The sequence below is a fragment of the Saccopteryx leptura genome, chromosome 4, assembly GCF_036850995.1.
Source record: "Saccopteryx leptura isolate mSacLep1 chromosome 4, mSacLep1_pri_phased_curated, whole genome shotgun sequence".
Lineage (NCBI taxonomy): Eukaryota > Metazoa > Chordata > Mammalia > Chiroptera > Emballonuridae > Saccopteryx > Saccopteryx leptura.
Window position 1 is genome coordinate 123,557,626 of NC_089506.1, and position 71,029 is coordinate 123,628,654.

At 52.0% G+C, this 71,029-nt stretch overlaps 2 protein-coding genes across 2 annotated transcripts; both read right to left on the bottom strand.

Annotated features, from left to right (window-relative positions):
* Positions 1-258: 258 nt before the first annotated feature.
* TIMP2 (TIMP metallopeptidase inhibitor 2) lies at positions 259-51,747 on the bottom strand. Its single transcript, XM_066381427.1, has 5 exons — positions 51,343-51,747; positions 16,341-16,441; positions 13,776-13,884; positions 4,998-5,122; positions 259-3,159 (listed from the first exon to the last, which is right to left on the bottom strand). Exons 1-5 carry the CDS (start codon positions 51,470-51,472, stop codon positions 2,962-2,964), a joined length of 663 nt encoding a protein of 220 aa, XP_066237524.1. The 5' UTR covers positions 51,473-51,747; the 3' UTR covers positions 259-2,961.
* On the bottom strand, positions 29,590-31,258 carry CEP295NL (CEP295 N-terminal like). Its single transcript, XM_066381930.1, is given in 2 exon segments — positions 29,590-30,937; positions 30,939-31,258. Coding segments are annotated over 2 exon segments (1,668 nt in total).
* Positions 51,748-71,029: the final 19,282 nt, after the last annotated feature.

Below are 71,029 nucleotides of genomic sequence, written 5' to 3' on the forward strand. Positions count from 1 at the left end.
GGTATTTGGAGAATGTTTTTAAAACAGTCTTCATTTTTTTAGAGGTATATACTGAAACATTTAGAGGTGAACCTCCGTGATAATCTTGAGCAGGGGGGTAGGGGTATGGGTGGGAGGGAAGACACCAGCGTGCATCCTCCCCATGGGAGATGCAAAGTGGGTGTAGGGCTCTGCTTGTGTGTGTGTGTGTGCGCGCGTGTGAGAACAAAAAGGCCTATGCTCTGAATGTCACACACAGTCACATGGAGACAGCCAAGCTCTCTTTGATAATACTGTTTATTGTCCATTGACAGAGTGATCGCTCAAAAAAAAAAGAAATGATACAAAGCATTGGAGACATGCGAAGTCTGCTTATCGACTCCCAGCAGCTCTCATGTGTTCCCAGCACAGGAAGGTCTCAGACTTCATATTCCAGCAAAAAACACATCGTCCCAAAATTAAAAAAAAAAATCCAAACAAAAATCAACAAAGCTTTAAATTATGGCAGCAAGTCCAATATTTCTTATGACTTAGCAAGCAAAGATCTGAAAACAACTACAATGTAAACGTTATTTTAAATATTTTGAGACAACAGAGGAAAGAAAGAGCAATGCTTAGAATATAACATAAATTAACAACACCGAATGGACGGCCTTCTTAAACTGTGTATTTATTGCAATTGTTGACTGTGAAGGTATTTGAGTGGCTCTGTCTCTTGGTTGCCACTGGGCACTTCCTATTGGTGTTTTTTTTTTTCTGTTCGGCACGGCTAACAGACCATTGTGCATGGATTAAATATAGACGCCATCTTTCAGAACTGACTGACTCAAAGGTTCTTTTCTTTGTAATAATTTGAACCAGAGCAAAGGTGGGAGACAGATACTCAAAAGAATAAAGATGAGAGCTGAAGGGACCCACCATCCTAGGCTAGGATCATCCATGCTTTCCACTCTGAGCCAAATGCTTCCACGATGCAGAAACCTCTAAAAAAAAAAGTGCAAGTCTAACACCTACCAAGGATAATAAAAAACACAGCACAGGAATGATTATAACTGATGTCAGAAACAAACAAAAACATTGGAAAAGTCAGATGAAACAGGAGTAAAGATTACATGTGATATAATAACACCATACAGGAAGCAAACAGGAAAGGTTGTTTTATGGATTGGAAGGTCTGGTGTTCTTGTATATACTGAGTCACACGGACCAGTCCATCATGACACCTCACAGACTTCCTATCACTATACAGCATGACAGTGCCCTTGGAGAAGGTCTAATTCCTGGGTCCTCTAGTCTTCTCTGGAAAGGGAAGTCATCAAAAGTCTATACTGACCAGGTCCTGGGCGGGCACGGGGGGGGCTGCATGCCACTTGGGGGCCAGGGGTCTTCTATAGGTGCTTTGGGGTCACTGCAGAATAGAGCAGACTTGGAAGATGATGACTTTGGAAATATTTTGCAGAAGGACCACTCAGACCAACAGACCTGGGCTTCATGTGTGTGTGTGTGTACCTGAGCTAATGTGTGCATATGCTTGCATCTTGTGCATGATAGACTGAGAACAGTTTGTCTTTAAAAAGCAAGTAGGATTTAAAAGGTTATCTTTATTCTTACTGAGGAATTTCTGCCTGTGTTAACCCCCATTCTGCTGGCATCAGAAAACCATTTTTAGGGAATACTAAATAGGTTCCCTAGTTCCCTAGGAATGGGGTTTCTTAATGGGGACATCTTTGTAATATAAGAAATGTCAGCAGAGGTTGGCACACCTGCAACTTGGGTTCACATGCTATCTGAAAATTCATATTTATAAAAATGAGATGTCTCTTAAAGCCAGCACGGTATCCTGGAGGCCCAGAAGGAAATGAGTTGCACTGGGGCCACCTGCCACCAAAATTCATCCTCCTTAGATAGGACTACATAAGACACTAGCTAACTTCCCTCACAGGAGTCCAGGGACAGGACTGGGCTGTCGGTCTTGGAAGGGATCGTACTAAACCTTCTCAGGTAAGGGGTACACAGCAGGACCGAGCTTTTGCTTTCCCCAGGATGTGCACACAGAGAGCACAGCTAGCTCACACCATGGGCCACACACAATGCCCCGCAAAGCCAATCTGTACAACTTGGTCCAGATACCAATGGCAGAATGAGGAGGGAAAGCAGGAGGGACTTCAGAAGCTCATAAGTGAAATGCAAGGGCAGTCAAGTGTCCCCCAAATGTCTGTCCTCAGGGCGGAATGCCCCACACTCCCCCTAAGTGCTGAGGAATGTGTGTGTATGCAAGGGGAATGCAATGCCTTGGCTGAAGCCCAGGCCTGTTGCCCCCACATCACACAGCCCAGAGGGCGGCTCCCACTGGAATTCTGTGAATTAATAAGAGTAATCAGGGCTCCTTTGAAAACAAGCTGCTCCTGAGATACAGGAGTCACAGTTGAGGGAGTCCATGGTCAGCAGAGAGGAGCTTGGGGGTGAGGGGAGGAAACTTGAAAGGGGAAGGGACTGACACCTGAGGGCCAGAGGAATGGAAGTGGCAGGAAATGAGGGACATGCCCCTGTCAAGATGAAGGGACCTGGTAGGCCTGCTACACAGTTTTGCAACGACCCTCAAGTTTCTGAAAAATGCACATTTCCAGGCTCTGCCCTAACCAGGCTGTAGGAGGGTTCCCCTAAGTGCTGCCTGCTCAGCATCTGTAACAGTGCCAAGGCCGGGCCTGGAGGGGAAGCCCGGGTCCCACCCCGGCCTGCAGCCCAGCATCGAGACTGACACTCACGGAGCCCAGGCTGGCAGGGGCAGTATAGGACCGACTTTTTCCTCCAGAACCACAGCCGTGTTAAAGGGGGAAACAGGGCGGGGAGGAGAATGACACTAATTTAGACCCACTTGGATGACTGTTTTATTCATGCTATTTCCAGGAGGGGATGTCAGAACTGGACCAGTCTACACTCTTGGAGGCTTTTCAGTTGGCCACAGGGGTGCTGCTGGCCTGCTTATGGGTCCTCGATGTCGAGAAACTCCTGCTTGGGGGGCGCTGCTCCACGATACCATGCGCAAGAGCCATCGTTTCTCTTGATGCAGGCGAAGTACTTGGCCTGGTGCCCATTGATGCTCTTCTCTGTGACCCAGTCCATCCACAGGCACTCGTCCAGGGAGGAGATGTAGCAGGGGATCATGGGGCAGCGCGTGATCTGGGAAGAGGGCACGGAGGAGGACTCAAATCAGGGAACAAGGCCACTCAGGGGCATCTCCAGAACCCAGCAACGCACGCCTGGCTGAGGGCAGTGTGCTGAGGGAATGCCCGCCGGAAAGCAGCACGGGGAGCTGGGATTGGAGTGCAACCTGCTCCACTGGCAGCAGGTGGCCTGCCCAAGGGGAGATGAAGCCAGGAAACCTTGTGCACCCCCTCAGCACCCCCAACCAGTGCAGGCACCCCTCTGCTTTGGGACATTTGGTCTACCTTCTTTGAGCACAGCAAGAAAACTTTACCTCAGCCCCATCCCCCTGGGAGTATGAGTAATAACTGCAACAAAGGAAGTGGAATAAAAAGGGTGGCATCTTGTTCAAGCACACCTGGGCTCAGAGGAGATCAGCAAATAGTACTGGTCTGAGGAAGCTGAGGCTACAAGAGGGTGAGACCTTCACAGCCAAGTGAAGACAAAGGAAGAGCTTGTTTTTGATTCTGTGCTGGGCACAGAGGAGTCTGCTTAGCCCATGGGGAGCCACAGGTGAGAACACTCATTTCGAATGAGCTAAGGGCTGGGCTGTTGATGACCGACAGGATGGGCAGGAGCGCCACACACCCAGTGCCCACCAGCACTGGCCAGTCCCAGCAGCCTCTCCACAGGCTCGTGCTTGGCCCAGCACCTTCTGGACCAACATTCACTAGTGGTGACGCAGAGGGGTGCCTGGTACCCAGCAGTGCTTCCTGGGTAGGGCTGGTAGGGAGGGAGGGTGGTAACAGGATCCAGGCCTGGGGGCTGTGGAGGACAGCTCATCTTCTACCGCTGCATGAGTGTTGGTGATGCTCTCACTATGCTCAGCACAACCTTTGGGCCACTTTTTAAGAAGGGGGGCTGGGCCCTGGCTAGGTAGCTCGATTGGTTAGCCCAGTGCTCCCCAACCTTTTTTGGGCCACGGACCGGTTTAATGTCAGAAAATATTTTCACGAACTGGCCTTTAGGGTGGGACGGATAAATGTATCACGTGACCAAGACAAGCATCAAGATTGAGTCCTAGATGGATGTAACAGGAAATCTGGTCATTTTTTAAAAATAAAACATCGTTCAGACTTAAATATAAATAAAATGGAAATAATGTAAGTTATTTATTCTTTCTCTGTGGACCGGTACCAGTCCGCGGCCCAGGGGTTGGGAACTATTGGGTTAGAGCATCATCTTGATACACCAAGGTTGAAGATTCAATCCCAGCTCAGGGTCCATACAAGTATCAACCAATGAATGTATCAATAAGTAGATACATTCTCTTTCTCTCTCAAATCAATGAATGAATTAAAAAAAAATTTTTTTTAAAGGTCAAGTACCCAGTGGGACCATTATAAAAAAAAGAAAAAAGGATGACTGAAGGCTCAGACATGACCAACACAGACCCCACATTCACAAGGCCCCCACGTGTTGTAGACGCTGGCAAAAGTGTGACACCTGGGACACCTTCACAAAGCACAGTCTTTACACATGTACCTTTGGAAAAAGTACTCACAGGACCATATTCTCCCCACAAAACTCCTTCTCCTAGAAGGCTTCCCTTCTTAGAAGCTATGGTCCACACGGCCAGATTCCTCTACCTCTCAGATATCCCTTGGCAGAGGTATGTCTCAGGGTACTGGCCAGACTGGGGCCCAAATGTCCTATCCCTGTCAGAAAGCCTCACCCATGGGGAGGCCACACATCCCTAGAGGCCTGTGCAATGTTGGGACTCTGCATTGAGAGGCCCTGGAAAGCCAGGAGTCAAACCCTGGCAGTCCTCCTGGAGGCGGTGGTGATGTTCCCAGAAGGAGGTGCTGGCTTACCTTGCACTCACAGCCCATCTGATACCTGTGATTCAGGCTCTTCTTCTGGGTGGTACTCAGGGTGTCCCAGGGCACAATGAAGTCACAGAGGGTGACGTGCATCTTGCCATTCCCCTCGGCCTTTCCTGAGGAGAGACAGGGATCATTGAGCTCAGAGCAAGCTGTCTTCCTTCAGCCCCCCTCCAAGGTCTGGCTGCGCTCAGCCATGCAGAAGTTTAGTTCTAATAACATCGTGTGTTAAGGGCTGAATTGGGCCCCCAAATTCACAGGATAAAGCACTGATACCCAGAAGCTCAGGATGTGACTATATTTGGTGAGAGGGAGGGTCTTTAAAGAGGTGAATTAATTAAAATGAGGTCATCTGGGTGGGCCCTGATCCAATCTCACTGGTGTCCTTATGAGATCAGGACACAGACACACATAGAGGTGATAACCCTGTGAGGACATGGAGAGGACGGCCATGTACATGCCAAGGAGAGAAACCTCAGGGGAAACCAACCCTGCCGACCAATCCTTGATCTTGGATTTCCAGCCTCCAGGACTGTGAGGAAATAAATGTCTGTTGTTTAAGCCTCCTGGTCTGTAGTCACAGCAGCCCAGTACGACTAACACACCATGAATTCTTAATCCTGAGTGTAAAACTCACTGTAGAAAACATAAAAAATACAGGAAGAAATAAAAAAAAAACCCAAACCTCTATTTTCCTTACACACAATTAACATATTGATATATTTCCTCCCAATATTCTTTTAGGTCATGTTGTAGGTAGGTAGGCGACATTGCTTCCTGTCTCATCTTTCACCAAATATTTATTCACAAGCATGTCCTCCATTTGATGTGGCACTTGGAATTCGGGGCTTTCCCATTAGGAACAGCGAAAGCATGGACATCTATAAAGCTGGAGGCCGACTCTGAATTCCCTTCTGTGGGATGCTCCTGCTGGTCTCTGGACCTGAGGCCCCTGACTCCGCTCTGTTCCTGAACCTTGTGGAAGAGCTTTGTGGAAGAGCTCCCTCTGCTGACAGCGTTGGCTTTTGCCCAGCAGGAGGAAAAGACAAACGAGTGTACTCCAGGGAATGACAGAACCTATGGAGGGCAATGAAGGTCACTTAACATCTCATCCCTCCTGCTATGACAGCACCTTGTCAAGAGACACAAAAACCCAGCGATGAGCCCCAGAGGAGCTTGGCCTAAGAGTGATGGGTGACTCCCCAAGAGACAGACCAGAGCCTGGGGCTGCACCCTGAGCACCTCCGCATAACCAAGTTTCAGGCATGCAGCTTAGTAACCTCAGGCAGGCACAGCGCTGGCCACTTGCCGAGGAGCACCAGCTAATAGAAACGAACTCAGTGAAGTAACACTGCAGCTTGTCGGCCAGGCACCGTGGCATCCTGTGTGCTGGGCAGGTTGCAGGAAGCCTTCTCTCTATGCCTTTGCCTGTTTTACTGTTCCTTAGCGTTGGGAGCTCTATTTTTCCTTGAATCAGTGTGGACTTGTATGACATTCCAGGGAAAGAAATGAATCAAGAAGCAGGGTTACTACTACAGCAGTGGTCCCCAACCTTTTTTGGGCCACGGACTGGTTTAATGTCAGAAAATATTTTCACAGACCGGCCTTTAGGGTGGGACGGATAAATGTACAAAATAAAATTATGCGACCGGCATAAAAACTGTGGTATTTTTAAATATAATTGTCGAACTTACGAGACAAGCGTCAAGAGTGAGTCTTAGACAGATGTAACAGAAGGAATCTGGTCATTTTTTAAAAATAAAACATCGTTCAGACTTAAATATAAATAAAACAGAAATAATGTAAGTTATTTATTCTTTCTCTGTGACCGGTACCAAATGGCCCACGGACCGGTACCGGTCCGCAGCCCGGGGGTTGGGGACCACTGTACTACAGCATTTATTCTGAATCTTAATATCTAAAAAAGAGAAGTGTTTGAGTGGCCTTCAATGCTTCAAAAATATATATTTGACTTTCTTCTAAACCTGTAGCCATTTTCTGTGATTTCAGAGTATCTAAGGAAGGAGCACCACTAGCAGATAGCAAATAACTCACGCCACCCTCTATCCTGGTTTCTTCTGACATTTACCACCCATCCAGGTAGACCAGAGCCTCTCCCCTACCCAGCCAGCTCATTCACTACAGACAGGTGGAGTTCCACTCTGGATCCGCCCTCCAAACTCCTGGAGTGATAGCGACAGGATCCTTGACTGGCGTCAACATCCTCGTTCTGTTGTTCCTTGTCTTTCTTACACAGCTGCCCCCTAACCACATCGTAGGCAGAAAGTAAAGGTTGTGTCTCAATCCTTTTCTAGCCACAGCACCTTGCACAGAGTAATTACTCAATAAAAGTTTACTGACGACAAGGGGGCTATGTGTTATAACAGTTTGCTTCATCATCTGTCTTTTTCTTGGGTCCTTCCCTTTTGACTTTTTCACCACCAATTCAAGCTTCTACAGACAGGAGGCAAAGGCAGGACAAGGAGAGGAAATGCCAAATTGTATCTTTTCCACAGCCCAAGTTGCTGGGCTCACATGAAGTTTGGGGGCTGTTTATAAATGGAGTAGCATTTCAAGTTTGGGGGCTGTTTATAAATGGGAGTAGCATTTCAAGTTTGGGGGCTGTTTGTAAATGGAATAGCATTTCAGAATGTTAAAAGGAGACCCCTCTTGACATAGATAATTAAGACTTGCTTGGGAATGCATGAAGTGAACATCTGTTACTACATTCTGCTTGTGTCTGCCTTGGAGAAAGCAGGCACAGAAAACCAGGAATTAATTAAAATTTGTTAGGGTCATAGGTTTATATTTCCTTTTGGAGGAAAGAACAGTAGAAGAAAATGACAGGGCCTACTCTGTTAAGAGTTCCTGAACACCAGTGCCCAACTGGACATGTGAAGGTGAGTCACCAGCCCCAGCGGGGTGGGCTGCCTTGGGCCACGTGGTCACTCCCAAGGCTGCAGCCAGACAGTGCCGGTGGAGCAGCTTACGACACACTGTGATTTCTGACTAGCCCGTTTTGACTCCGAGAGAAAAAGATTTAGAATCTGTGTTTTTAGAACGTAAACACTAGATTTGATCAGACTGTCACTGAGGCCGGGGAAGAAGCTGGATGGGCCAGGCTCCTCTGTAGTGGGGTGAGTCACAGCGTTAGAAGTGCCTCCACGACCGGCTAGGAAATGCGTGTGCTTCCAATATCACCTGTGAAATAGCTGGAGGCGATAGGCACACACTTATCAAGTCAATAAATCTTCAGAGGTTTTTAATTTTTATTACATGTGGAGCTATATAATTTGGATGGTTCAGTTGTAGCAGGCCTATATGATGGGTGCTACAGGTACTTGTATAATGAACTGACTTCTTATTCAGACTGGAGACAATTTAATGGGCTCATATGTGGGAACAGCACAGGACACACACATTACAGAGACTGACGGGAATTCTTAGGCTTTCTGTGTTTGATTCTCAACACTTTATTGGGATACAGAAGCCCCTCCCTTTCAGACAAGGGACCAAGCAACATAAATTCTCCTATCCCATTCCTGCTGGAGTTGGTCTGGGGTGTGGCCTGAGCATCAGGATCTTTACAAACTCCCTCTGGACCTCTAATGAGCAATGTAGGTGGAGGAACACTGGGTTGGATATGGGGCAGGCAGTGAGACTTCTACAACCTGGACCAAGGGAACAAAGTAGCAGAGTGTAATAAACCCAGGAGTCAGGTCAACCAGGTCTAAATTCTGGCTGCACCATGCCCGGCAGCATGACTCTGGCAGAGGTATGCTACCAAATGTCTACCAGCTGGCTCTCCTGGGAGAAAAAACTCCAGGGTGTAGCATCTGCCAATTTTTATGGTGTAAACACTCCCACCCTAGCTGATTTTAAGCTACCAACATGCTATCAACTGAAATTTAACAATCGGTACATGAAACATGGGTTCAGCACATACAGTGTACCTGAGACACATTGCTCCACCTCACTAGTCCTAAGTATTTCTATCTGTAAAATGGGGGTCATAACAGTATCTTTGTCATAGAGGGTTATGAGGATTAAATGGACTCAGCATGAAATGCATTTGGAGTGTCAGGAAAACGGTACTCTGATTTTTAGTAACAGGAAGGTGGTGAAGCCTGTCACAGAAGCCAGACCAAGGTCACTTGAACACCCAGGAGCCCATGGTGATTGGACCCTAGCCCTGCCTCCTTCAATAAGTGCTTCCGTGGCTCTGCAGTTTGGCCAGGCAGCCCCTAGAGGGCAGTGTGAGAAGCCTGAGCGGAACATTGTGGCTCTCAATTTACAGTGTTGGTCTTCCCTGCACAAAAAAGAGGATGCAGATCGAAGCTGTTGATTTGCTACGGCAGTAAATTCCCTGCACGGTGAGTGTTTTATCTCTTTTCTCTTCTCCCCAGATGGCATTTTTCTGATCATAAAAGTAATAGATGTCATAATTTGAAAAACTGAGCCAATACAGGAAAGTAGAAAAAAAGGAGATATATAACTGATGATAAGATGCAGCCTGATTTCCGTCCAGGTTGTTCTGTGCACACGGCGAGCAGTCCTCATAACCTCCTGCAGGACGCCCGTACCAGCACCTTGTATGCCGTGCAATCTCTGTCGCCTCCTGTGGAGGCAGAGTCTGGGTGCAAGATCTCGGCAGCCCGATTTTGTCCCTGTACCCCTCTCTCCATTGGGTGTCATTTTCCCTACAAAAATAGTAGATACTGAGAATGGAAAATGGCACAATTGCTTTAGAAAGCGGTCTGGCAGTTCCTCAAGTGATTAAACATAGAGTCACCATATGTCTCACAGCTCTACTCTTAGGTATCCACCCAAGAGAAAGGAAAACACGTCCACACAAAACCGTGTGCTTGGATGTTCATAGCAACACTGTTCACAATAACCAAAAGGTGGGAACAACCCCAGTGGCTATGAAATGATGAATGGGGACACCAAATGTGGTGTATCCATTCAATGGGAGATTATTCAGCCATAAAAAGGCGTAAAGGTCTGACACCCAATATAATGTGTGAACTTTAAAAACATAATGCTGAGTGACAGAAGCCAGACAAAGAAGGACTATGTATTATATGATTCCATAATATAGAAGTCTGGAATAGGGAAATCTGTGGAGTCAGAAAGTAGAGTGGTGGTTGCTAAGAGCCAGGGGTAGGTGAAGGAAGCAGGGGTTGGGAAAGTAATAGCTAAGGGTACAATCAATAAAATAACAAATTTTATTGACTGTGGTGAGGGCTGCTCACCCCAAACCAACGATTCATGCACTGTCAATGGGTGAACTGTATAGTGTGTGAATTATTATATCTCGATAAAACTATTGACGAAATAGTAGATGCTCTTTAAACATTTAGGATGTTCAGAAGTGCCCATACCCTGGCCGGTTTGCTCAGTGGTAGAGTGTCGGCCTGGCATGCAGGAGTCCTGGGTTCGATTCCCGGCCAGGGCACACAGGAGAGGCGCCCATCTGCTTCTCCACCCCTCCCCCTCTCCTTCCTCTCTGTCTCTCTCTTCCCCTCCCGCAGCCAAGGCTCCATTAGAGCAAAGATGGCCCGGGCACTGAGGATGGCTCTGTGGCCTCTGCCTCAGGTGCTAGAATGGCTCTGGATGCAACAGAGCAACAGCCCAGATGGGCAGAGCATCGCCCCCTGGTGGGCATTCCGGGCGGATTCCGGTCGGGTGCATGCGGGAATCTGTCTGACTGCTTCCCCGTTTCTGGCTTCGGAAAAATACCAAAAAAAAAAAAGTGTCCATAAAAGGAGAGGGAGAGCCTGACCAGGTGGTGGCGCAGTGGATAGAGCATCGGACTGGAATGCGGAGGACCCAGGTTCGAGAACCCGAGGTCTCCAGCTTGAGTGTGGGCTCATATCTGGCTTGAGCAAAAGCTCACCAGCTTGAACCCAAGGTCTCTGGCTAGAGCAAGGAGTTACTCGGTCTGCTGAAGGCCCATGGTCAAGGCACATATGAGATAGCAATCAATTAAGGTGTCACAGTGAAAAACTGATGATTGATGCTTCTCATCTCTCTCCATTCCTGTCTGTCCCTATTTATCCTTCTCTCTGACTCTCTTTCTCTAAAAAAAAAAAAAAAAATTAATTAATTTATAAAAGGAGGGGGAGAAAACTTTCCCACCATCTCCAAGGAGAAGAGTCGCAAGTTTGAGGTAGCAACACAGGAACAGGGAAGTGGGATCTGGGGATGAGTGCTGGAGGAAGGGAGGAAGGGAGGGAGGGAGGAATGACCCAAGAAGAGGTCACTGAAGTCTTCCTCCCTCAGTGACCTCCTGGAGCACAGCCAAGGTCAGCCCCTGCTCTCAATACTAAATCTAGATCCTTGAACCTGTGAAGGTCTCTCTCTCCTTGCACCTGACAAGCACTGACTTGCTGTTCCATCTGCCCCCACACAAAACCTGTCTCATCTTTTCTAATTTCCTATCCTGTGCCCTACCCCCAAAGTGGTGTCCTGACCGAAGGGACAGAGGGTCTCTCCTCCTGAGTCCCTGCTGCACCAAGCACAAGGCTAGACACCAACAGGGACCTGCTAAATATGTATTGGGTTTTGAATATTCTCAGTGGAAGGGGGAAAAAGATACAAATAACCTAAACAGAAGGAAATCCCCCAAATCATAGCGATTTGGATTCACAGTTTATTCATACGGTTAAATTTGGACTGGGGAGCAGAATATTATGTCAGTTAAGGGGAGCTGTCCTTCCTGTCTCTCCTTGCTTCTTATGTCTGGGATCTGACTCCTGCTTTCCCTGGGAAGAGACAAGCAGTGGTCCTTACTGACCGACTCAGCACTGGCCAGTCCAGTGGCCACCAGCCACACAGGGTGTTTACACTGACACTGAAATTAACTGACAAAAGGTAAAATGAAACCTCAAATCGGCCCTGGCCAGTTGGCTCAGTGGTAGAGCATTGGCCCAGCATGTGGATGTCCTGGGTTCGATTCCTGGTCAGGGCACACAAGAGAAGTGACCATCTGTTTCTCCACCCATCTTCCTTCTCTCTCCCTCTCTCCTCTTCCCACAGCCATGGCTCGATTGGTTTGAGCGAGTCGGCCTCAGGTGCTGAGGATGGCTCTGCTGCTTCTGCCTCAGGCCCTAAAAAAAAAGGGCTTGGTTGCTGAGCAACAGAACAACAGCTCCTGATGGGCAGAGCATCGCCCCCTAGTAGGCTTGCCAGGTGGATCCTGGTTGGGGCTCATGCAGCAGGCAGTCTGTCTCTCTGCCTCCCCTCCTCTCACTAAAAAAAAAAGAAAGCTCAAATCCTCAAGTGCACTAGCCCCATACAAGGGCTCCTGGGTTCAGTAGCCACATGGGGCTACCTACCACTCTGGCCAGTACAGAACATCTCTGTCATCACTATAAGTTCTGCTAGACCAGCGGGTCTCAAGTCTGGGCAATTCTGTGCCCTGGGGGACATCTGGTGATGTGTGGTGACCCCACAACTAGGAGGAGGATGTCACGGCAGTTAGTGGGTAGAGTCTAGGGATGCAGTGAAATGGCCTACAATGCATACGACAGTCCTTGGTGACAAAAAAATGGTCTAGTCCCGGCCTGACCTGTGGTGGCGCAGTGGATAAAGCGTCGACCTGGAAATGCTGAGGTCGCCGGTTCGAAACCCTGGGCTTGCCTGGTCAAGGCACGTATGGGAGTTGATGCTTCCAGCTCCTCCCCCCTGTCTCTCTCTGTCTCTCTCTCTCCCTCTCTCTCTCCTCTCTAAAATGAATAAATAAAAATTAAAAAAAAAATGGTCTAGTCCCAAATGTCAACAAGGCAGAGGATGACAACCCGCTCTGGGTTCCAGGGGCAGCCCAGCAGGGCAGCAGGAGTTGAAGGAAGAAGTAAAGGAAAACGCTTTCAGTGAAGAATAGGGTATAAACAAAGCAGATGTAGCAATAAATGCAATGGGGTCCATCCGGACAATGGAATATTGTTCGTTCTTAAAAAGGAAAGACTTGTGACCCATGCTATAACATGGATGACCCTTGAGGTCACTATGCTCAGTGACATAAGCCAGACACCAAAAGACAAACATTGTGTGATCCCATTTATATAAGGAACTTAAAGTAGTCAGAGTCACAGAGACAGGAAATAGAAAGGGGGGCTGGGATGGAAAGTTGATGTTTCATGGGGATAGAGTTTCAAATTGGGAAGATGAAAAAGTTCAGGAGCTGCATGGTGGAGACGGCTGCAAGACAACGTGTGTGAGCCTGACGCCACTGACCTGGACGCTTAAAAACAGTTAAGATGAAAAAAACAACAACAAAACAAAAAAAAATAGTTAAGATGGTAAATTTTACGTTGTATCTATTTTATCACAATAAAAAGAAAGATATGATAAAAAAAAAAAGGAGCAGCATACTAGGGGGTACAATAATATCAACAGTTTTAGAATCAGGTTTCAATTCTCCCTCCCACCTCCTGCCTAGCCAGAAGCGTTTCTTCATAAGTCTCTCCTTCAGGAACAAAAGACAAAATTCTCACCTCTCTCCACCTGACTCAAATTCCCACCTGGCTACTTTTTTCTTCCCATCAAGTCACATCTGCTCACACTGATATAACAAGGGGGAATGCCATGGGGGAGAGGTGGTAGAAGAAAATGCACTAGGAATTCTCCATAGAAAACAGCAGGGTTCCCCGAGATTTCTGAATGGCCACTCAGGACATCAGGGCTCTGCTACACCTACTGCTTTTCCCATTGACACAGACCTGACTGGTCTCTAAGAACATTCCATGTCCAAGCCCACATACACACCTGCAATGAGATATTCCTTCTTTCCTCCAACATCCAACGAGACCCCGCAGATGGCAGACGATGGGGCCGTGTAGATAAACTCAATGTCCTTGTCAGGTCCTTTGAACATCTGGAAAGACGAGGGTGAGGAAAGGTTAGCAGAGAGCGCTGCATAGCCGGCAAATTCCGTTCCCGCGCAGACCTGTGAACAATCGCACCGGCGCCCGTGGTGCTGCCGGCATGGACAAGGGGACAGAGTGTACCAGTGAGATGGACAGAAGACAGTCGCTCCTACTGCAGAACAGTTCTTTGGAGTCATTCATTGCTTAGTGTGGCTGTACCTGCAGGGACCCATCTCGGACAACACCTGTGCTCTCCCTGCCACCAATGAGGGGCTCGTGTGTCTTCAGGTGCTTGTGGCCCATCACTGAAGGGCGCCACCTTCATACGCTTCCAGGATTCTAACCAGACACTGGCTACTTGGTGGGGGGGAACCAAGCTGAGAGGCACCCCTGCAATCAGAAAGCAACTCCTGGGTAAGGGGAGTAGATCTGATGGCTCAATTTCTGATTGACTTACAGCCTTTTGGCAATACACCTGCTGCCCCGGCAGGAAGAGAGAGCCACAGCCAGGTGACAGGCGGGGACATCAGCAGGGTTGACAATGCTCTCCACCCTGGTGTTAGGGGTACAGCCCGATGGAAGCTGGGTGTATGGAGAGGGGAAAGGCACACAGGCACCAGGACCACACACGAAGGAGGCTAACCCGGCTGTAGAACATGGACAGAGCAGGCTTTGCAACTCCACAGGACTCTGTAGGACTCTGGCCTTGGCTAAACCAAGGTTAACAGCATAGGTGCTTTTCATTTGGTTCATTTTTTTTGAGAGTTTCATTATTTTTAATTGATTTTAGCAAGAGGAAGGGAGGTAGAGAGAGAAAGGAACACAGATCAGTTCCTGTATGTGTCCTGAGTGGGGACTGAACTGACAACCTCTGCACTTCATGACGATGCTCTAACCAACTGAGCTATCTGGCCAGGGCTTTGAGAGCTTCATAAGCAAACTTAAATGACACAGGCTCATCCCCAACATCACAATGAGCTAGCTTTCCAAGGTCTACACTCTAACCCACATTAAGAAAGGTTATGTTGGTAGCAGCCATGTGACATCTTTCAACCAAGAGCTAAAAGCCCTGCCTTAGTGCTAACACCTGCCTTTCACAACACCTTAATGAGGCTGTGAGAACAGAGGTGTTCTCTTTCCTGCTTCATAAATACAGACTTGGGCACTGAGTAAAAGGTCACCCCCTTAAATGACACAGATGCAAGGAGTAAGCATGTCACTGACCTTTTAATGTTTATTTTCTACTTTTATTTTTGGAACAAAATTCAATATGGGTGGCGACAACTATGACCACAAAGCTGTCCCTCCCCTGAAGCCTAGGGTTTTCTTCTCTCTTATAGACCAAGCTAGTTCTTGTGACAACAGTAACCTTCTTAAGTGCTAGGCCTTCCAATCTCCTCCCGCCATCCGCCTCCTTCTCGAGTATGGGCTCCTTGCCACGTGCCCCTGAACACAAACAACACTAAAAAAAACAAAAACCAACAAACACCCATCACCTCCCCCTCCAGACGCCTGCCCGGCCCTCTCCTACCAGGCGAATCATCTTTTCGGTCACCAGCAAGGCCTTAGTTTCAGTTCTACCTTCACCTTGCCTCTTAGAATGTTAAGCTACCCAGGCAAGACTGGACCTCCCACCAGTTTGCGGGAATAAGGGCTCCCAGTGGCAATAGCCAAGTTCTTGCTGTCTTCAAACCAAACCCCACAAAGCTCAGGCACGGATGGGCATCACGGAACCCTCCACAGAATCTCTGGTGAACATGGTGATTCCACCTGAAGCTGTGCCATTATTAACCCATCAAAAGGAAGAGAACAGGCCCTGGCCGGTTGGCTCAGTGGTAGAGCGTCAGCCTGGCGTGCAGAAGTCCCGGGTTTGATTCCCGGCCAGGGCACACAGGAGAAGCGCCCATCTGCTTCTCCACCCCTCCCCCTCTCCTTCCTCTCTGTCTCTCTCTTCCGCTCCCGTAGCCAAGGCTCCATTGGAGCAAAGTTGGCCCTGGCGCTGAGGATGGCTCCATGGCCTCTGCCTCAGGTGCTAGAATGGCTCTGGTTGCAACAGAGCAACACCCCAGGTGGGCAGAGCATTGCCCCCTGGTTGGCATGCCGGGTGGATCCCGGTTAGGCGCATGCGGGAGTCTGTCTGACTGCCTCCCCGTTTCCAGTTTCGGAAAAATACAAAAAAAAAGGAAGAGAACACACTTCTGAAATAACCCAGGTGATGGGACCATACCACGCCCACAACTTCCCAGCCATTTTTGAGTTAAGGGAAATCAGATAGACTTGAACTTGACACCCTTATTGTCTGCTCAACAGCTGTCGGGAACTTTTTCCAGGGACCCAACAGCACCTCAAGATGGGGAGGGGGGACGGGTCTGCATGGTCTCTGCCTCTGGGGACCCAGCCTCACTCGAGATCCTCCTGCAGCTTGCCCCACCGGAGGGAACAATGTGGTGACCTTCACCCTTACCTTTATTTGCTTGATCTCATATTCAATCCTCTTGATGGGGTTGCCATAGATGTCATTTCCGGAGCCCACCTCCTTCTCACTGACCACTTTGGCCCTAATCACTGCAAAACACAAAGACATACAAGTGAGCAGAGTCCCCATAGCACTGTCCTGGCTCTGAGGATGCAGAAGGGGCAGCAGTGAGGCCAGGAGGCGAAGGACAGGGGACCCCAGCCCCCAGCAGGGCCTTGGATGCCCCATGAGCTGAGCAGGCGGGCCAAGAGGTGACACTGAGACTCCTCCTGGTTCCTGGATTCTTTGATTAGGGGCCAAGCAGCAGCTCCCATCCCTCTGCTGGTCTCTGAGAATAAAGCTCTCTGTTGCTGTCAGACATGAGGGCCTTGGGACTCCTTTTATTCTCTCCAAGGTGCATGGAGTGGTGGCCAGGGAAGCAGATGAGCAAATTCACTGGCCGGGTCCTAGGTCATGAGTTCAGATGCTCAGACTCCCCCACCTGCCCTCCATCCACAGCCCACAGGCAAACACCTTTTCAGGCTGAGGTAGAGGAGTAGTTCCCCAACTTACAGAGGCCCCATCATATTTAGGTTTGGGGGTCTTGAATCTAACCTGCCACCCTCCTAATCTGTCCTAAAAATATCCCCAGAAAACGTCCTGTGGATGATTCTTTGTATTAACACATATTCCGTCAGGGGCACGACAGAATGATCAGAATGTTTTAACCAAAAAAGCACCGAGTCTGGTGAGGGAATATTCACATGGCAGACCTCAGGGACAGATGCTGAGGAAGGAGGCCAAGTGGAAAGAAAGATGATCCTGGACCAGCAAGCAAGATGAAGGACGAGGGAAGAGGTTGGGCTGGAAAGGTCCCGGAATGTTCCCCGGCACCTGAGGCTGCTCTGGAGCCATGCACCACGCGGCTTCCTACCAGCAATTAAGCCAGGACTCTGCTCTACCCTATAACCTGACAGCTCGCGGGTCAGCAGCTCATGCTGTCATCTGGTCAGAGCCCTCCCTTTTTTCATTTTGGAGCTTGTCAGCTGGTGCCTCAAGCCGTCTTAATGGTTTTAAGAGCTTTGCCCTCCAAAATACAGCTGTGCAGGGTCACTCTGGGTGAGCGTCACATTTGTGTGAATGTGAGAGAAATGAGAAATAAGGAGCAGACACTCCCAGCTCATAGGAACGTCCCACCTCCACCCCACAGCAGGCAGCTCAGATCTTAGGAACTGCTGGCCAGGGCCGTCTTTTCCCAAAGAACAGGGAGGCCCAGGCATGTGAGTCCCCCATCTATGCCCGTCCCCCTGGGCCCCAGAACTGATCTCTAAATCTTGCACTGGTACCAGAGCCCACACCGTGGCCCCAGCGCCCCACCCAGGCCCGAACTCCATTCTTATTTCTTCTATTGGAGCTGAGTCATGACTGGCCCAGGCCGTGGGTTCCTGTTTCCCAGCTTAAGCCAGACCCCAACCTGCAGAGTCACACCCAGCCAACACCACTCGGTGGGCCACCTGGAACAGAGGGCTTTGCCCTTGGTAGCAGGTCACCCTGTTTCTAGCATCTTCTCCCACCCCCAGCACCCGTTGTCTTTTTATAGTCACATCCCTTCCAGCTGAAACATCTACCTTGGCTGCCCACATCCCTCATCTAAAAAAGGAAACACTTTGCAACCTGGTGCCAGCCAACAGCCATTTCGGCAGCCTCAGAGTCTCCCACTTTGCCATTCCTCCAAGCCTGGACCTGCCCCGGGGTGTCCCCACCTCTGGACCAGAGAGCAACTTTCTTCTGCCTCAAATGCCATCTCCCCCCCTGCCTGGAGAATTTCTATTAATCATTCAAGACCATCTAAAATTGCCCTTTCCTGTTTTCCTCTGGGAAATGCTGTACGGTGGCACATTCTGCTGTAAATACCTGCATGACTGTCTGCTCAGGGCCCTGGGAGCATCGTGTGTGTGTGTGTGTGTGTGTGTGTGTGTGTGTGTGTGTGTGTGTGTGTGTTTCTGAAGCTGGAAACGGGGATAGACAGTCAGACAGACTCCCGCATGCACCCGACCGGGATCCACCCGGCACGCCCACCAGAGGGCGACGCTCTGCCCACCAGGGGGCGATGCTCTGCCCCTCCGGGGCGTCGCTCTGCCGCTACCAGAGCCACTCTAGCGCCTGGGGCAGAGGCCAAGGAGCCATCCCCAGCGCCCGGGCCATCTTTGCTCCAATGGAGCCTTGGCTGCGGGAGGGGAAGAGAGAGACAGAGAGGAAGGAGGGGATGGGGGTGAAGAAGCAAATGGGCACTTCTCCTGTGTGCCCTGGCCGAGAATCGAACCCGGGTCCCCTGCATGCCAGGCCGATGCTCTACCGCTGAGCCAACCGGCCAGGGCCCCTGGGAGCATCTTAACAGACCCGAGAACAGTGAGCGTTCAAACATGAGTAAATGTTTGCTGAACTAGAGATACTGGGTTGGCAGCCTGGAGAGGTTTGTCTTTGGACCCTCCTAGCTACCTGCCTGACCTATACCTCATTGCAACACGACACAAAAAACTGTTATGCAAATCAGTAAATGGACCAGATTAACCCTTTCATAGGTTTTCTCTTTTGTGCCACCATCATCAGCTCATGGTGCTGAATGAACCAGGAGCATACGAAGGAGACAATGGTTCTAGGGCTTTTCAAAGACCAGTACTCTGCACACTGTGTAACACAGAACAGGTGCTTAGTAAATACCACCGGCAACAAGAAAATAAGCAAACAGCGGAAAGGTTCGGTTCCATTCTGTGCCCTGAGGTCCATGCATTTTCTCCTACAAGAGCCCCGCAGGTTCCCAGGCAGTCTGAGGAATCATCTGAAGGGACCACACAGAGATAAGATAGGTCCTACTATAGCCCATCCCCTACATGCCAAGTGGTCTCAGGGAAGCTCCCTGCCCTGCTGAAATACTGTACCACGTGAGCAGCGCGGACAGCACCACCAGTACCTGCCTCCAACAGGCTGTGGTAAGGACAGGAGATGTGGTGAGAGTAACACAGGGCCCGGCACATAACTACGTCTAGTTCAGGAGAACAGCACTGCGGAGACTGGCGAGATGTCTCCCTCTCCCTGGGTGAGAACTGTGTCCGCTCACCACTCAGGTCCAGAGAGCCCGTCCCAGTTGACTCGAACCCCAAGTCTGGGTGTGACATAGCTCCTGGATGCATCTGCTTTGTTTGGGGCTCAAGCCACACACTTTCTTTTTGCAAATTGTCAGGAAAAGAGAGACTGGGGGAACCCAGGGGCCAGGGTAGACATGTGGGGTTAAGACTAGACTGCTCACTGGCCCTGAGGCCACCAGCAGCTTACAGGGGTGGGGCACAAGGGCTGGAAGGCTCTCCAACTCTGTTGGTCCATGCGAAACAAGAGTTCAGCTTCTTTGGGGTCTCTCTGAATTCCAGGTGGGAACCTCCTCACCATTTTTACAAAATGGGAGATAATGAGAATCAAGAAAGGCAGAAAAGGGCCAGTTCTAGGAAAATCGTCCCCAAAATATCAACATCTTCTAGGTAAGAAGGAGGGGCTGGACACACAGCTGTCCCGAAGATGCCAGGGACCGACCGTCTGGGTCAGAGCTCCAGGGGGAGAGTACATGCAAAGCCTTGAACATGGACTCATCCTAGCCTGAGGACTCTGTGGGTAAAGGCAGGAGGGGAAGTGGACTAACAGGTCCACAGGGAGGGCAGGTGGGCAGGGCTGAGTGGCGTCACCATGGACCCCAGCCAGCTCTGACCCTCGCCTTCTGCCCCTACACGAGGCTGGAGTGGGGTGGTCTTCCATGCCAAACTCAGAGCTTGGGGTTGGGTTGCTTTTCAAGGGCAAACCCCGAAAACATGGGCCCCTCCTGTTGTCCGAAGAGAGAACGGATGAGGTGTGCGAGGGTCTTCAGTAACAGACCTGGACTTCAGGAGCTTCCACCCTGGGGAGGAGCCAGTCAACAACAGACAGGAAGACAAGCACACGTCTCCAATGGCCAGGGGTGGGCAGGGAGGGAGGCGGGGGAGCTCTCTAGACACGCAGCTCCTGCACCCATGGCAACAGCATTGCCATTGCCTCCAGGATGGAGGCCTCCCAGAGCGAGGGAACGGCCCCTCGGGGTCTCGGGCCACTTAAAGAACGGGGCTAGGGAGAGCAAAGAGACCCAAAGAACCCAGGAAGAAACTAAAATCCAGGCCCGAGCACGTGTTTGCTGAACACCTACTATGTGCTGGGCCTGGTGTCTGGCCCTGGGGTATAGTACCAGCCCCAGCCCTGCCCCTCCACCCAGGACTGGGCTGCTCTGTGCCATGAGCCCCAAGAGCCCCCCTGCAGGAACCAGGGGAGCAGGAGGAGGGAGAGTCTTCATAAAGACTCATGTTCTGCTTCGCTCCTCAAAACGATGGCCTCCCCTACCCCGAGTGGCTCAGACTTTGTTTTTTCGTCTTTCCCTTCTGCCATCAACACAACATCTGGGTTTGAGATCAAGGGTGACACACTGGCTGATGAATTCACCGCCAGATGTCAGCTACTGGAATGCACAACCATCTGCTTAATTCAAAGCACACACCACCGCAGGGCCCCTCCCCACCCTGGGCCACAGATACCACATGATGTCACTTCCCCCTGCTAGAAGCCTGCAAAAACAATCCCCGGCCGCCAGATTTGGGATGGAAAAGCACTGGGTGGGTGGAAAGTCAAGACCATGGACGATGATCCAAAGAATACAGGCTACGTTCAGACTGTGAGAGATGACAGCCACCCAGGGAAAAACCAACGGAGGCCAGGCTGTCCCACTGCTGTCCTGCGGAGCAGGGGACAGCAAGGGGGCCTGCCGCAAATCTCAGGGGTCCCCAGCACGCCACACGCTTGAGCCGGCCTGGAGGCACAGCACACTCAGCCTAGGCCAAGACTCATGTCGCCTCCCACGTCGAACAATGTCTAAGTCCTACTGTGCCCATGGAAGTTCCTGGGGACACAACGGAGGTGAACAAGCTGTGTGTGTACTCTCTGGGGGAGCCAGACCCCACAAAAGAATGGCCTCTAAGTTCATTTGTGTCACACTTGAATTCTCTATATTATCTTGCCTTGGGTCCCACTGATCTCAGGAGGCTCCTGCCAGCCATAAATATGAATAAGCCCTGTAGGGCTTTTCCCAATGGAGCCACTCTGCTGGTACGGGCTCCCAACCCCAAGGACCTGTACACCTGTGGATAGTAACAGTGACCGGCAGGCAGTCACTGTCTTGTCCCCTCTCTCAGCACACTCTGATGCCCAGTCCCCGGTGCCTGCCACAGCAGGCACTACTGGTGGATGGAAATGTCACACATCTGCCCAGAAGAGTGCAAGAATCCAGGATTTGGAAAAAGATCCATCTCATACAAGGTCAAAATCTGGCCCTGGGTCATCTGAGCCTTATGTGTGCACTGACTCAGGCTGGCAGTCTTGGCTCAGTGTCAGCAGACGGCACCGTCCCCAACCAGCCCACCTCCTGCAGCTTCCACCTCAGACCTGGGAGGTGGGTATAGGCAGGGACAGGGTGCTCCTGGGTCTTGGTCACAGCCCTATGGAAAATGTCCAGTTGTCCCTCTGATGAGAGACCCATGCTCCCAGTGCCATTCACTGTCAGGAAGGGGATATGGGGGCCTACGACTGGCCAGCACATTTGCCAAAGACCCTACTGGCCCCAATCAAGAGTGGGTGGGTCATTCTGCCACTGTGACTGCAATGACCATCAGCCGAGAGCATCGTGAGCCTTGGTTTGCTAGCAGCTGTGTGTAGTCATCACAGGGGGCCAGCTGGCTGCAGAGAAGGACTGCACATTTCTTAGATGCAAATGGTGCAAACGTCCTCTGCAGGTCAGTCGTTCCATTTCTGTGTCTCTAGGTAGAATGACATGCCAACCATTTCAGAGGAGTTCAGAAAGAAACGATTTTCTCTCAGATGAAACCCAGCCTCCACTCACACCAGGCTGGGCAGAGGATCCGGGCTCCCCAGGTGTGCCCCTTTCTGCTGGGGTACTTAGTGGTAGTGGGGCTATAGTGTTACACACTTGTCTGCACGTCCCAAAGAGCGCTGAGAATTTAGACATTTTCACCCTCGAGTCAGAGCTACTAAAGCCCTCACAAATGCCTGCAACTAGCTCCCATGGCTGTCACTTGGAAGGAGGGGGGCACTGCTCCTCAATTACTGAGGATCCCTAACCACTTGCATTTAACTAAACTTGACTCAGGCTACCTTGGGGGCATAGCAAAGGTTTTGCCCCTTTCCCACAGAACTGCATCTGCTTCATTAGCAGGTGGGCTGACCTCACTGGCTGGAGGGGCCAGTGACCTAGAAAGGGATCGTGCACGCAGATTACAGATCTGTTCTGACACTCGGGTTTCGAGGCCACATCCCTCAGCTGCATAAGGAATGGTGCGGTTGAGCAGCCTGGGAGATGTCACAAGGGACACATGATGTCAGTGCTGACCAGGTGCCACGAAGTCCATGGGAGTATCCAGCCCCTCCAGCCTCACTGTCCGCTCAGCCCCCACACTGTCACAGGTGGCCACCACCATGGAGGGTTTCCCCAAGCACTCAGTGTGCCTTCCCGGGCCTCCAAGCCTGGCCCCTTTTGGTCAGTGGTGGGGCAGACCTCCTCCAAGTTCACTCCTTTTGGGAAATGAGAAAAAAAGGGGTTGTCATTTAGTAACTAAAAACAGCCCTGAACTGCTGAGGGGAAACCAAGGGCTTCTTTTGTCCCTGCAGTGGCTGTGAGAGACCAGACTCACCCTCAGGTCCCTGCAAGCCTGCCCATGCCCGGAACCAGCAGATGCCCCTGGGTCTGGGCAGAGCCATGCCCGTCCAGGATGAGGGCAAGACTTGTCCAGAACCAGCAGATGCCCCTGGGTCTGGGCAGAGCCATGGCCGTCCAGGATGAGGGCAAGACTTGTCCAGAACCAGCAGGTGCCCCTGGGTCTGGGCAGAGCCATGCCCGGAACCAGCAGATGCCCCTGGGTCTGGGCAGAGCCATGCCCGTCCAGGATGAGGGCAAGACTTGTCCAGAACCAGCAGATGCCCCTAGGTCTGGGCAGAGCCATGCCCATCCAGGATGAGGGCAAGACTTGTCCAGTGTGACTCGGGCCAGGACTAGAAATGTCTGGAATGACAACTGCTCAGAGCAGATGTGTTTTGGGGTTGAGGGTGGGACAGGGAGAGTGATGAGGTGAAGCCCCAGCTCCAGGTCATGCTGTCCATGATCCTGGTACCTGGGCATTTGCCAGGCCTGCCCAATGCCGCTGTAAATTTCAGCATACACTTGTGAGCTGTAGTCCACTGGATGCTCGTCTCCATGGAGACCGGCTCTCCCATCTCCATTTCCTGTCCATTTGCTCCCTCCACCCCAATCTTGGCACAGGAGGAATGGTCTCCTCTAAGCACGCAAGCACCCGCCATGCAGGATAAAGCTGCAGCATCACCGTCCAGCTGCCCTCCCCAACACCCCAGGACCCTGACACCACCCTGACTCCAGCCCGGACACCCTCCTCCAGCCTCCGTGTGGGCTCTGTGGGATCTCATGTCAGAGACCTTGGTTACATTCCTGAAGCTCTGAGCTCGGCCCTTCCCGTTCACGTGCTGCTGAATCATTTGAAAAAAATGCACCCTATCCTGGGAGGATTTGCTGAGAACAGTGCAGCTTTGTGGAGGGGATTGCTGCTCTCACTTCCTCCGCCAAGACCCCAAGGAGCAGCCAAGCTCAGCCCTGCAAACCCAGGGCCTGGAGCAACCGGCAGGAGCAGCGCGGGGCAGGGAGGAGGCCTGGACAGTCTCTGAGGGATGACCCAGATGCCCCTCAAACCCTCCCCACCCTAAAACTAAGGAAGGGGCCCAGAGAGGCCATCTGGACAGCTTGGCACTAAGGGGCAGCAGACCAGGGTCCTGCCCAATGCTGCCGCGGGTGGGCGGTGACCCCAGGCATGCCTGTTCCTCTGCAGGCTGCCCCACTGTTGGGAGTGACTACTCGAGGTCTGGGCCCATGGCTTAGACCCATCAGCATGAATGATGTGGGGGACTCTGAGGTCTGTGGTCTGACCCCAGTCTGCTGTTTCTCAATGAGAATACAGAAAAGGGGGTGTAAGTGCTGGAACCTCCGTGTCCACTGTGGAGAAAACTCACATGGGTGATGGGCGGCTTGTGCCCCATGGTGCAGTCTAGTCCAGGGGTCCCCAAACTATGGCCCGTGGGCCGCATGCAGCCCCCTGAGGCCATTTATCCGGCCCCCGCCGCACTTCCGGAAGGAGCACCTCTTTCATTGGTGGTCAGTGAGAGGAGCACATTGACCATCTCATTAGCCAAAAGCAGGCCCATAGTTCCCATTGAAATACCGGTCAGTTTGTTGATTTAAATTTACTTGTTCTTTATTTTAAATATTGTATTTGTTCCCGTTTTGTTTTTTTACTTTAAAATAAGATATGTGCAGGGTGCATAGGGATTTGTTCATAGTTTTTTTATAGTCTGGCCCTCCAACGTTCTGAGGGACAGTGAACTGGACCCCTGTGTAAAAATTTGGGGACCCCTGGTCTAGTCCTTACTGGCTCAGCCTTGCAGATAAAGCCCGCGGAGCTGTAGTGCATGGTGGTGGGTGTCAATCAGCCTTCCTGTCTCCAGCCCGGGTCAGGGTGGGGGTCAGACCCCTAGCTGCAAGAAATGGAGGCACTTCTATGGCACAGAAGGAAGGGACTAGAGGCAGCATGACGTCTGCATCTGGCTGCCTCTCCCAGCACTGGAAGAATTATTGAAGTTCAGAGAAGATCCCCAGCTTCCCTTGACTTTGAAAATCTTATTTTTCCTATTATCTTATATTTCTGAGGTCCCAGATGTTATCACACATACTGTGGCTATGCACCTGGCTAGGTGGGGGTAGGGGGAGCAGACAAGTGTGAGGACCAGCAGGGCAGCACACCTGGAATGTGGGGTCATGCCCAAAACTAACAATGCCCCCTAGCCCAGCTGTGCAAGAGGCCTGCATGGCAGGGGGAATGCTGCTTGCTGCTCCTGCCTATGAGCAGTGGACCTCGGCAGCACGCACAGCCAATGCTGCCCTTCCCTGCAAACCCCTCAGACAAACAGGGTGACCTGTCTACCACCCGGTTGGCCATGGACACCTTCCTAAATCCCTGAGGTCTGGGGAGAAGGCAGAGCTGCAAGGAAGTGACTGGACAAGGAAGGTTCTAGGAGATAGAGTGAGACGGGAACAGGGAAGCTGCCCCCAAATGTAGAAGCAGAAGCAATAACCCCATGGGAAGCTCTAGAAGACATGGAGGAAGCACCCATGGGGGAGGGCCAGGGAAGGCTTCAGAGGGTGAAGGTGCATGCAGCCGTGTGTCAGGTCCTCGTGCCACTGAGTGCTTCTCGGAATCCTTCCAGGCACCTGTACCCTGCCTTCCGGTGCTCTGCAGAGCCCTCGGCACCACAGTTCAGCTGCATCTAAGTGACCAAGAGGAGCAAAGACAGGGATCTTGCAGAGATGAGTCTTATGAATCCCTGGGGGCCATATTGGGGGGGGGGGCAGGCCCTGGGGATTTCACTGTGAGGGTTTCATTTCCCACACCACTGGCCTGGGCAAAGAAGTGCCCCGTCCTCTTGTAGCCTTCTATGGGATAGGTGGGAAAGGGCAGGGTGTCTTGTCCTTCTGCCAAGGGACCGTGTAGGTGTAACTGTCCGGGCAGAGATGAGTCACCCTGCACCGTGTCTCGCTGCCTGTCTCCCACACCTACTTTTAGCTCAAGTGTGGCCAAGAAGGGGCGATTCTTAACCTAGAACTCATGGACCACAAATCTGACATTTGGAACAGGAAACAGAAATAATCCACTCAAAGGCAGGTCAGTCCATTCATTAGGCTGTGGCTTCCAGGACAAGTCAGGAAGGACGCATTATGCAATATTTGGGTCCCCTGTGGCCACGGCTTTAAACCCAGTGACCCCATAGCACCAAGCTCTTAGGCTGAGGTGATCCCACAGGGGCAGACCAGAATGGCAGGTGGTCCTGTCACACGCAAGGCTGAGCATCAGCCAAAAGCCGGCACCCTCTCCCACAAGTCATCCTCATAAGGGCAGCCCTGCCCACCACAGGGTTGCTTTCTCAATCACGTTGTTCTTAGATCAAACTGTTGGTCCCCTTTGCAGCCCTGCCCCTGCCATTCGGAAGCAGTTACCAGACATAAACCAGCAGGGAGCACTCTATGTCACGTGAAAAAGCCACAGACAGACAGTGGAGACCCACACGATAAAAGCGTGAGCTGGGTGTAAGGTTAAACCTCACGCAAGCTAGGGGTTTAAAAACAAAGCCAAAACCACCTCATGAGAGGCTGTTACGGCCCCATACAAGTGGGCATGTTTGGGGGGTTCTTGATAGTCCTTAGGGAGGCCAGGCTCAGGTTTCTTGGGGACATGCCACTGGTCAGTCACCCACATCTCCCTGGGCATCCTACCACTGCCATCTGTCATCACTGTCTCATTGCCTTAGGGCCCCCCCACCCCCCGAACTTAAGTCCTAGGACTTTCCGTGTGTGAAGTTCACTGTACGTCTCCATTCAACAGGGCAGGTCAGTCACTCAGTATTAGTGAAGGAGAAACAGCATAAGATCAACATTTGGGGGGGGGGGGGTAGAAAAGGAACAATGGGACCTTTCCTAAAACCACGTCCTGCATGGTGCTCAAATCTTCCCTGAACATGTTTTGACTCCCAGCCTTTTGGATCCAAATACATTAGGGATGCAGTTTTCTTCTTGGGAACAGATGCAAGACAAAGAAGCAATGATGCTGGGATAATGGCTCAGAGTGTCACATGATGAATGAGTGAGGCTGCAGCACAATGAGTAAGACACCAGCCTGTGGGTACGGATAACTTAACTGAGCTGAGTCCAAGAAAAACTCCCAAAAGGACACCCATCATATAACATCCTTTTTATAAAGTTCGAACACAAGTCAAACTCAACAATGTAGCACTTCGTGGGTGTGTCTTTGTATAGATCTACATCATGAAATGCAAGGCAACCTCCCCCCATTCCCCCACCCCCACCCCTTCACCTCCTCACCCCCCCACCCCCACCCCACCCCTGTCAGGAGGCATATAGCTGAGGGGGAGGGGCATTCAGCAAGAGGAAGTAACAAGCTGCCCTTTCAGCAAATATTCCAGATCTCGAGTTTGCATGGTGAGCTCACAATTGTTTACTCCTTTGTCTATAAAATATGCATAAAAGGAAGAGGCCGTTCATGGACCAATGGTGCAAATGTGTCACAACTAAAGTATACTTGATCCAACTCAGTGTATCTGAGGACCTTGGAAGGGAGATGAGAGGAAGTTGGGGACCAGCCCCTTGATATGCTAGCCCAGGAGTCAGCTAACTATGGCTCAGGGCCATGTCTAACTCCCACCTATTTTTGGAATCAACTACACCCATTCATTTATACTTTGTCTACACAGGGGTGCATAGTGGACACTGTAGACTGCAAAGCCTCAACTAGTTACTATCGGGCTTTTTGGCAGAAAAAGTTTGTCATCCCCCCCCCCATCCCCCCGTCCCAAGATGCAACTGGCAGATAAAACCTACCCAGTGTGGGGTCTCCATGGCTGCTGATTAGATACTGGGAGAAGATACTGACTGGATACCCAGCTCCCCCCACCACTGGCAGCCCCGCATGGTCGCCAACTAGGGATAAGTGCCTGGAAACAATTCCCCCTCTGTCTCTTTCCTTCTCCTCCTTCTTTCTTCCTCCTCTTCCTCCTTTAGTCTTTCTCCCTCCCTTCTTTTTTTTTTTTCTTTCTTTTTTTTTCCCCCCTCGAAGCTGGAAACAGAGAGAGACAGTCAGTCAGATTCCCGCATGCGCCCGACCGGGATCCACCCGGCACGCCCACCAGGGGGCGATGCTCTGCCCACCAGGGGGCGTCACTCTGTTGCGACCAGAGCCACTCTAGCGCCTGGGGCAGAGGCCAAGGAGCCATCCCCAATGCCCGGGCCATCTTTGCTCCAATGGAGCCTCAGCTGTGGGAGAGGAAGAGAGAGACAGAGAGGAAGGAGAGGGGGAGGGGTGGAGAAGCAGATGGGCGCTTCTCCTGTGTGCCCTGGCCAGGAATAAAACCCAGGACTTCTGCACACCAGGCCGACGCTCTACCACTGAGCCAACCGGCCAGGGCTCCCTTCCTTTTTTTTTAATTTTTAATTTTTATTTCTTTTGTGACAGAGACAGAGGACAGATAGGGACGGATAGGAAAGGAGAGAGATGAGAAGCATCAATTCTTCATTGCAGCTCCTTAGTTGTCATTGATTGCTTTCTCATATGTGCCTTGACTGGGGACTGCAGCAGACCAAGTGACCCCTTGCTCAAGCCAGCGACCTTGGTTCAAGCTAGTGAGCTGTGCTCAAACCAAATGAGCCTGCGCTCAAGCTGGCAACCTCGGGGTTTCGAACCTGGGTCCTCCGTGTCCCAGTCTGACGCTCTATCCACTGTGCCACTGTCTGGTCAGGCTCCCTCCCTTCCTTTCTTCTCACTCTCCCCCACCATCCATTTATTAATATTAGTTACAAGGGTGTTACTAAGTAATGTCCTCTTTTTTTTATTTATTTACTTTTTTAGATTTTATTTATTCATTTTTATTAGAGAGAGAGGGGAGAGAGAGAGAGAGGGATAGATAGAGAACAGGGGGAGGAGCAGGAAGCAACAACTCCCATATGTGCCTTGACCAGGCAAGCCCAGGGTTTTGAACCAGCGACCTCAGCATTCCAGGTCGACGCTTTATCCACTGCGCCACCACAGGTCAGGCCAGTAATGTCCTCTTAAATGATGTCATTTGCTGGTATGAAAGAGGAAGAGAGGTTTTAGTTAAACCCTTATGTTAGAACCTCCCCTCGCAGCTAAGCAACTGATGATGTAGCTTTTGAAACCGTGCCTGTCTGATCTTGGACAAACCTGAAAGCCCCATGTTTATTCATCTAACACTGAAGTGACTTATTTACCTGGACTTGCTATCTGCGCCTGTGGCTCTGGGGCCTGCCTCTGTGCTGTCCTGGCCAGCCTGTCATCACTGCATCCACGTGGGTTCCTGTTTCCACATTAGGGGAGCCCTCCTGAGTAGGACTCAGTTTTAAAGTCACGATGGGGGAACGAGGACAGGGGACCGATAACACAAACACAGATCTCACAGGCTTGGGTCCAAGTTCCGGCATCGTGCCTGGTCATCAGGGATGTATGTATTAATCATAGTGGGACTTGCACTTTTAACATATCGTCTGAAACTCTCGCAAGTGTTTCCTGGCTTCTTCAAGAAACTGCTTGTGCAACTTGTTTTGCTCCACAATCTGCTGTTGAAGGTCACGGAGCCTCCAACTATGCCCACTGCCCTCGTCATCGGTGGTGCTGCCACTGCTGGCTGGGGAGAAAGCGGGACCATGCTCACATCCCCCTTCCTTCTCCTGGTTCCAGGAGGAGAAACCCTTGCTAGGAGCCGGGCGGGCTCTCATCTGTTTCCCCCTCTCACTTTCACGTGAGGTCTGGCTGTGGGTTTCCAAGCTCAACCCCGGGGGTCCAAGCAATTCCAGCTGTGTTAGTCTTCTCTGCTCCCTTCTGTGCTTCTGTCGGGATGCCACTGAGCCCGCTCTGTCCACCTGTCCTGGCAGGTGAAGCTGCAGTGACAGTGCGTCCAGTCTGGCCGGTTCACATCTGAACTCTAAGCCATGCCAGAGGGGGCTCTCCTCACTGACAGGTGTTCCTGCCTTGGGAGACAACAGGCTCCTCTCCTCCTTGGACGTGGGCTTGACCAACATCTGACAGTTCTGGCTCCCGAGCTTGCTCAGTAACTTCTGCAGGTCGGCTCTGGACGGCGACTGGCAGGTGTCCACCCTGGCTAGATGTGTGGCTCCCCCAGCAGTAACCATCTCTGTCTTGGCATCTGCCACTGTCTTCTCCCTCTGGGTCTCACCTTGGTGTTTGTGCACCTCTGAGAAGCCCCGCTCTTCACTGGGGTGCACGTCCAACCCCAGCCTGCACTCAAGGTAGAAGGTCAGGTGTCTTTTCAGCTTCCTGTTTATATTAAACAACTGCTCAAAGGCCCACTGCAGCTCTCTCTGCCACTTGCTCTTGCCACCACACTGGCACAGGGATGCCTGGGGCAAGGCTCTCCATCCATGGGTTGAGCTGACTGGTCCCAGTTGTTCCAAATCATCCCCTGAGCCCTTGGGACTCTGACCCAGACAGTTGTTTTCCAGGCCTGGAACCTGACGAGCCGTCCTCCCCGGCTGCCTCCTCCTGCTCTGGGTGAGGTCTTTTTCCCTTTCCCCCTGAAGCATGACCCCCCCTGCAGCAGTCCAGAGCTTTCTCGCACCCAGGCCTCCATTTGTCTGAGGGTCAGAGGGACAGCGGCCACCATTGGTCTTCCTTGAAGGCCCCCATTTCCCTTGATTCTTGTCAGGGGGGCTGGGGGAAGGATGCAGCAGGCCCACGACTTTGCTGGCCCCGTTCTTCTCCATGCCACCCACTCTCCTCCAGGACTTGGTGCACCAGGGGTTCAGCCTGACCAGTTCTTCTTTGTGCCACCTCTCTCCTCTGCTGGTGGTGCTGTTTCTTCCAGGCCCTGGGCTGCCAGGCTGCTCCTCGCTGGGCTCGCCCCCCCGAGTCATGTTCCCTGGCCCACCGTCCTCCCACACCTAGTAGATGTGCTCTATATAGCCTTTCCAGGCTTCGGATGTGCTGGTGAAGGGCCTTCTGCCACTCTGCCCTTAGCTCTTTGGCCAAGCGCTGGAGCTGAGGGCTTTTCCACTGCCTGCGGTTCAGTCTTCTCTGCACAGCAAGGTCTCCCTTCTCTTGGACGTGCAGTAATTTGTGTTTCTGCCACACTTTGTCATTGGGATGGGGACTCAGGTGGGCGGCTCTCTCGATGTTCCTTTTCATGCCGGAGACCTTGGCAGACATGGCTTCGGAGGACAGCTGGTGAAAGCCAAGGGCAGGGGAACAAGGGCGCCAGGGGCCGAGGAGCCACAAGATGCTATGGCTGTTCCACGTCAAGCATGAAGGGCAGGACACACACCGCTGCCTAGAGAGTAAGCAAGGCCCTGGGGACAAGGCACATGGGCTCTGAATGAGGGGACAGACACAAACGTGTCCCCACCACTCTTTCCCTCCACACCCGCCCCAGGGCCCATTCTCTGTCTCCCAATTTCTGTCTTGCACACCTTTAAGAAGGTCCTGTAGAGCCACTGTTTTCAATGGGAAACCTGTGTCAATGACTGGAGACATCTTTGCCACAACTGGAAGAAGGTGCTACTGGCACCGCGTGGGTGGAGGCCAGGGATGCTGCTAAACAAACCACAACGCACAGGATGGCCCTGAGGTGCTAGCATCACAACAGAATGATCTGGCTCAACGTCCACAGTGCCAAGGCTGAGAGCCCTGTTCTAAACAGATGTGTGAGGCGGGGAAAAGGGACACAAATGATGGGTGCTCTGGAAGGAGAACTATTTATAAATGAAAGAAGGACAGGGTAGAGGAGGAGGAGCCTGCTAGGCATGGTGTGTGTGTTGGGGCTCGGGGGGAGCAAACATGTGCAGGGTGAGGCATTTAAGCAGGGAGGTGTGTACATGGGGAAGCGTGTGCACAGGGAGGCGTATAAGCGGGGAGGCATGTGTGGGGAGGAGGACTGTGCATGTGTGTGTACAGGTGACTGTGTATGCACATTTGGTACTAGAATCCACTGCAAACAGTCAGAGGGGAGACTAAGCTGGTGTTATTTCTGTTCTTCTGAGTCCCAGCTTTTTCCTCATGTAACTATCAGAGGAGGCCTCTTGGGCATCAGGAAGGGACACGGCCTCAGGCCCGTCCAGGTGAGCATGGAGTCGCGTCTGCCAGCACTTGCCGCTGAGGTCAAAGCCAGCCAGCCAGCCAGCCTGTGAACTAAAGAAGCAGCTCCCTGGACAACTTCCGTCTGCAGGAGATCCTCTCGGCCACCCTCACCTGCTCTCACTTGGTCTGTGTGCAGCCAGGCTGAGCCATCAGAGCCCAAGGTCCTAGCTGCAGAGACACTACCTCAATTACAGAACCACTGTGTTACCTGCAGCTCCATTCCAGGCACTTTTTTTTTTTTTGTATCTTTCTGAAGCTGGAAACGGGGAGGCAGAGAGACTCCCACATGTGCCTGACCGGGATCCACCCGGCATGCCCACCAGGGGGCGATGCTCTGCCCATCCAGGGCATCGCTCCGTTGTGACCAGAGCCACTCTAGCGCCTGAGGCAAAGGCCATGGAGTCATCCCCAGCGCCCAGGCCATCTTTGCTCCAATGGAGCCTTGGCTGCGGGAGGGGAAGAGAGAGACAGAGAGGAAGGTCTAGAGGGGGAGGGGTGGAGAAGCAGATGGGCGCTTCTCCTGTGTGCCCTGGCCGGGAATCAAACCCGGGACTTCTGCACACCAGGCCGACGCTCTACCACTGAGCCAACCAGCCAGGGCCTCCAGGCACTTTTTTATAGTAACCTCTGGAGCGAGGAGCTATTATCACCCTGGTTCACAGGTGGGGAAACTGAGACAGGAAGTGATTAAGAACCTGAACCCAAAACACACAGCTGGCAAGTGGCTGAGACAGGTCTCTCAGGTCAACCACAGTGACTGTGACCAACCTTGGCTGGTCTCACTGCTACCAGCTTTGGTAACTTTGACCACTTAGAACAGTGGTTAATATTATCTTCTACCAGTGTGCCCACCACCATAATGAACAAGAGGAGAGGGAGGAAAGTGGGCACACTAAACAAGATGATGGAAGTTTTAAACAAAGGGGCCAAAGCAACCGAACTCAGGGGAGGAGGGGGGCATAGGGTTATTTTTTCCTTAAGAAATGGTTCTGGGACCATTGGATATCCATATGTAAAAAAACAGTGAATTTAGAACCTTATCTCACCAAAGACAAAATTATATACCTTACACGCAAAAATGAACTCAAAATGGGTCATAGACCTTAATATAAGGTCTGAAACTATAAATGCTCAGAAGAAAACAGGAGTGCACCTTCGTGACCTTAGGTTAGGCAAAGACATCTTAGACACAACACCAACAGCACAAGCGATAAAGCAAATTGATACAGGGCACCATCAAAATGAAAAAACCGTTCCGTTTCCAAAGACACCATTATCAAGCACAAGCACAAGGCACAGACTGGCAAGAAACACTGCAGGTCATACATCTGACACAACGCCTGAATTCAGGACACATAAACAACTCTCACAACCCCATCAGAAGACAAGGGATTCCACTGAAAAATGAGCAAAAGGTTGAAACGAATGGTCAGCAGAGAAGATGTACGTGGGATTGACAAACCTCACAAACACGCTCAACATCAATAGTTGTTAGGGACCTGCACAATGATGCTACGAGGAGACACAACTCCACCCCTGCTCGGATGGCTACTGTGAGACAGACAGTAAGTGTTGGGGAGGACAGGGAGCAACTGGAGTGTCACACACAGCTGCTGGGAACACAAAATGGAAATCAGCCTGGCAGGTGTGTGTGTGTGTGTGTGTGTGTGTGTGTGTGTGTATACACATACATACATAAAGGTAGCACTCCCCTATGATCCAGCAATTCCACTCTAAGTCTATGCCCACGAGAAACAAAAGCATATGCCACGCAAAGCAATGGGGGCTCAGAGGAAATGAATTTCCCAATTCACGGCAAGGCGCTGGGGTGGAGTCTGGGTCTCAAATGCCAGAAACAGAGCTTCCCCCTTGCTGGGGAGTGGCCACAGGGTATCCAAACAGGTGGGGAGAGATCTGAGCAGCTGCAAAGGTCCCTTCAACGATCTTGGAAGATACCTGGACAGAATGGAGCAAACGGCACCCCAGGATCCAAAGTCTATTTCTGGGCCTGGCTCAGGCCCTCTGTTAAGCAGCGACAGTGAGTAAACCCTGGATGGGCCCCTCCCACTAGGAGCACCCACTCCCTCATTCTGAGTCAGGCTCTCTGGGGGCAGGAATCCCACTGCTAATAAGTGAGTTTCCCTGGAGATACACAAATGGATGAAAACATCAACCATCTGGGCAGAGATCTTGAATCCAGAATTGTAGTCCCACCACAGTTCAGTAACTGGATCCTCATGGATGTCTCCCTGCACTCCACACTGTAACCTTGAAAACCCTCTTCACTTGTTCAGCTTGGGACCACTGTGCCCTGGGCATCCTAGGGGGTCAGGGTCACCCCCTGGCTTCTGATCCTGGCCCCCAGACCTGAACAGGCTGCCCTACGCCAGCTGCTGTCCATCGCTCAGGGGAACTACAGCCCCTGCAATCATCCCACACGACCTCCTGTTCCCTCATGTTGACAGGAAGCATCATGCTGCCCACCTAAGGCCATTCAGGTGATAGAGCTGCCCATGACCAATCCTCACGGGCCTGTATCAGAGCTTTTAAATGGGCCTGCCTGCACGAAGCGAGTGGTCACACAGCTAATTAGTGGTGGTCATGACAAAGACCCAGGCCCTGCAGTTGTTAGGGCTTTATGGTGACAGTGCTACTAGAGGCCCTCCCTCCCAGATGCCATGCCGCTCACCATGGTGAGGCCTGGAGAATGTGTACATGCCTTGTACGCACATTCCCCAAGTAACCAGTGCACAGAGGTCACACCCTTTGGAGAGCACAGTCATGACAGGGAGCCTGATGGTCTCCAGGGACAATAGGCCTCAAAGCTGCCTCTTCTCAGATCATGAACTGGTATCCTGATTGCCATCTTTTCTCCCTGTGCCAGCCTCCAACAGCCTTGCATGCACCATATTCTTGGCTAGAGCCCCCTACCATATGATCTGAGCCCCAGGACTATATGTGTGTTCATTGACGTTTAACCAAACAACGCAACAAGGTGACCTACGTGAAGAAAACAAGATGAAATGGAGCTTACCTATGGACATGACCCTGATTACGATGGAGACCTCACTGATGGCAGACCCATGTGACTCAGGCTGCTCACACCCTCCATGTACACCCTCTCACGCAGTCTTCCCATCTCACTGTGGGAGAGGAGCTCTATTCCTTTTCCCACTTTCCAATGTGGGAACTGGGTCTCAGAGAAGTTAAACAACTTGCTTATGGCCACACAGCTCATAAGTGGAGCAGCAAGGATTCCAATCCAAGCAGGCAGATCCCCAATCCTGGCTCCTACGCTGCAGCTGAGAAAGGTCTGAGCTGGGAGCCAGGACTCTGTCCTGAGTTGGCTTGTCCTCACCTGACTTCTGACCTCCTGTGACAGAGAGGTGCTGAGAGGGACCTGTGCTCATCAAACAGACCACCCTCCCCTTTCCATCCAAGTATTTTACCTAAACACCAAAAGGTAGGACCTAGCATGGGTGCTTCTCGAGTCTATGAAAAGGTTCTGACTCAGCAGGCCTGGGACAAGGCAGAGGTTCTGATGTCTCAGGACCTCCCAGGGAATGTGCCACTGGCCCATGGACCACGCTTAGAGCAGCGAAGCCCTAGAAATGGTCTCCACTCCGTGTCCGTGTCTGATCTGTCCCTCCTCGCCAGCCTTCTCGCTCATAGAAGCTGAGCCCCACATGTCTCCCATGAGCCTCTCCAAGAGTCTCCCAATCAGGCCCCCACACCCACGCCTGACCCCTCCTCCGGCTCCGAGGCTACAGCTGCTCCAGTTCAGCTGCGTAACTTCAATACCAACACCAGCAACTCTCCAGACTCGCCTATAGGCCACCTGCACCATTATCACCTGAGATACTGGTGAAAATGCGGCCCCGGGGCCCAGGAATAAGCTTAGCTGACCATCGCACCAAGCGGGCAGTCCTGGCCTGCGGGTATGGGGGCGGCACAGCAGGTCATGACTTGGCTCTCCTTTCCTAGCTGGACACAGCTATCAGGCTCCTTGTCATTCATTCGCATGTCCACACCCAGGTCCAGAGCCAGAACTGCATGCACCCAAATGGACAACCCCCAATCCTACCAATATGACTGCAGCTTAGAGCCTGTTCCTTCTTCCTCCGCGGACGCCCCCTGACCTCCGCACCAATGAGGACACTGCTCCAGCCTTGCTCTGAAGGCCCACAGACAGCACCTGGGTGACGCGAGTTAGCCTTTTTTTTTTCTTTGAAACACATAAAAAACAGATATAAAAGGGCTGTCCATGAGCTGGCATGGCCAGAGACAGCACCTTTCCATATAATTAAAGCTTACTTTGTAGGTAAAAGTTCCTCACTTCTCTCTCTTCTGAGACTACAGAGAATAGATATAATTTGCCCTTTTTGGGAAAACCCTGGAATAGCTTCAGGACTATAATATAGGGCAGTGGTCCTCGACCCCCGGGCCGCAGACTGGTACCAGTCCATGGGCCATTTGGTACCAGTCTGCAGAGAAAGAATAAATAACTTACATCATTTCCATTTTATTTATATTTAAGTCTGAACGATGTTTTATTTTTAAAAAATGACGATTCCCTGTTACATCCATCTAAGACTCACTCTTGATGCTTGTCTCGGTCACGTGATACATTTATCCGTCCCACCCTAAAGGCTGGTCCGTGAAAATATTTTCTGACATTAAACCGGTCCGTGGCCCAAAAAAGGTTGGGGAGCACTGATACAGGGAATGTCTCAAAGCTTTTAATATGTGTGTGGGGGCTGGGGGGAAGGAAGGGAAGATCCCATATAGGACAGGGTCCCTCTAAGCCGAGTGACCCCAGAATATAAATTGGGGGGTTTTTTTGTTTGTTTTATACAGAGACAGAGAGAGAGAGAGATAGGGACAGACAGACAGGAACGGAGAGAGATGAGAAGCATCAATCATCAGTTTTTCGTTGCGACACCTTAGTTGTTTGTTCATTGATTGCTTTCTCATATGTGCCTTGATCGTGGGCCTTCAGCAGACCGAGTAACCCCTTGCTCAAGCCAGTGACCTTGTGTCCAAGCTGGTGGGCTTTTGCTCAAACCAGATGAGCCCGCGCTCAAGCTGGCGACCTCGGGGTCTCAAACCTGGGTCCTCTGCATCCCAGTCCGATGCTCTATCCACTGCGTCACCGCCTGGTCAGGCTAAATTGTTGTTTTTGTTTATTTGTTTGTTTTTTTTTATTTATTTTTTACAGAGACAGTGAGTCAGAGAGAGGGATAGACAGGGACAGACAGACAGGAACGGGGAGAGATGAGAAGCATCAATCATTAGTTTTTTGTTGTGCGTTGCAACACCTTAGTTGTTCATTGATTGCTTTTTCATATGTGCCTTAACCGCGGGCCTTCAGCAGACTGAGTAACCCCTTGCTGGGGCCAGTGACCTTGGGTTCAAGCTGGTGGGCTTTTTGCTCAAACCAGATGAGCCTGAGCTCAAGCTGGCGACCTCGGGGTCTCGAACCTGGGTCCTCTGCATCCCAGTCTGATGCTCTATCCACTGCGCCACTGCCTGGTCAGGCTAAATTATTGGGTTTTTTTAAGTCAACTTTTTACACCTTCCTGTGTCTTCCCTGGTTGGAACTTTATGTCAGCCGTCTAATGGCACTCGGTCCTTTTCCCACACAGTTTCCACACCACCCTGGACTGGCGTCCACACGAAGCAGTTAATTAACATTGTATGTGAATAGACTACATACAGTCTGGGGCATTGACGGCTCTTCCCCAAGTCAAGCCCAAGAGTGTGGAATCGAAGCTTATCAGTTCTAGAAACCGGACGCCCACAGCACACAATTATCCACTGGGAGCTAGGAAGCCAGTGTGGTGCTAGAAAGCAAACCTCCAGCTCAGGTTTTTTACCAGCCGTACACCTGACAAATCAAACAAGACAAAGGAAGTGGGAATACATCTACAACTCACAGGTGGGCCCCCAAATCCAACTGTGGAGGTCCAAAGAAGCAAAGAGACGAATGACAAGGCTGGAGCCAGGAGTCGGCAGAGACACGTGGCCACCCAAAGAGCCCAGGTGATTTTTACCTGTGTTGACAGAAATGCCTGGAAGAAGTGGGGTAATGATCTGGTCCAGCCAGAGCTCACTGGATGTTCTGGGCCCCAGTGTGAAAGGGGCACATGGGCAGGAGTGCTAACATCCGAGGAGCACCCGCCACTTTCCACCCCATGGGCACAAGAACATGGCCCAGGAAGCAGTTGAAGGGTGCGTGGCTCACAGGAAGGCGCAGTCAATATCTAAGCATGGCCAAGATGGAAAGACAAAGGATGGGTACCACACACAAGGGGCTGGCACTCAGCCACAGGTCTAGATAACTTTAAAAAGGTAAGAGGCACCGATAACCAGAACACTCAGACGTCATGAGGAAAAAGGTTCAAGATCAAAATATAACTAATAGAATGCCTAGGAATTAATCTAATAAAAAATTTACACTAAAGGAGAATGACATCTTTACTAAATAAGGAAACACTTGAATAACAGAGAGCTGTGTCTTCCCAGACAGGAATCAGAAAACAGAAGTAGTAAGGATGGGAGGAAAGGCTGCAGCCTCAGAGTTCAGGATGACAATAAAAGGAGAAACAGAAAAACCTGTCACAGAAAGAAAAGTCCTAAGGAACCAAGAACGTTTTAAGAGGGGCTTACAGGTGATAGAAGGGTCTAGAACAATATACTGGGATAGTTTTTTTTTGTTTTGGGGTTTTTTTTTTTATTTTATTTTTCTGAAGTTGGAAACGGGGAGGCAGTCAGACAGACTCCCACATGCGCCCGACCGGGATCCACCCAGCACACCCACCAGGGGGTGATGCTCTGCCCATCTGGGGCGTCGCTCTGTTGCAACCAGAGCCATTCTAGCGCCTGAGGCAGAGGCCATGGAGCCATCCTCAGCGCCCGGGCCAACTTTGCTCCAATGGAACCTTGGCTGCGGGAGAAGAGAGAGACAGAGAGGAAGGAGAGGGGGAGGGGTGGAGAAGCAGATGGGTGCTTCTCCTGTGTGCCCTGGCCGGGAATCGAACCCGGGACTCCTGCACACCAGGCCGACGCTCTACCACTGAGCCAACTGGCCAGGGCCTATACTGGGATAGTTAAGAGTATTAACTGTGTGACTTAGGGTCAGTTTCTTAACTCTGGGAGCCTCAATTTACTCATCTGTAAAATGAGAATAATAATAGCGATATCTATCTGTACAGATGCTAGCAACACTCATCATCATTAGAAATACCCAATGCCTGGCATGCTGTTTGAGGAAGGGGGTGGTACTTACTGTGCGTGTCTCCAGATGAGTGAGCTAGACTACCGAGAACACATTAGAGAGAGGCAGGAATTGGCCGAGGGAAAGAAGAAACTTTCTGCGGGGTTGTGTTGAAATCACTGAGTTGACTTGGTAGATAGGGAGACACCCATCACTGGAGGCATCCAAGCCATGTTCAGATAAAACAAACATCAGAGACATTTTTAAACTCCTTTTCTCTGAATTCTAGACTCTAAAATACACTCTGTGACACCCAGTGTGCTATCCACAGCCTCCACTGGTGGCTACTTCCTGACACAGCTAAGTTGCAGAGTGGCAAGATGGTTCCTCAAGTCTGCTGGGTTTTGGACAGGTTGCATCAGAATCCCCTGGGTGGGGAGTGGTCCTGGTAGAACAGAAGTCCTGGCCAGGCCCCTCAAGCAGGTCATTCACCCATATCCTAGGGTGGGGCTTGTGACTCTGTCTACCCCCCTCCTGATGCATGGGCAGGACTGGGGCAGCTCGAGAAGACCGAGGTGGCTGGGCAGCCAGCTCGGGGGCAGCTCAGGCTCACCATGTCTCTGTTATCTCTTGGACCAGCCTCACACAGACAGAGAGGAGGCATGGACTCTCCCACACTTACAGGAGACTCCAGGCTACCGGGTGGGCCGCTTATGGCTGACCCAACTCAAGGCTTTCTAAATGTCTCTTGACCATGTCAATCATCAGTGTCCCCCAGACCTTACAGACTCCAGGAAGCCAACCTTGGTAGGGTCCCCACTACCAAGAGCTGTCTTGATGCACAATGATCTATCACCTTCCACTCTTCCAAGCAACCGCACTCATCCCCAACCCCTCCCACCACCCTTCCAGATCAAAATGTATAAAGAAAGGTACAGTCCCCAGATATAGGGACTTGCAAATTAAATTAGCCTTGGACATGGGAACACTTCCTAAGGGCCTCTTCCGAGCTGTGCCAAACAGCAAGGCACAGAAAGAACCTTTCCTGGCAACAGATCTGGGTGGGTACAACAGAAACCTCAGCCCTGGACGGTCTGCCAGACCTACTGACCAGGCTTGGCTGGAATGGCAGCTCCCCACCTCCACCAGCAGCCAGCATCTGCCCAGCTGGTGAACTGTGGCCCGGTTGCTGCCAAGGGAACAGCAGAGCTGCTGTGCTGTGATGTCAGAGCAGGGCTGAGGTCAAGGATAGTGACGCACCAGACAGGGGGCAAGCACCTGTCAGGACACCTGTTGTGGGTCCACCAGTCACAAAGATTTGGCTCAGACAGCTGGGGTACTAGGCTGAAGGACGGCCAACATGGGAGCATCGTGAAGGTCCCTGGTGTGTGCATGTTCTTGGTGTCTCTGGAGGGCTGTGCAGAGAGAAAGTCTGCCCTCAGCCAGCTGGAAAGCACAGGACAGTGCTCCTCATTGGGGTGTCCCTCTTCTGAGCTGCCACATTTCAAGTTCAGGGCTCCCTGACGGCACTTGCCCCCCTTCTCCTGCAGGGACAGCATCTGTCCCCACGCAGGTTGCGGGCACATTCTCCTCCAGATGCCACTGCCGAGCCAAGTCAAGGGGAGGTGGAAGACAAGGAATCTTGGCCCGGGCCCCCTTTGTTACTCATCCATCCACCCATCCACATAAAATAAGAAACACACCTGACCCCATGTCTGGGGCTAGCGGCACCCTCCATAAATCTGGCCATTCATAAATGTCACTGGGGGAATGTGATGGTGACCCCAAGAAATCCAAACAACCCACCTCAAGGTATGGTTTCTCGAGAGTCAACAGCAGGAACTTGGCTGGAATTCGGTGATCTCAGGGATCTTAAGTGTCAAAGAGCTGATCCCGGAATAAAAGCTTTTCTCTGGGGCTGGAAGGGCCCTTGGCAAGGTCACGTGGTCCCTGACCATAGGCACGGGGCAGACGGCATTCCTCCACAGAGGTTTCAACCAAAGTCTACTCCTCACCCACTATTCTGGGTCCCTCTTCTTGGTCCTATAGATGCCAAGTCTGTACCTGCTCCTTCCCCAGAGAAAATCCCTGATCCCTCAGCCTTTAGCATGGTCTTGTGTGCCCATCCTCCAGGGAGGAACAAGTTCTAGGGTGGGAGTGGGTGATAGCATGGCAGTCAAACACTATAGTTTATGGGGGCCTTTGATGGCCTTTCCGAATGTCCCGTCCTCTCCAGGTCGTTTCTGCATTGAAGACATTTCTCCAAAGGCTGGGTCCCCCAGACATAGCTCAAGTGATCCCAACTGTCAGGAGTGGTACTCTGCTCTGGGTTCCGCCACCGACACAGGACCAACCCAGCTGTCAACGTTTGGAGCCCACACTCCTCTTGACTGCAATTAGACTCATACTTCAGCGAACTCTCAAAATGGCACTCATCCCAGTTCATCCCAGAAAAAAATAGGAAAAAGAAAGTCTGATTTCCCTTCATTTATCTGAACACTTGATATTTTAATAAAAATTCCACACCATTGGGTTGGGCAGAGCGCTGGAAGCTGGGATTTATTCACCCCTCCCCCAGTTGTTGTAGTGTACACATGTTCCCAACATGTCCCTAAGACAAACAAGATGGAAATGAGCATCCTTGTGATCGAAAGCTTTGTGCATCCATTTCTTCTCTCAGAAAAATCCCCCCAATAAAATGTTGCTAGATCAAAGGGGAGACTTCCTGTGAAAGCCCTTGACCGGTGTAGCCAAAACGTCCTTCTAAACTGCCCCGGTTCAGAAAATATACATACCTGCTGTCAAGCCCCTCTAAGGACAACGAGCCTCTGGGTCAGATGGAACAGAGCAACAGAAAAGTCCAGGGTGTGATGTCCACTTCTGTGTCCAGAGCCAGAGCCAGAGCCAGGCTCGGACTTCTGACACTCCAGGCACCACCCGCCAGCCGCACAATCCTGGGCATGTCGTCACTTACTCCTGTCCAGACAGGAGAGGACACCTACCTCACTAAGTCCTTGTGGACAAGGAGATGTGAGGTCTTTTTGCACTGAAGAGCCCCAGACAATTGATACTCTAAGAGACATATGATGGGTGAATGTTAGCCTGGGGGGTTTATCCCTGCTTTCCAGAACTAGTGCCCCAAAAGCAAAGACCACTCTAAATGTGCTCCTTTATCCCTGCCCTGGAGCCAACTGGGCCAAGGGGCCCAGACATCACAACCGAGAACTGGAAACTGGTGATGTGCCTCACAGCTGTGCTCTAACACCATCCTCCCGGTTTCTGCGCAGCGGGCCCAGGCAGGTCCTTGTCTCCCAGGAACCCTGGAGGACTGAAGGTGAAATGTGAAGAGGGCTGGAGAAAAGCCCCCAGGGTAGCAGTGTGTGCCCATGTCCTCGGTGGGACAGAGAGAACAGCTGGCCAGGAATGCAGCCAGGGTGGTTATTTTCCTGTCCCACATAGTACATAACTGTCCCTTAAAGAGCTCCAGGGACAGAGGCCACAGGTTCCGCAGAAGCATCATCCAGAGTGTCAGATCCTAGCTAGGGGTGTATAGGAGGACTGACATCCCCTGAGCCCCTTCCATGCTCTTGCATACTTGACCCATTCGTCAGAAGCTGACTCACTGTCTACTATGGCACAACCCTAGGCAAGTTAATCCTGCTTTTACAGAAGAGGAAACCGAGGCTCAGAGTGGCACAGAGTCAGGATTCAGAACCAGTTCTGGGCTGGCTCCAAAGGCCAGACTTTTCCTCCCAATGCCTTCCAGTTGACTCTTTTCTCTAAAACCACTTCCTCATTCTGTCCTTAAGACTCGGCTGTTGAAATGCTTTCAAACCAGGGCTTCCGACTGTAATCAGGGGGGTCTCAGCAAGCCCAGTGCCGGATCCACATGATCAGCTGAGTCTATAAAGGTGCTTAGGGTTGCCAGGAAAGCTGAGAGCCCAGAAAAGGGGGGTATGTGCGTTGCACCTTTGGGGTCAGTTTGGAGAAGGACAGCCACAGGCATAATTTCTTCTTAAGTTGCCCTGCTTCTGGAAGACAGGGAGCAGGTAACCAGGGGAGAGACCGAGCCCACACCGGGAAGCTCATCCTGCATGTCAGTCCTTGTGACTTAGCCCAGGGCTCAGGGAAAGTGTTCCTGAAGGACCAGAAAGCACCTGGTTTGGGCTCTGCAGGCCCTGTGGTCTGTGTTGCAACCAAGTTCCACTACCAGGGCTAAAAGCAGCTGTGGACCCGACCTTACGAATGACCAACGGGCATGGCTGTGTCCTACCAAATCCTTGTTCACAACAAACAGCAAGCTGGTGGCAGTTGGCGTGGTCGGCCAAGCCCAGAAGGGCCACCATGTGCCTCCTGTGTGAGGAACCAGAAAGGACCCAGCCCAGCTGCTAATGGCCAGGCAGAAATGCCCCTCCTGAGTCTTATCTTGAACATATCAGATAAATCCAGCCCAGAGGCCCGTCCTCAGGATATTGCACAATCGGTGGTGGTGACAGTTGCACCACTCAGCTAAGGCACAGAAAACCAATGAATGGTACACTTGAAACGGGTGACCTAAACAGCCTGGAAACGATACCTCTGTAAAACTGATTTAAAAAACAGCCCGCCTCCCGCCCTGTCTCTCCACTCCCATCCCCGATGCCTTCAATAATTACATAACTATCGTGTCTGTCAGAGAAAATTCAGAAAATGCAGATAAACAAAAAGAAATAAAATCACCCTTGATCTTATCCATGGCCAAGAATTTCTATGGATTCCTAAACTTCCAGACTTTTCTCTGTCCATGCATTGATGTGTGTCCACACTTCTCTTTTTAAAGAGACAAAGACACAAAGCAGTAGTAAAATGGTATAAAGAAACATCAAGGAATTGTCACCATAAAACCCCAGGACAATGGTCATCTCTAAGGAAAAAGGAGGGTTGGGACCAGGAGGGATAAATGAGAGGTTTTGGGGGTGGCAGCGATGTTCTGGGTGCTCACTTGCTCACTTCTCCTTAAAATGTATACATAAGTGTTGTGCAATTTAAGAAATGTATGTCAGGCCCATGACTCAGTCTGGGAGAGGGACACTGTTGAGAATGTGAAAGCACTCAGACCAAACTGGACTTCTTAAATGCACACCTGCTGAACATTTTTCTAGGTCACAAACACGATGTCATATACTGTTTAAAATGACTGCTTAATATTTTGCTGTTGGGATAGAGCTTAATTTTATTTGGTTCATCTCCAGTGGATGGGAAAATCTCACAAACAAGTCCAGCCCTCTGGCGTGCCCCCCCTCCCTCTACCCTTCACCCATCCAAGCAGCCGACCACCCACAGCTCCCCAGAGGCCAACCCCCCCACACAAGCAATCATGTACCAGGCTCTTCTCTCTGTTAATGCCCCCCACCACCGTTTGAAAATAGTGCTCCTCTTGTATTTGCTAACAGTGTGACCCTGAGCAAGTTACTTAATTACCTGGGGCTCAGTCTATCTGTAAAATGGGGATAATGATGGAGAATTGACTGAGTTAACAGCAAGAATGTGCAGAGTATAGTTCCAAGTACTTGGCACTGAACAATGATAGCTGTGGCTGCTGTCCTTACTGTCAGCATCATTTCCCTGCACAGAACTATCATGATGTCTCCCCTATCCCTCCACCCCCACCCCACTCCACTTCCAGCTGCTTCTTGGAGGTACCAGGACATGGCTTGTGACACTCTGAGCTCCTTTCCCTGTGTGATAACCATGCTAGCCTCAGGGGTTGGGTGAAGAGCACGTGTCCAGCGTGGGGTCCACCACAGAAAAGGTTAATGCCTCCCCAGCATTGAGAGCCTCCTGTGACCCTGTCTGCAGCATTTGACCTCAACCTCTATTCCTAAGAGGTAGGCAAATCAACATGTCCTGTTTGCAGGTGGAGAAACTGAGGCAGGGGGCATGTGCCTAAGATCTCTCCCCTGGCCTGGCAGGTGGGCTGCAGTGCAAATCCTAACCTAACCATGCTTGCTACAAATGTCTGCTCCCTGCACCTAACCCTGTCCCCTGCCCACCCCATACCCAACTTCCTCTCTCTCCCAGGTCCCCTCACACCTTCTCTACCATGTGCTACAGCAACACATAGACTTTTTCTTTCTTTTTTTATTAAGTAAGAGGAGGGGGTGCAGAGAGAAAGACTCACGCATGAGTCCTGACCAGGGTCCACCCGGCAAGCCCACTAGGGGGCGATGTTCTGCCCATCTGGGCCACTGCTCTACTGCTCAGCAACTGAGCTATTTTAGCACCTGAGGTGAGGTCATGGAGCCACCCTCAGTGCCCAGGGCCAACTTGCTCGAACCATTTGACCCATGGCTATGGGAGGGGAAGAGAGAGATAAAGAAGGAGGGAGAGGGAGGGGTAGAGAAGCAGACGGTTGCTTCTCCTGTGTGTCCTGACTGGGAATCAAACCCAGGACTTCCACATGCTGGGCCGACACTCTACCACTGAGCCAACCAGCCAGGGCAAGACTTTCTAATTAAGATCCCAACACCACTGTATCTCTACAGAACCCGACAGAGAACATGACACCACTGGGCTACCTGACCATGTTAGGTGACACCTGGGCCCTGGCACTAAGGTCAAAGCCCAAAGGCTATTCCCTAACACCCTGATGAACCTTCTTTCTCCTCCTACCCCAGCTGCAAGAGTCCCAATTTGGGACACCAGCTCAGGTGTCTGCCTTTCAGCAAACTCCTGGGAAGTTCCTGTTGTCTCCTACAGAACACATCTTCAATGGCTCACTTTGGGTCCCTGGGATGGTCCATGTGACAAACCAGAGCAGCAACATCTTGTCCCAATCTCCCTCCTGGGTCTCCCCATCCCCTACCCCTCCACTCAGGCCTGCTCTGGACCCAGAAGTCTCTCACCTTTGCCGGGGCCATTAGCCCCTTTGCTGAGCACACCCATGCATGCCTCATGCTGCCACACTGACAATGAAGTGGGGACATGTGCTCAGATCTAAGGTTCTTCACGCTCCCCAATCTTATTTCTCAACTCTTTCCAGAAAGATTCCGCTTGCCCTGAGTCCCTGGTTTGGTGTGCATGTTGGGGGTGGAGGAGTGTCCAGGACAGGCATCTGAGCCAAGCTCCTGGCAGAGGAGTTTGGGACATCAATACGCCCCACCACTTCCTAGTGCTCCTGGCTTGCTCTTCCTCTTTATCTCCTCCCAAGCTTATTTTTATTCCTGCTGTGTTTTCATCCTCCGGCTGCCTGGGGTCCTCCAAACATATCTCTTAGCTATTTTGGAACCTAAAGAGTTCATCCCCACCAGCACTTTGGACATCGAACCAGTGGGTCTGCCTCAGAACTAGGGTAGCTGTGAGCCCCCTTTCCCCCCATAAGCCTGGGAGCCGTCTATACCGCGTTCTCCAAGCACTCAAATGTCACCAAAGATCCACACTAGCAGGATCTGCCTGGCAACCCAGCTGAGACAGCAGTGAAGAGGCAGGTGACCAAACCCCTACAGCTCACGAACCCTTGGCCTGCACACTCTGGAGGACGGAGTGGGTTCCTGGCTGGCACCATGTCCTCAGGTCACAGATAAGGAGGACGGTGTGACGCCAAGAGAGCTCCATTCCAGCCATCTGCCATAACCGCTGTGCAGCCTCCATTCTTGCACATGGCTCTTCCCTCTTTGGTGTTCCATCCCAGGAGCTGCCAGCAACTCACTCCTAGTCCTTCCTCTGGGAGAACACATCTTTCAGGCACACTGTCCAAGACTGAGCCTAGGAGCTCCAGTCCCTGGCATGGCCCTCTGCAACCTCCATCCAAACCCTGTATCTGCAGGCCCCAGGAATGCATGTCATCTTGGCTCACAGTTACATGTTAATTATTTGCCTGAAGCACAACGAATCTGACTTTCTTTACACTGTGCCCTGGCAGGGGTGGGGCGCCTGCAGGGCATCAGCTCACCCTGACCCATGCAGTTTTAAACCCATTTCCTCAATGCATGGCACTGGTGTCTAGCCCTCCCCTCCTGAGGGCAGGGACAATACTCTGTTTCTTCCTCACACACCCTGGGTGCAGCCAGCACCTCCACAACTGCTTGTTGAAAACAGCCAAAAATAAAACCTGGTTCTACAAAACACAGATCAATGATGCACTTTGCAGAAGGAATCACCATCTCACCCCAGCCCCCACGCACTCGAGGCCTGATTCAATGCAAAGGAACCTCATCTGCCTCATTCTTCCCCAGCATGTGTGTGTGTGTGGGGGGGAACAAAGCAGTTTCTGAGTGCTTGTGTGTTTTCCGGGTGGCCATGCTTGGCCCCCACCAGTGCACGCACAAAGCTGGCCGTCCACTCTGGCAGCCAGTGCATGGTCTTGGCTGTGAGCCCTTCTGCACCTGGTGCCAGAGCATTCTGGAATAATGTGGCTTTGGCCACCTCTACCCAGGCTGGAGGGGGAGATTTGATTCTCTGGGTCCAGAAACCGGCCCGAGCACCAGGGCTTCAAGTCCCTTGCTGCAGGCTCCCTGCTCTGTGCTCCTGCCTCATCATTGGGGCCGTGCTCAGGGCTCCATTAGGCAGGGGAAGCAGGCCAGCACACTATTAACAGGTGCTCTGAGACATGAAAGGCTTCCTGTTGGTCCTCCCTTCCAGGAAAGAACAGGGAGCAGAGACTCCCAGGAGCCCAGGTCACCTCTTACCACCCTCTTCATCCTCAATTGCAAAACCACATCATGAACTCTTGGCTGCAAACCACAGTTCCAATCCTACCAGCTGCCAGGACTGGGAGCTACCTCCCAGAGATCCTTACAGAGGCAAACAAAAATCTGTTTATTTTTTAAATTTTATTGATTGGTTTTTAGAGAAACAGAGAAAGAGAAACACCAATTTGTTATTCCACTCATTCATGCCATCTTTGGTTGATTGGTGTAGGTGCCCTGATGAAAGATCGAACCCACAACCTCGGCATGTCGGGATAATGCTCTAATAATCAATTGAGCTACCAAGCCAGGGCCCAGAAATCTGTTTCTTAAGCCCACTGCCTCTTGCATATATCACGCCATTTAACAAAATCCTGCCAACAGCCTGACCTGTGGTGGCGCAGTGGATAAAGCGTCAACCTGGAATGCTGAGGTCACTGGTTTGAAACCCTGAGCTTGCCTGGTCAAGGCACATATGGGAGTTTATGCTTCCTGTTCCTCACCCCACCCCTTCTCTCTCTCTCCCCTCTCTAAAATGAATAAAAACAAATTTAAAAAAATATCCAGCCAACAATGATAGAAGCCAGCATGCGGCATTAAAGGTCAGCCAGCCTGTAGCATCCTTTATCTGCACCAGGCCGTGACCCTCTCCCAGACCTCTGGGCCACAGCTCCAGTGTCATGAAAGTCACCTGTGGGGCTTTCACAACTACAGGAGCCTAGGTCTGAGCCAGACTCTCAGCATCTGCAAAGGGACCCAGTCCTCGGTGATCCTGAAAGACCTCAGGGAATCCTGCTCTTAGCCAGCAAGGGGGAACCAGAGGAAGGCATAAGCTGTACTACGTGAGAAGGGGTGTGGCAAGGCCACTGCTTTCCTGGGGAGGTCTACTTTAGGCCATCTGGCCTCACCCGGGGATGTCTCGGCTCTGTAGCCCAAGCCATTGGAGCACAGAAGGGCTGAGTGTGGAACAAGACCAGATAGCCCCTCCTAAACTCATGTCCAACCAGACCTGTGCATGAGGCATTATTTGGAAATAGGGTCTTTGCAGATGTGATCAAGTGAAGATGAGGTCATGTGGAATGTGGGTGGGCCCTAAATCCAATGGTTAGTGTTCTTAAATGAAGAGAGACATTTGGACACAAGGCACACAGAAAAGAAAACTGTGTGGAGACGGAGCAGAGACTGGAGTGATGTCTATGAGCCACAGAGCGCCAAGGAGGGCCAGGGCCACCAGAAGTGGGAGAGGGGCCTGGGATGGATCCTCCCTCAGAGCCTCCCAAAGGAACCAGCCCTGCCCATCCCTTGGTTTCAGACTTCAGACCTAAACTGCAAGAGAAGTAATTCCTGTTGGTTTAAGCCCCAGTGTGTGGTCCTGTGTTCCAGCAGCTCCAGAAATCTAACCCATGGGCTTTGCTGTACAAAGCTGGCATCTGCGTGCCCTGCTGGGCCTCAGAGCTGGGACAGGGTTAAGAGTTTTGGCTGAACAGGGATTTTGATGTAATGATCTGGACACAAATGCCAGGAGGTGCAAGCAGAGGACAGAGTAACACACAAAGCACAAAGGAGACTCCAGGTATGCAGAAGCTCTCCCACCCTGACCCCTGGCTGCCCTTGATCCAATCCCAGAGCAGAAAGAGCTGCAACCTCAGCTGACACTGAGCAAGCACCAAGTGATAGGTGAAGCTGAGGAGTGGTCCCAAGGTCCAACACTTGCCCTCTCGGCTGCTGCGAGGCATGCCCAGGAGTCTTGGGAGCCAAGATGCCTCCTGGGCCTCAGCCTGATTCAGCCCCATGACTCACTGGTCAGAAGCATGGCTTCTCTCTCTCAGCAAAGATGCCTGGACAGGGCTAGACTCTTAGGGGACACCCTGTGGGAAGGCTGATCCTGGCTTCTCCATTAAAGGAGCCTATCCTTCCCCCTCAAATCAAGCCAAGCTCCAAAACAGACCTCACTCCCCTCAACTCAGGTTTTATGGAAACTATCCCTCAAGCATGCCCCAGGCCCAGGTGGCCTGAGCTATGGGATACCCACAGGTAGGAGCACCCGAAGATCTCCCAGGCTAGGCAGCACAGGCAGCTTAAATTGCCAATTAGAGTGTATCCGGGAGCCATGGCTGGTGTGGGGAATGTGTGTGGCGGGGGAACAGTTGACAACAGGAGAAACCCAGGAACCCCAGCTTGGAGTCCATGCAGGTGAAGGGTGCCCTGCCTCACCCCATCTGGCCTATCAACAGGATGCACAGCTGGCTGACACGCAGGAGCAGAAAATCCACCTGTTGAGAAGTCAGGGAGCTGTAGAGGCCCACCTATGGTGCATCTGTCCATTTGCTTAAACTGAACTTGCCTCAGGGCAACCTGGCTGACCTTCGCCAGGGATATCAAGTGTCTGACCTGGACACAAACCTCTGGGTCCCAACTGGTTCCACCCTGGTGCCCCTCTGTGGACCAAACAAATAACTGGACTCTTCCTCCCTCACTAGCTCCCACCTTTGTGGGGCAAGGAGTCCTGAAGGTAATAGATATTTCCGGTGACTCCAGGCAGCCATACACCTCCCCCACCACACACACACCAGTCACCAAACTCCAGCTTTTGTGGACGTCCTGGAAAAGTGGTCACCAGCGGCAAGCCACTCCAGGACCCTCCTTCCTGTCCAGCCCTGTGTGTACTGCCTCCTGGGCAGAACAGGAGCAAGGAGTCGGCCCTAGGCTCTGCAGGCCTTTCTGAGCAGCCCCTCTGAGCCCTGAGCCTGCCCAGGGGAGGGAAGTGTCCATCTGCCCCCGCTTAACCCAGTTAGCCCCCAAATGGGGCTGGGGATATAGGCCAAGACAGATAAGTCATTCCCCATCCAGTCCCACCCCCAGAGAAGCCCAAGTGCCATGTCACATGGGAAAGTTTCTTCCTGGGGTCCCCATCGAGGCCAAGACTACCTTCCGCTTACGCGCGTGTCCCTTGCTCTCGCTCCCCGCCCCACCCCCGCGCTGGCATCCCAGGGCCCTCCGCCTGCCAAAACCAAAACCCGTTCTGTTCTCTGGCTCCCTTTGCTGGGGCTGGAGCTGCAGCGGAATTTCGGTGGAATTTTGAGGTTGAGAAGCATCTCGGCCGAGAGGGAAAGAAAGGGAGTGGAGGGCGTGGAGGAAGGGGAAAAAGAAAGTGCGATTGCGGCGTCAACTTGCAGGACTCGAGGGGGCGCCGAGGGCAGGGAGCCCGCGGGGGTGGTGGGCACCCACAGGGCTAGAGCGGCCGTCGTCCTTACCTACATCTGCATTGCAAAATGCCTGTTGCGGATGCACCGGGGAGCAGCTGCAGGCGTCGGCCCGGTGGAACAGCGTCCCCAGCAGCAGGAGGCCGAGCGCGAGCCGAAGGCTGCGGACCGCGGCGCCCATGGCGGGCGGGGGGCGCGGGCCGGGGGCGCGGGCTCGGGGCTCGGCCGCCGCCGCCTGGGTTCGGGGTACTTCCCTCTGGGCGGGCTGGGGCTCGCCCTCCGCACCCGGCCCGCACTCGCCTGCACAAACTTTTTGGGTCTCTGTCACCCGGGGCGGCGCGGGGCCGGTGGGGGCGTGGGAGCGGCTGACTCGCGGAGAAGAAAGCGGTGGGGAGGGGTGGCTAGGCGAGGGCGCGCGGCCTGATCCTAGCTCCTCCACTGCCTTCTATGGACGTGTGCGTTACGGGCTCGGCCCGAGCCGGCTCTTTATAGTAGTCAGAGGGTGCGGGGCTCCGCGGGCGGCCAATGGGGCTCAGGAAGCTCCGGCAGCCCCGCCCCGCGCCTCCCGCGCCTCCTTGGCCCTTCCCCAAACCCGGCTTTTGTTGTGCTCAGCTTGGGGGCTCGGCGGTGCGCGTCTGGCTTCCCACGGCTCTGGGCTACATCCCGTAGCCTCCCAAGTCGCCAGAGGTTTGGGGCAGGGGGCGATGGGGGAGGACAGCACCCGGTGGGCCCTGACTCGGCACTTGGGACTGGCAGCCCACTCCCTAGGGCACCAGGGAGCCCACCCACCATCCCTTCCCCTTCCCCTTTAGCTTGGTGTGGAAGGTGTACATTGCCTCCCTTGGGTCCCTTAGATTAAGCAAAAGGGGTATGTGTTTCGAGACAGGGGTCATTCCCTGCGGCCTCCGCCCCATGCCCTTGTGGGTGGTGGCCTCCTGAAACCTACTGAGGATTCCTTTTCCAAACGGAGGCCTTAGAATTTTAAGAGGGCTTAGTCAGTTCAGTTGGAAAGGGAGGAGGAGTGGTTACTATGAACAAAATAGGATTTTATATAAACTGGCCATAATTCTTTTGACCAGCCAACAAGAGCCAGGGGGTGGGCCCAGGAGCCCAGGAAGCAGTAGGATTGGATGAAAAGATTCGTTGGGCTCCAATCTCATATCCCTCCCTTACCCCACAAATGTGGGAGCCTGACAACTTTTCCCCAAACAGTTCTGTGTTCCGGAAAGGCGGAGGATCTTAGAGGTGTGGAAGGCATGTGTAGTATGATGAAGTATGACCCCTGGGGACTCCTGAGCCTGCCCTGAGCCTCGTGGCTGCGGGCAGTTACACACAGGACCTCCCTCTTGCCGGCAGGACACTCATAGTCAGGCTCAGGAGATGTGAGGGGAGAGAAATGACACAGAATAACTGCCTGCTCAACCGTGTGGTGCTGACGAGATATGGCTGTGGAAGATACTGAAGGAGTAGAAAACCGTTCCCTCCTGGTCCTGTGCACTGTAAAACAGACAAAAGTTAACTGCGCAGAGCAGTATTCTAAGCTCTCCTGACAAACCCAAAGTCCCTTTTTCGGCTTTTGTTCATATAATAGTGTCACATGCTCTCTGCACCTGCACCAAGAGGAGGCAGCAAGGCAGGAGAAATTCAGAGAAAGGGCTGCGGCTCTGAGCTTGGCCCCAAAGAGGGAGGATAGGGTCAGGTTACCTCACACCTAGGCAAGAGAGGGAAGGAGGCAGAAGGACCCAAGGCTGGAAGCTCCATTGGTCACTAGAGACCCCACCCCTGTGTGCATTCTGACCACATCCTGCTGGACCTGGGCTTGTATCTGTGGCTCCCAACAAGATAGACAGGAGAGGGCAGTGCCTTGCCAGGCCCGCTGGGGAAGGTGATTCTGAGACCCTCAGAACACATTCCTGAGGTCACCACTTCCCACCAGGAACACTCACCTTGCCCCTGCCTCCTTAGTCTCACAAAGAGGCTTTTCCAACACACCACACCCAGCAAGGCTGTCAGCCTTCCCACCCAGTCTACACACACCCAGCAACTCATCCTGGGCTTTGTTTGGTAGAGTTAGTGCTATCCAGGGCCAGGAGGAAGTGCCAATGCCTCCTCCTGCACATCAGATAAACAGAGTCAGAATGAACTTACAGGCCTCTGCAAGAGGCCCTGCCAGCTGGGCTCTGTCCATGGAGCTCAAAGAGGAGCATTGGAAGCCCTCTTTCCAGGGGACTCCCAGTTTGGAGAAGGTCCATTCCCTTCTGAGCCTGGACTGTCCTCTCCCTAGAGATAGTGGGATGGGAGCTAAAGCCCCTGCACTCCTTCTGGCAAGTTCCGGAGAGCCAGATGCTCTACAGTGCACAAGCATGAAAATTGGCCTCACACACTCAGGGAGTTGGATTCAAACGAGTGAAAATGTTTGGACAGGCCTGAGGGTAGCAGGGAGAGGGTGGATATGTGTGTGTGTGTATAAGGAGGGGTCCATGTGCCTGGCTGTCCTGAGGTTTCTGTGGTTTGTGATGCGTGGTTCTCAGACAGGAATGGACAGCTAGCTTCCATTGGACAATGGGCCCCATCCACTCTGAGCATCAAACTTATGACCACAGTAGGCAAGTGGTGTCACCTAGCATTCCCTGGCGAGACTGCCTACTGTAGGACATCCTGAAGGCGACAAGGAGTCAAGAATGACTGAGCCAGTTGCAGCATGAAGACAGGCCACAGTGCACCGCACAGTCCATACAGCATCTTCATGGTCAGTGGTGGACACTCAAAAGCACATTTCCATTTCATTCTATTAATTTCATTACTCACTGTCTTCAGCTAGGGCCTGCTTTCTCAGCCTCGGAACCGCTAACCTCTGGGCCACATCATTCTCTGATGAGGGACGTCCTGTGCTCTCTGGGGTGTTGAGCAACATCTCTGGCCTCCACCCTCCAGATTCCAATATCACCCCATCCAAAGTTGTGACAAACCAACATATGTCCAGACATTGCTCAATGTCTCCCCAGGGGTATGGAGGGGCAGGCACAACACTCCAGTTGACAAGCACTCACTGATAAAAATCTTCGGTCGTGAGAAAAGAAAATACAGAGACATAAACAAGATTCCGTGCACATCAGAGTGTCCCAGACACACCCATCTGTCTACATTGGTTCTCAGAGCAGAGAAGGAGGGCAAGGAACATTAAAAAGATTTTTTTTAAGTGTCCACAAGTGAACAGCATGCGTGATTTTTCTTTTCTTTTCTTTTTTTTTTTTGTATTTTTCTGAAGCTGGAAATGGGGAGGCAGTCAGACAGACTCCCGCATGCGCCCGACCGGGATCCACCCGGCATGCCCATCAGGGGGCGATGCTCTGCCCATCCGGGGCGTCGCTCTGCCATGACCAGAGCCACTCTAGTGCCTAGGGCAGAGGCCACAAAGCCATCCCCAGCGCCCGGGCCATCCTTTGCTCCAACGGAGCCTCAGCTGCAGGAAGCAGGAAGAGAAGAGAGAGACAGAGAGGAAGGAGAGGGGGAGGGGTGGAGAAGCAGATGGGCGCCCCTCCTGTGTGCCCTGGCCGGGAATCGAACCTGGGACTTCCACACGCCAGGCCGACGCTCTACCACTGAGCCAACTGGCCAGGGCCAACATGAGTGATTTTTTGGGGGGTTTTTTGTTTTGTTTTGTTTTGTTTTGTATTTTTCTGAAGTTGGAAACGGGGAGGCAGTCAGACAAACTCCCGCATGTGCCCGACCGGGATCCACCCGGCACACCCACCAGGGGGCGACGCTCCGCCCATCTGGGGCGAAGCTCTGCTGCAATCAGAGCCATTCTAGCTTCTGAGGCAGAGGCCACAGAGCCATCCTCAGCGCCCGGGGCCAACTTTGCCCCAATGGAGCCTTGGCTGCGGGAGAGGAAGAGAGAGACAGAGAGGAAGGAGAGGGGGAGGGGTGGAGAAGCAGGTGGGCGCTTCTTTTGTGTGCCCTGGCCAGGAATCAAACCCAGGACTCCTGCACACCAGGCTGACGCTCTACCACTGAGCCAACCAGCCAGGGCCTGATGTTTTATTTATGGGAAATTAAACACATGCATGTTCACCAAAAAACATTGGTGGAGTGGCTTCAGGTGGTGGGGACTTAGGTGACAGGACAGAGGTCCTATCCAGGTCTTTGGGCAGGGAAAACAATGTTCAGATAAAGGTTCAATCCTAAAATAGGGAGCTCCTGGGGTAGAAATAAGGTGGTGTCTCTGTGCTTTCTGACTCACACTATTATTAAAGCCTGCCCTGGTGGTGGCTCCTCAAGACTCTGAAATCCCTTACCTGCACTGCTCTGGGTGCATGCCTCCCATTGGGGTATTCTTTTGCTGAATCTGTCCATGGCTGTATTTCATGCCATCCCATAGGACAACATTAGAAGGAGGGGCTTCTCCTCTCTCCTTCACTCTCTGCCTACGCACCTGTCACTTCCCCATCCCTCTCCTACCAGGCAAGCTCCTGTCTGGGCAAAGGTGACCTTGAGCCAGGGCCCCCACCTCACAAACCTGTCTAGATATCAACCCCTGCTCCTGATATGCAGAGCAGGTCCAAGCAGCAGCTCCAACACCAACCATGTTGTCCTGACCCGGTCTAGAGTGACTCCAACAAGTAGGCAAGGATACAGGCTGGTCCTGGGCTTCAACAGGAAGCCAATGAAGTCACTGGCTTCAAGAGACTCCACATCTGACCCCCAATAGCTGGACTGAAAGTACCTATACACCTCCTCCAGGGAGGCGGCTCTGGTGCAGGGAAGCCTTTGCCAACCTTGGTCCATGTGGACCCTGACATAGCACAACCTCTCCTCCCTGGGACGCAGAAAGGTCCTGTCCTGCACACCCTCATTCTGGGAGTACAGGAGGGTCCATGATTCACCTGAGCTCTGCCTTCCCCCCACATCCCACCTGTCTGTCTCCCATATCTCCTGCGCTGGACTCTCTCTGGATCCTCCTTTAGAATTCATTCCTGTGAAAAACAAAGGGACCTAGAGATACAGGCGGGGGCTCCTCGCAGGCCCGCTGCTGTGCATTTTCTCATGCCCAGGCTATTTCCTCTTGGCCCTGGGCATGTGGTCATGTGCTTCCTTCATGGGTAGGTTAGGGAGCAGGGCCAGAGAGTGGAGATGGGAACCCAGGGCTCCTCTATCCCTGGCTTGCAGGAAGCAGCCTCAGCTGGCATTCTGGGGACCAGGGGCTGGCCAGGGGCAAGGGGCAGGACACCAGGAGAACTGGCTGCCCAGCTCAGCAGGGGTTTGTTGAGGCTGAGTTTTGGAGGTTTCGGGTTCCCCTCCCTGGAAGCCCAGAAACAGGAGGCTCAGGTTTCCCACCCTCCCACCATCCTCCTCTTCCTTTGCTGTTGGGAGTGACCGGTGTGGCTGTGATGTCATTGCCTAATCCAAACAGAAGGGGCTGGTTTGGCAGCACTGGCTGGCGTCCCATGCTGAGTGCAACAGTAAATTTCATTTCAAGGCTATGATTAGGACTGTGCCCAAGAATTTCCCCCTCTCTTTCCCACTCCCCAGTCCTATTTTTCTTTCTCTGGTTCTGCCTGGTGTTCCTCCCCCCTGCATCTCTCTCCCATTCTCTACCTGGGATGCTTCAGGTACCCCCGAGGTCAGCCCTGTGGTCAGAAGCCCCAAGGTCCTTTCACTCCCAGTCTTGTCCCCTTCAGATGCCAAAGTGCCTCCCTCCCAGCCCAGGACTGCGACCAGCTTCAGAACACATGAAGTAGGTCTTGGCCCCTAGATGTCATGCAATGGAGGATAGGGAGCAGGAGAGGGGACAGAGTTCCTAAAGGCCCTCATTCGTCCTTAAGCTGAAGTGCCAAACAACAGAGAGAGCATGGTTTGGCGGTGGCTCTGGTCACTGACAACGATCAGAAGGCAGAGGAGCCATGAGAAGGCAAGAAGCCCAGCTCCTTGGGAAGTGACTCATCCAGCCCTGACCGCCATCTCCAGCTGGTTTCTGAAGTTTGGGGTCTGGCTCACTGACTCTGTTTCTGGCACTCCACCCTCCCCTCCACTCGGGAGACAGCTGCCCTGCTCCATCGGCAAGAGGGGCAGAGATGCAGGGCTTGCTCTCTGGGCTCAGTGTTTCCCTGGGCCTGCCAAGCCCCTGGGGAAAGTGAGGTCCTGTGCACAATTAGTCATACCCCCATTTGCTGCTTCTCTCCTCATCCTCGGAGCCCCTGGTCCTGTGTCCTGGTGCTCCTTGGCCCGGGAACAAGGCTGACCACTGTCCCTGTGATCTCCACTCAGCTTCCCTTCACAGGGAAGCCCACAAGGACAGCACAGGGGTCCTGGTGGGCCACGTCTCCCAGCATCCTAGCTGCACTGGACTTTCTACTGTTGTGAAGGGGCTCTGGGTCCCCCACAGGGCTTCCTGTTGAGTTTGACTGTGGTCTGACTCCCTGGGGAAGGTAGGGGTGCCCCATGTGTCCTGGAGCCTGGCAGGCATCCCTTGCACCCCCAGATCTCTGGGGAAAACAGATCACTCATGAGCCCTTCCTCCCCACAGAGCTTGTGAATGGCTGAAATCCCCCCTCACCTGGCCTCAGGCAGCAAGCAGAGGTGGGTCACAGTTGATTTCTGTCCTAGGAAGTGCCCAGTTGAGGTGGTGTGGAAGCAGGTCGCCCTAAGAAGGGAAGAGATGGAAACCACTCCTCTAAGCCCTGGCCTGGATTTCTTCTCTTGTGGGTCACTGTTTTCATGTTTGTCTTCCCCGTGACTCTGTACTCCTTAAAGTTATAGCTCATTCAACAAGTATGCATTGGGCCAGCCACGTGCCTGGAGGGTGCAGGAGCTGGGGATGTGGCTGGAACATCATGGCCCCTTCCTTTGTAATGGAAACACAGAGTCAGTTGCAATGAGGGTGCCTGGTACTAGGCACCCATGAGGCCAGCGATCTGGGAAGGTGGCCTGGCATAGATGAAACCTGGAGGTTGGCAAGACTGTCTGGAAGAGAAGGGGATGCTGTTCTAGACATAAGCCCTGGCTGCGGGAAGCCTGGAGGTGGGAAGGAGCAGGCTCTCCAAGAGTTGGGGTGAGGGCAGGACCTGGCTATCCACATACTTGTCTGAAGGTGAGCGGTGGGGATGGAGACAGGCAGCAGCTGTTGGTGGTGACTCACTCCTGGGCAGAGTGATTGGAAACACATGTTCCCAAGAGACGCATTTGTTACCTGGAGCTGAGGGTTCTTGGGACCACATGGAGTCACCAGGGAGAGGGATAGGGGGAGAGCAAGGTCATTGGCTGGCCCACAGGGACCCTGTCTGGCTCAGGGTCTACACTCTGGCGTCCTTTGCTGGATTGCGCCTTTACTCTGGTCAGGTTCCTACTTGCTACTATAAAAACAACTTTTTATGACGAAAACTTCCAAACACTTCCACAAGGAGAGAGGACGGGGTAGTGCTAACCTGTGTGCATATATGCAGCTTTGAAAATGATCGACTCACCCAATTTTGTTTTATCAACACTGGTCATAGATTATTCTGAAGCAAATCCAGAACCTTGTAGTTCCTGGGTAAATATTGAAAGAACTCTTTTTTTTTTTTTTTACAGGATTACCTTCTCTTCTTCCCAGTACAGAAGGATGGTAGTTAACTTGATTTTTATGAAGTTTAATCTTTAACATAAGACTTTTTTCTTTTCTTCAGTCACAACTAGCTCCCAGTATGAGGCCTTGACTCCCATCACCAGCTGTGTGACTTGGGCTTAACCTCTCCCCTCTCTGGTTCTTGTTTGGCACACAGGGTCCCTCTAATAGCGCTGTCCAGAGCAAGGTGTGGTAGGAAGGTGTGGCACACAGAAAGCAGGTCCTGGATGATGTTGGCTATGGAAGGGCCAAGAAACAAAGCAAGTCACACAGTTAGGAAGCTTCTGGAGCCAGAAGTCAAACCCAATTCCACCAGACCCCGAAACCTGTTACCTTTCCCCACCAGCCACGGGCCCAATTAGTACACTTTCTGGGTGCACTAAACCACAGCTTCCCAGTGAGTTTTGTTCATGATCATGAAGGTACCTCTACCCTGAACTTGCCCCTTGGACACCAGTGTTGGGAGAGATGTCCAGTCCCAGGGAAGCACTTTCTTCAGTAATCAAGGCCCTTGAGACTTGAGAGTGAGCAGGAAACAGGCAGAGGGAGGTAAAGACATTCCCGTGGGGCGGGGGAAGGACAGGTACCCTGGGTATAACCCAGTCTGGTTCTTTGGGTTGTAGGAAATGCACATCCAGGTGAGATAGTTTAATTAAAATGGGTGTTATTCAAAGGGTTGAGGGAAGGTGCGTGATGCACAAAAACGTGGGCTGGATATGAGGAATGTGGAGAGCCATCAGGCTAATTCCTCCCTCTTGCTCCTCCTCCCCCCAGTGTCTCATCTCAGTACTTGCCGCTCCCTACTTTCTCTGCATCCCCACAGCATAGCCTGGCTGCTCCAACCAGCCGACTCATTTAGTTCAAACACTGTCCTCCAGGTCCTTTTGCTCTGGAGTCACCCTTGTGACTGCAGATCTAATGGCTCAGCTGGGATCAGGAGGCTACCCACATGGCTCAGAGGTCTCCACTGGCATCCACTGGGCTGTCAGGACCTGGGATCAGAAGGACAGGTTTGCTCAGAGGGGAGTGGGGATGGACACCCCTCTGGAGGGAGTGTCCCCCACAAGGAGACATGGAGGGAGGGGGTACAGTTGGGCTCCCTGCTGCCTGTCTATGAGACCCTTCAGCATGGGAGAAGGCAATCAGGGTCTGGGTCACTGGAGGACCTGCCAAATCCCCTGGCCCGATGGCTATGTGCCGTTGGCTTTGGAGAGGTTTGGTCCACCAAGAGGGTGTTATGGGGCCCCAAGTTGCAGGCCTTGTGACCTCTCAAATCTAGGTGGGAGAAATAACCCTATTCAAGACTATGGGTCCGAACCCTGGCCTTGCCCATGACTATGTCTCCTGGCAGGTGCAGAGGGCAGTGGCCACTCCAGGCTTGCATGTCACCTGGAAGGCATGTCTGGGGCGGCTACTCTCTCAATGGCTGCCAAAAAATATTTTTTGCAGGTTTCTTGTGAGCTGAGTGAGAATGAAAACACCCAGCAGGATGAGTGGGGGAGGGAGGCCTGGCTCTCTCCAAGCATCTGGAAAACACTCAGAGAAGAAATCACTCAGGCACAGTGGGGACTGTGGGTCCTGGCGGCTAAAAGGGGACCAGGTGAGCAGAGTGGTTAAGAACGAACCAGACCTGGGACTGGGGTGGATCTTGGGGTGTTAAAAAAGCGTATACTCTAAAAAGATGAGATGATGTACTGAGTCTATTTACTGCCCAAGAGAAATGTCCTAGAAAAGACTTCTTGAGGGGGACTGAATGCACTTTAGCTTAAAATAAACAGGAAAACAACAGAACCTTCTAAAAAATATAGCATCCGGGTTGAGTTGTGAAAGTTTAGAGAAACAAAAAGGAAAACATGTAACCAATACTCATCCAGAGAGAACCCTGTGAATATATGGGCACCTCTCAGCCATTTTTAAAATTTGCACAACTACACACACACACACACACACACACACACACACACACACACACACACACACACGGCAAGTAATATTGTATGCACTGTTTTTTTGCTTGTTTTTTAACCTGAGAAGGTATCATGAATATCTTTTTGTGTCATTAAATCTTTTCTTACAACACCCATTTTAACATCTGCATGGCATTCTGATGTAGGTTGTCCCCAGGAGGCAGGATGAAGTTGCCAATGACAGCTACAGGCTTGATGGTCCTTATAGTTCCCAGTCCCATAGAGTAAGCAGGAGTCCTTAGCCGTTACTATGGCAAAATACTTGAGGAAGACTCTGATTGGCCAGGCTTGGATTCTAAGCTTGTCCTTGAGCCAATCACTGCAGCCAGAAGGATTGAGGGCTTTGATTGGCCAAGCCTGAGCCACATGCCCATGCTGTAACCAGGAGGAGGTAGAGGTAAGGGATGCTGAGCAGCCCAAAAGCCCCCAGACTGCAAACCAACAGCTCTATAAATAGGTGTGGAGGGACACCCAACCAGTGGGGTTGAGCCTAAAGAACCAGACACATGGTCCTCACCCTGAAGAGGCTTACAATTTGGGGCAACCCTAAACTATGCAAAATCCAGTTAAAGAAGGGTAACATGCCAAAAATGAAGTAACCACAATAGGAGGACTTTGTTTCAGGACAAACCTGGGTTCGAGTTCTGTTTCCACCATGACATTGGCCAATCTCTACTTCTCTGGACTTGAGCACCATCACCCACAAAGTGGAATAGTAATACCTACCACACACATTGGCTGGTGAAGAGAATTCCATCTGTTGGCATAAAAGCCACAGGTAGAGCTCAGTGCCTAGCAGGTGCTCAGTTGGCATATAGCAGGTGCCTGGTGAATGGTGATTAGTGTTATTAGGACCGGTGTTTGGGCAGGGAAGAGAGACATTTGATGCACAGAACTGCTGTGTGGAAAAGGCTTAAATGTGAATAATGAATTCATCACAACAAAAGGTGGGAACAACCCAAGTGTCCATCAAATGACAACCAGATACATAAAATGCACTGTATTCATACAAGGGACTATTATTTGGCCATCAAAATAATGAAGTACGGGATGACTTTGCTACATCAAAGCATCGACTGAAGGTACATGTGATGGTTGCAAGTCCCAAGCAGGCATGACAAGCTCTCAAAGGCAGAGTTCCAGGGCCAGCCTGTGTTCCAGAAAAGGGCATGCAGAGAGGCATTCCCAGACCTGTGACCACACATGCCCCCCCAGAACTGCTCAGAAGCATCACTGGCCAGGACCATCACCCCATGCCCCTCACCCTCACAAGATAAGCAGCTCACCTACAAATCACGGCGGTGACCTTGAGACTTCCACGTGGGGCTCAGATAGAAAACCTCTGCTGATTTCCTTGACAGGTGTGACTGATTCCTCCCTCTGACAGGTAACCCCATGGACTCCAGCTGCTTGGGGGATGACTGCCTGTCTCTGACCCGCCTCTGAAGATAACACAACAGGTTCCCTGCCAGGGAGATACCGAAAAGACATTTTTTATTCATCCACAACATATGCACAGAGAAGGGCACAGATCTTAAGGGTCAAGGTTGATAGACTCCTGCAAAGTGAACACACCTGCATGCCCACCATCCAGAACAAGAAAGGAAACATCACCAGCACCCAGAGCAATACTTCCTGAGTGTCCCCTCCCAGCCACTCCCCATGATTAGACCTCAGGTCTGACTGCTGGCACTGGTGGGCTACTTTGTCAGGCTTCTATTTTAGGCCAGACAAAGCCAAACCCATCCCAATTTTTCAAAAACCTGTACAGTCACGTTTGCAAAGACAATTGTATGGATACAGAAATCACAGTCAGTGCTTAGTTATTTCTCGCCAACAGTTTGTCTGCATTTATCTGTATTGAGGTGACCATCTAAGAGAAAGGTGACTAGGTAGCAGGAATCTTGTCAGTTGAAATCACTCAGCATCCCAGAATTAGACCCAACAATCCCCTCTGCTTCCTGGTACAGCAGCCCAGAGCAGAACTGAAGGACAGGCAGGATAGAAAGGCAGGTTATACAGGTGTTATGAAGGTGTGAACACACCAAACACCATGGATGTCAGTTAGGAAACTAGTCCATTGCTGATGGCTGGCACAGCCCGCTGAGCCCCCCAAAGCGAACACTCCCTGGGACTCTGGTCCCGGGGTCCACAGGGTGAGATGTTTAAACCATTCTTCCTGGTTACACCTGTCAAGCTGGTGTTTTATTTGCAGTAAAAAGCCAACCAGACCCTGGCCGGTTGGCTCAGTGGTAGAGCATCGGCCTGGCATGCGGGAGTCCCAGGTTCGATTCCCGGCCAGGGCACACAGGAGAAGCGCCCATCTGCTTCTCCACCCCTCCTCCTCTCCTTCCTCTCTGTCTCTCTTTTCCCCTCCCGCAGCCAAGGCTCCATTGGAGCAGCGTTTGCCCGGGCGCTGAGGATGGCTCTGTGGCCTCTGCCTCAGGCGCTAGAATGGCTCTGATTGTGGCAGAGCGAAGCCCCAAGATGGGCGGAGCATTGCCCCCTGGTGGGCGTGCCGGGTGGATCCGGGTCGGGCGCATGCGGGAGTCTGTCTGACTGCCCCCCCCCCCCCCCCCCCCCGTTTCCAACTTCAGAGAAATACAAAAAAGAAAAAAAAAAAGCCAACCAAACAGAGACCCAATGTCAGAACAAGAGCTGGTCTTCTAGAAAGATGGCTATGTTTTCTTCATTTAGCCCATTTCTCACAGATGGGTAAAGATGCGTGCCCACTGTTCTGGGACTGGCCTTAGAACTGGGCTCCAGCCAGCTGGTTCTGAAGGAAGTGCCACAGGCCCCAGGGCAAGCCCTGGGCGCCCACGTACTGCATAGAGGGGAGGCCACAGGACAAGCTGGCTGGGCATGCTTTTCCCAGAAACATTCTCAGAACGCACGACTTTTTTTTTTTTTTTTTTTTTTTTGAGGCTTTCTTTTATAGTGTTCAGCAAAGCTGACTGTGCCAAACCTCCTTGATGGGGCTGGGTGAGTAGGAGGCTATTTGACTCGTGAAAGTTAACCTTGAACAAAGAAAACAAAAAAGACTACACGTCTTGGGCTAAAGGCTTTTACAGGAATGAGGCCAAGTTTATTGCCATGAAATATGCTGATCGTGTAAAAGCCCAGAGGCTTACCTCCTGCGGGCTGCATCCCTGCTTCCCACGACAGTCCTACAAAATCTCTCCATTGGCATTTGTGCGGTGGCCTGGCTGCTCCGGTGAGGAGGGGCTTACTTACTTTTCTTCTTGTCTTCCTTTCACCAAAAGTAAAGTCTCAGGGGAAGCCATCGCGGTGTGGGTATGTTTTGGGGCTTTGAAAACAAGAGGCAGTGAATGAACACTAGCAGGTATGGAAGCAGAGAAGGTGTGTAGTGGTGAGGATATAAACACCTACAAATTTTGGAAGAAAAGCTACACTTGTTCTCATTTATTTTTCTCTCCAGGTTGGATTCAAAACATGGAGTGTCACTTACTGTGCGAGGCACCGGGGGATAGAAAAGTGCTTGAGGCCTATCCCTGCTCCTAAGCCGCTTGTCTAATTAAGTAGACAAACAACAGATAGTTTCTATAATGAAATAAAAAAAATATTACAATAACCTCCTGTACTGGTTAAGATATTATCATCAAACCCACGCAGTCATAAAGAGTAAAGGTGATTTACTGGCTCACTGAACTGAAGCATCCCAAGGGAGGACAGGACACTGCCATGTTTGGTCAAGGCTCTTCTTTCCTTTGTGCATCTGCTTCTTTCTCAAAGTGGGTTGCCTCATGGTCACAAAATGGCTGCCAGTGCATCCAATGCAACCAGGCTACATGTTCCCACATTCAAGTTTCTTGCTTCAGCCATGGTCCAAAAGTCTCAAACTTTGCTCTGGAGTGGTTAGTAGTAGCACCATCTTGAAACAGATCCTTCAGGCTCTGGTTGAACTATCTCAGCTGATAATGCTATGCAGAATAAGGATGAACTGTTCTTGCTGAGTCCTGCCAATGTTGCAGATTTATGTGCAAGATAAAAGATCCAGTTAAGTTTTGGGGAGAGCTCATGTACAGAAATAATTATAACAAGAGTTCTGAAGAAGAGGTTCACTCTGCCTGCTAAATGTCATGCTATAGAGCTGGAGCCACTGCAGCCATTCTGGCACCGCGAGGGCAGCCAGTGTGAGAATAAAGCTGGTGCTATAGAAGGTTGAAAGGGCAGGTAGACCTGAACCTGGTCCTCTGAACACAGCTGAACTGCTGTGTTCCACTATCCATGGAACCTGCCCAGCTTCTGTCCCTCCCAACTGATACCAACAAAAACATCCCCTCCAAAGTTTAAGCCTTTCTGAATTGGATTTGTTACTCATCAACCTAAGTATCCTAACAAATTGATTTACTATCACCAATAGTGATTCACTGTGGGAGCAGAGTGGGAGCAGAGGGAAGGGTCTCAATCAGGTGCTTTAGAAGAGTAATTGCAGTGGCTCCATAGGACCGGCCTGGAGAGAGCTGGGAGGAAGAGGTCCCCCAGGAGGCTGCAGCAAAATTTCCAGGGAAGAGGAAGTGAGGGTCAAGGCAATGGGTCTGGAGAAGGGCTTGCTGAGAGACAGTTCCCAGGTGCTATGCTGGGCACTACACGTGACAGAAAGAGATAATGGACACCACCTGTGTTGGATACAGAACTGGGTGAGCAATTGAAATATTGGGTGTGGCTTTCTCTCCCCTCCCTTCCCCTCTGCTCATGCTCCCACAGGACCTGAATCTCCCTCTCACATTGTCCTTACTGTCTGGCCTGAGAAGGGGCTAAGAATCTCCCAGATTCAGAAAAGGCCCCCAGGACGTGGGAGCTTCTAGGCCCAGGTGGCTTAGTAATTGCACAGCTGGTCCACTGGCCACTGCCCATTGTTCCTGGTCAGTCTCTACCCAGACTGACCTCAGCCCATCGCACCCTCCAGCCTAGCAAGGCCGACCCCCTCTAGCACTCCTTCTCACAGCTGGTAGTTGTTACTGAGAGCCCTCAGATGTTTACCAAAGCCTGCTCTGCTCTGAGTTTTCTCTCCTCTGGCAATACAGATTCTTAAAGGGGCCCTGCTGGTTTTCTTCCTCCAGGGCCTCAGGGACCCCTCTCCCTCTGGATTCATCCTGGGGATCCTTGTGTAGAGAGCAGGTGTCAGGCTTGGGACAGCTTGGGACAGCAGACTGACAACTCCCTTGGTGGTCAGCCGCTGGGGCCATGGTAGCTGGACCACCCTGACCATTGGGAGGGGGAACTAGCCTCCTTTTCCTTCTTGAACAGGGGGTGTTCACCCCCAACCCTGACCCACTTCTGGGGTGGGGGAAGCATGCCAAAGCCCTTCTGGTCATGCCCCCTCCCTGATGGGTGAATATACACAGGTGTCTCAAGGTTTGGGCAACCCACAGCCCAGAAACACCCACTGTGCAAAAATGAAGAAAAGCCTTCTTAAGAGAGCTGATGCTATCAATCATTTACAGAAATCCTCTGACCTCACACGAGAGCAGGTGGACTGCCTGTGCATGTGTCCAGCAGACTCTGTCAAGGTCATAGGGAGCTGCCTGGCGCATGCTGTGGTCAGCAAAGAGCCCTCCTTGCTGTTCCCCAGGTCCGGGCCCCTGAGGAGGGCAGCCCAGCCCCACCCAGGCTGTTTAGGCCTGTCTGGCTACAGTGTGGGCCCGGTGGCCGCAGGAGCCAGCTCTCCTCTCATCCTCCCAGAACCTCAATTAATGTCAAGTCTTTGATTATCCCAAAGCCCAAACCTCAAAGGTGCAACATGGCCCACAGTCCGAAGGGGCTGGGGGGAGCTTGTGGCAAGCATCTGGTAATAACAATGGAGGTGTAAACACCCTGCCAAAGACTGAAGTTTGTGCCCCCCACCTCAAATGCACGGTTGAACACCCCTGCCCGCCCCCCTGTGAGGGTATCAGGGGTGGCCCTTTGGGGTGGTGAGTAGGTCACAACCTCAGACATGAGATCAGTGCGCTTATAGAGATACTCCAGAGCAGAGCGCTCCCTCAGCTCTGCTACCCAGTGATCGTGCAGCAAAACCAGACAGACGTCTCAGAGGCAGGAAGGGGACCCCACCAGACACCCAGTCTCCAGCCTCTGGAGCAGTGAGAAATGCTTCTGTTGTTTACAAGCCACCCAGCCTGGGGAGGGGTTAAAGCAGCTGGAGCAGCCTAACACACACCCTCCCCATCATGAGGAGAGGGACTGCAGGAAGCCCCCAGACACCCTGTCATGTGGGACAGATGACAGCCCCTGAGGAAAGAGGATGCTGTCAGAGATCAAGATAAGGCTCAGAGAGGTGAAACCTTCTGCCTGAGGTCACACAGCAAAGGGACAGGAGTCAAGCCTAGAGGTGGCTCTAGGGCTCTCACCATTCTTTGCGTCAGATCCATGTGGAACTCAGAACACTACCTTGCTTGTCTGTTTGTAGCTCTGGAGTGAGCAAGCCACAAGTGTGGCCCAGGGGATGCTCCCAGCAGTGGTAGTCAACCTGGCCCCTACCGCCCACTAGTGGGCGTTCCAGCTTTCATGGTAGGCGGTAGCGGAGCAACCAAAGTATAAATAAAAAGATAGATTTAACTATAGTAAGTTGTTTTATAAAGATTTATTCTGCCAAACTTAGCGAAAATCTGACATAAAGTACTTGGTAAGTAATTATTATTATATGCTTTAACGTGCTGTAACTCTGCTTTATAAATTTTATAAAGTAAAGTTACTTCCCTACTTTATAAATCACCATTACTGTGGACCCGGTGAGTGGTTAGAAAATTTTACTACTAACAGAGATACAAAAGTGGGCGGTAGGTATAAAAAGGTTGACTACCCCTGCTCCAGAGTAAGCAGGAACTCCTCTTGAGTGTAGGTGCTTTCAAACAGGCATGGGATAAGTTGAGAGGGAGAAAGGGAGGAGTCACCAAAGGCCTCTCATCACAAGCTTGGGGAAGGCCCCCATGGCAAAGCAGGGAGAAGAGAAAGCCACCAGCCCCAGGAGATGATGAAGGTCAAAAACAGCCCTGGTTACCATCACTACCCCCTAAGTATCTGTGTTGCCATGGCAACGATCCTCCCATGCTACCCATGCCTGTACGGGGTCTGCTGTGATTGAAGCAAAGCCTTTTGCACGTGGCTTCTTAGAAAGGGCTTGAGGCTAGTCTAATGGAGACCAGCTGCTCCACATACCACACACACGGAATGATAAGGAGACGCCCATATTTGCCATCCTTGCCTAGCCTCCCTGCCCACAGGCCAGGCTCTGGGGGAAAGGTCAGTCCCTCCTCATCTCCACACCGTGACAACCAACCCCAATCTCTGGAGCAGTCTTGCACAGACCCCTGCCTTCCCATCTAGCCCCCTCCCTTACCACAGGATGGAGTTCAGGGACCCAGTACAAAGCAAACTCACCCAGAATGGGATGGTGGGGCTGTAATATTGTGATATAGTAAGAAATGCATATTGGGTTTTCTCCCTGGTCCCCGGTACAAGAGCTTCTAAAACCTCTGGAATTTCCTGAGGGGGTAGGGTTCGAGGAGCAGCCTTTGATCTCCATGACTATACCTGAGTTCATGCTAATGAGGTGATGCTGGGAGGATGGGGGCCGGTTGCTAGGAAACTGGACCCTGTGGTTATAGGCTTGGAACTGTCAGCCATGCTCCTGACCTCAGGGGTGGCCAATAATCGAACCAACCATGCCTAGGGAATGAAACCTCTGTAAAAACTAAATGACAAGGTTCTGGGAGCTTCCCTGTAGGTGAGCACATGGAGGTGCTGGGAAGGTGATACCCCTAGAGAGGGCGTGGAAGCTGACACCCTTCCCCCTGTACCTTGCCCCACACATCTCTTCTATCTGGCTGTTCCTGCATTGAATCCTTTCTATAATAGATTGGTGATAGTAAGAATAGCATTTCCCGAGTTCTGGGGCCATTCTAGCAAATGATCAGACCTGGGAGGGGGCTGTGGGAACCACCCCCAGCCCCACTTGCCATTAGTGTCTGAAGTGGGGCAGACTTATGGAACAGAGCCCTTAGCTGTGGGATTAGTGTCAGAGAGCTGTTGGAAACAACAGCACAGTGGGTTGTCAGGAGGGAGGAAACCTCTCCTTTGTTGTCAGGAGTGCCGTGAGTAACAGTGTGTGTGTGTGGGGGGTGTCTTGGGAATTCTAACACAACCAGGGTTGCTGTGATGGGTGCCCCAGAATCCTGGAGGGGCTCTGAAAACATGGGCCAGGGTTTCTGACTCAGTAGGACTGGGGCCCCTAAGAATCTGCATTACTGACAAATTCACTGGGTGTGCGGATGCTGCCCACCAGGGACTCTGCTATGAGAATCGCGGGCCAATGTGGGTCTGTCATCTCACGGCTTCAACTCGAGATGAGACCCATGTCTGAGCGCTTGGGTTCCTCCCTCAGGTGCAGGAGTGGCCATGGCCAAGGCTGGCACAGTCTGCACTTACCTTCGGTTTGAACGCGTGGGATGACTTTCTCACTTAACAGGACATAAGGGCTGACCCGTTCCCCCTCTGCGTGGGGCATTCATGGATCTGAGGTGGACACAGATTCAGTGCAGGGGTGGCAGAGACACACGTGGGACTGACCGTGCCCTGTGCAAGGATTATGACAGGGGACACATGGCCAGGGATGGGGTGGCTCTCACTCCAAATACCAAGAGGCATTTCCAGAGGTCTGAGCCCATGATCCCCACAGAGTAGTCCAAGGACTAGCAGCACTGACCTCATAGGGAACCAGTTAGAAATGCAGATACTTGGGTCCCTTTTAGCAGCAACCTCAGGATCTGAGGCTTCTCTGAGGGGCAGCACCTGAGGATACATGGTCTGGACCTTGTGAAGGGGAGGAGGAAGAATGTTCCAGAAAAAGAAATTGTGTGCATTCTAAGATGGAAGAGTTCCATTGAGCAGGGCCGGGATTTGGGGGTAGAGGGTGATGGGGAGAAGTGCTGTTCCACATGACAAGAACATCATTGAAGACATTGGCGGCTCTCTACCCCTTAACTGGGGTGACCAGCCCTCTGGTTTGCCAGGTTGGGGGATCTTCAGAAGGTCACCAACCCTTAACTGCTGCAGGGAGTGGCGGGTACTCCTTTCATTGGTAAAACTGAGGTGTCGTTTTGCTAAAATTCAGAAATTGGGTTTGCATTTCATAAAGTTGGCTCTGAGATGAGGGGGTGGCTAGGTGGGCCTTTCAAACAGGTGGTAACCAAGCAGTGTTACCTTGATTTCTGACTTCTGGCCTCTAGAGTTCTAGAGGATAAATTAAGGCTGTTTGAAGCCTCCCCCCTGCCCAGTTTGTGCTAATGTGTGACAGCTGTCCCAGGACATTAACACAAGCCTTGATTCCCTGCCCCTCTCTGGGAAGCAGACCTTGGCATCCATGTGGTCCCTGGATCTGAGGTTATCTCGGGGTAGGGGGAGTTCAAGGTGCTGGTGAGCTTAGGTGAGGCAGGGATGCGCCAACTTGTTCCTGGCTACCCCTGCTGGAGCAAGTTCTGATCAGCAGCCAGACAAGGTAGCTGGGACTTGACCTGCGCTCTCCTGGCCTGACCCTGGGCAGTGCGGCGGCATCTGAGTCCAGGAGCCCCTCAACCCCTCTGGACTGAGACCTAGCAGTCCCACTCTCTGGCACTTTTGCCTTTGCCCAGACCATCTCCTGGACACTTCCTTCCTTTTCTCTCTTGAGATCACAGCCTGTAGTGGTCACCTTGGCCAACACTGTGGCCAGTGCCAGGGCTGCATTCCTCCGGCCAGGTTCCAGCAGCCTTGCACTTGGTGCTGCATCATTCTTTATGTCCCCTGTTCCTGCCAGTGGCCCATTCAGCACTTGCAGGCACAGATCCCAGTCCTCTTGCTCCTACCCAGCTCTCCCCAGGAAATCCATAGGAGCCTGCTGCCCGACTGGCCACGTGCACATGCAGACAGAACCACAGGGCACAGGGAGTGGGTGCAAGGCAGTGGGAGCTGGGAGGCAGTACCCCGTCCTTCCCTGGGAGTGGGTGCAAGGCAGTGGGAGCTGGGAGGCAGTACCCCGTCCTTCCCTGCATTTTGCAACCCCTACAGGCTGGGTCCAAGCTCCTGCCCCCCCATACCCCCTCTCCCCCCAGCGACATTCTTTCAGAAGATTAGCTGCTGTCACAGCAAAGCTCTTCTGTCCCACCCTCAC

Coding starts and splice junctions, on each gene's coding strand:
- TIMP2 (XM_066381427.1), bottom strand. CDS start 51,472: ATGGGCGCCGCGGTCCGCAGCCTTCGGCTCGCGCTCGGCCTCCTGCTG. Junction 13,885..16,340: donor ATGAGATCAAGCAAATAAAG/GTAAGGGTGAAG, acceptor TCGTCTTTCCAG/ATGTTCAAAGGACCTGACAA. Junction 3,160..4,997: donor AGATGGGCTGTGAGTGCAAG/GTAAGCCAGCAC, acceptor CCCTCTTCCCAG/ATCACGCGCTGCCCCATGAT.